General features: G+C 43.2%; 1 protein-coding gene across 1 annotated transcript; it reads right to left on the minus strand.

Moving 5' to 3' along the window:
- Positions 1-455: 455 nt before the first annotated feature.
- LOC106563548 (leucine-rich repeat-containing G-protein coupled receptor 4) lies at positions 456-30,281 on the minus strand. Its single transcript, XM_014129225.2, has 18 exons — positions 29,475-30,281; positions 21,566-21,637; positions 18,058-18,129; positions 15,521-15,592; positions 13,303-13,518; positions 11,576-11,647; positions 10,941-11,009; positions 8,373-8,444; positions 5,742-5,813; positions 5,407-5,475; positions 5,153-5,224; positions 4,979-5,044; positions 4,780-4,851; positions 4,472-4,543; positions 4,200-4,325; positions 3,953-4,050; positions 3,782-3,835; positions 456-3,684 (listed from the first exon to the last, which is right to left on the minus strand). The coding sequence occupies exons 1-18, from the start codon at positions 29,660-29,662 to the stop codon at positions 2,339-2,341; spliced, it is 2,880 nt and encodes a 959-aa protein (XP_013984700.2). The 5' UTR covers positions 29,663-30,281; the 3' UTR covers positions 456-2,338.
- Between the last annotated feature and the right edge of the window lie 41,808 nt (positions 30,282-72,089).

Raw genomic sequence — 72,089 nt, forward strand, 5'->3', positions numbered from 1 at the left:
ATATTACTGCATGGTCGGAACTAGAAGCACAAGCATTTCGCTACACTTGCATTAACATCTGCTAACCATGTGTATGTGACAAATAACATTTTATTTGAAACTCAGCCAGAGGAGCCGATTGGGAGAGGTGCCAGTGCCCTGTGGGACATTTATAGCCTTGACAATTTCAACAGCACCCTTGAGTGGCACTATGGTCAGTCAGTCAGACAGAACCTAACCCTGTAGGCAAAGAAAAACACTGACAGTCCTGACAAGGTCGAAATCAGACCAACTCAACTGTGTCACTGTGGTGCAAATAAATTATAAGAATGACTGAGAGTGTGTGTGTCAGAAATGTTGTACATAAAGCATTGTTTTTTTTAAGCAAATGGTTTTATATAGTTTGGTTTACAAAAATCACAGTATACAGTACATACTGTACATTCCTCCCACTAAAAGCATGACTTACATTGTTGTACAGCGTCACTGAATTTATTTACAAACAAAGCCTACAGTTCAAACCAAAATAACAAAATATCAATAGCATAAGAACACACACCTTACAAAGCACCGCTGGTAGCCACTAAAGTTGAAGAGGTAGCTTCCGTGGTTAGTCAATCCATCCCATTCTTGATTATTGGTTTTTCTATCAAAAATCATTTAAATATGGATAAACAGAGCAATACACACCGATTTGGAATTTGCATGTACGGGCTTCAAACATCTCCAATACAATCTGGACAGTTGGTTGGGGTTAAAATTACACTCAGTCAAAACGTTGACAAATCCATACAAAAAAAGAACATTTGTGATATAATTTCAAAAGCCAATGAGCTTCATAATATGGACACATTAACAAAATGTTGAGGGGAGGATATGCTTCCCTACATTGCCTAATTTCCTGAGCGCTCGCATGAATTACACAAGTGGATACAGGCTCCTAGGGTGTGGTGTGGTGCAGGCCCCATACGCAAAGTCATGCTCATGCACATCAAAACAGATATTCCCCTAGTCAAACCTGATCCAATAAAATGTTTCATAGTGAAACATTATCTACATTATATGTTGTTATTATATCATAATATACACCATGATATCCATTACACTGGCTACACTGCTGAGCTGTGGGATTGTGTGCATCTTGATCATAATTAATGGATTGTGAGCACCAATTATGTCCATTTTAAGAGAAGAAACAAAAAAATATATATTTTACTATAATGTCTCAGAGAACAATCCAGAAATGAAGGCCTTTGTGTGGCATCAACATTCAGCTCCAGAGGCTTAGTTTGCACTTGGTACATGCTGCATTTACCTTTCAAAGCCAACTTCCTGACACCTGAAATAACCCTGTCCATGGCCCAGACATTCTGCTCCTCTTTAAGCAATAAATTAGAACAATCCTGGGGGTAAAGCACAGTTCAACGAAATGATTTTCAGTCCAAGAGACAAAACAAAGTCATAAAACTCTCCACAACAACCTGGGAAGACTGTTGTTAAAACAGTGCTCTCTTCCATTCCCATGTGACATCCAAGATTGTATCACTCATAGCGAGGAAGAATTGTTGACACTTATTGTCAAAGATAATAAACATTTAAGTCATTGTACTTGTACTCTTGAGGAATGAATACAGGGCATGTGAAGATACATGAACAGATTCAGTTGGCTCACATTGGGAGGGCTGAAAATGCAGCTTTCCGATTATATTTAACACATTGTCAGTACCCCTTAATTTAAAGCCGCTGCCATACAATTCTCCTTTCAGATACTTTACATTCTCATATGAAAAACAACCCTAGAATGAGGATTATGATTACATTTGCTACATATACAAATGAATAGCGATTATGGCCTTGCTTTAACATCGACAGACCAGGGAATGACAACATATAAACACAATATATATATAACACAACAATAAAAAACTACAAAAGGATGGCACATAGATCCTTGCCTTACCAAGAGACGTGACAGATGAATTCAGGCTTGTAACATCTTGATAATGAGTTCGCTCTAAACCAAGAAGCAGGCACTGGTGGCAAGGTTTCCTCTTTTGTTACATATTTGACAGCCAGTTTGGTGTTATCACACACAGGAATCAGTTGTAAATCCTGAAGGGCAAAACAAGTGTTGGCCAAAAGTCTCAGGTCTCAAAGAAGTCTCATTTAATGCCAGATTCCCTTTTTGTGACGGTTGAGTCTGGTTCACACAGTGATTAAAGAAGTGCTTCCTGAATGATTTGTGTGCAGGGACCCTGCACATGTTTTGTTGTGTATCACAAACCTTTCTTTTTGTTATAGTGTCCAACACACACGCACACAAACAAACACAGATGCACACACACAGCTGAAGAGTGTCTCAGTCTTTGATGCGAGGTATGTTGTATGCGTAGTGGACCAGAGGGAGTCCTCGGCTCTGGCAGAAGCAGGCTCGTCCACAGGCCTGCACCTGGTCGGAACTGTCGGACACAAACGAGTCCCCCTCGTCAGCATACTCTGACTGGGCAGAGAGTGTGCCGCTGTCTGCCCAGTAGCCCTCCGTACGCTTGCCCGCTGCCGCACCAGCCGAGAGGGTAGGGCAGCTGTGGGACTTTACCAAGTGTCTGCAGACTGATGATGAGGAGGAAGAGGTCCTGGCGTATAGAGCCGCCTCGCAGTGCTCACACATGCCTGTTTCCCCACAGAGCTGGGAGTACACCCCACAGCCATAGCCCAGCCGTGTGGAGGAGTCTCCGTCCCCATCCACGACCCCAGAGCCCCCTGCACACTGCCCAGCCTTCACCCCCCGGGCCACAGCTCCATGGCCCCGCAGCCGCAGCCAGTCCTCACGGAAGGCGGGGCTGAAGAAAACGTAGAGCACGGGGTTAAGGCATGCCGGTAGGGGGAAGAAGATGAGCGTGACGGACTTGGCAATCTCAGGGCCCCCCGCGGTACCAGACCTGGCCAGTAGCGGGGCGAAGGAGAAGGCTGCAACAGGGCAGAAGAAGATGCAGTTAGTGAATATAAGCCATGCCACGTGGCGTACGGCCCCTGCCTGCTCCTGGTCTGCCAGCTCCACCCTGCCCAAGCCACAGTAGAGCTGGGTGTACACTGCTGCTGTGAACAGGTAGGCCAGAGCGTTGAGCAGCACCAGGGCCACAGTGACCCCCAGCGCAGGGCCCTCACCACCAGAGAAGGGTAAACAGAGAGGGGAGGCTGAAGGGTCGCTGGTACTGAGGGGCAAGCAGGCTGCTGCAGCCGCCAGGAGTCCCAGGAGACCAGCCGCCAGGGCAAAGCGTCGGTCCCTGACCCCCCTCTCGCTGCTCCTCCTGGGTGAGATGGCCTTCCCCAGGAGCCCCCTCACCGCCACGCTGCGCTCCACAGCCGCCAGGGGCAACAGCAGCACCGCCCACTCTGAGGAGAACACCGCCAGGGCCCCTGTTGCCCGGCAGCCCACCCCCGTCTCCCACCAGACCCCAAACTCAGCGAAGGAGCCCCAGGTGGCAGCATCCAGGACAGTGAGCACCCCCACATAGACCCCAGTTAGCAGGTTGGTGAGGGCCAGGAGGCCAACCAGCAGCCTGGCAGGGGAGAGGGCCAAGGCCCGGCAGGAGAAGGTGGCTGCCAGCACCAGAGTGTTGAAGATCAGGGCCACCAGGCAGATGAACCACACAGTCAGACGGATCATCCAGCTGCCCAGGAGGTGCTCACAGGGCTTGAAGGCTCCTGGAGGAGAGAGACAGAGTCAGCCTTCAGTTAGTAAAAGATGTGATGATGTACACAATTCAATGCTGTAGATGACAATAAAGTGACTGTGGTTTACCTGGAGAGGGAGAGCAGTGCATTACCATCGATATCCTCTCCACTTCTTCTCCACCTAGAACACAAAGATGAATTAGCTAATCAATTTCAATATACTTTTTATCCCTCCTCTGAATAATACTTGTTTATGTCAAGAGTGGTCTAATGACAAGTCATGACCGACATATTTTACCTGCAACCTTCTTGATGTCCTCCTCATCAGTGGAAGATGTTGAAGAATCACATCCCACAAATGCACAGCACTGGTAAGCATAGGGAACTGATACTGACCTGTAGACCACAATAGGACCATTATCATTCAAAGTGTTGCATGACCCCAACCTCAGTTACTGTAAGTGAATTGGGATTGGCATTACAGTGAGTTCACATCTAGTTCAGGACAGTGTGAGGTCATTTGGATGAATTACTAGGATTCTGACCTGAGTTTGGGGAGGCTCTTTGCAGTAAATACATTTTTCATCTGCAGGTTTCCTGTGAGTTTCAGTTGGTTCATGGAACTCAGTCCAGTTGTTGGAATGCTGGTCAGCGAGTTTAAACTCAGGTCTCTAAAACAAACAGGACATATTAGCATACATACATTCCAGGAACACACTACTAGCATGTGTACACACGTTTAAACAGTAATGTATTTGTTATCATTACTTGTATGAGAACGGATTTAGTTTTTACCACAGTACAGTGTTCTACTCACAGGTTTGTTAGCGCCGTCAAATAGAGGAAAGCATCTCTGTGGATGGTTTTCATTTCATTTCTACTCAGGTCCCTGCAGGAAAGAAAATGACTTAAAGATGTGTTCAGAATGAGGGCAGCAAATTAAGCATGCTTTTTTAAATTAGCCTCTGGCATGAGCTAGTGAAAGCAGAACTAAGTTAATTTCCAATGATATCTACTTAGGCCCTTTACCTTTAAGCCTCAAGGTACTATAGGCTGTGTGTGTGTGTGTGTGTGTGTGTGTGTGTGTGTGTGTGTATGTATGTATGCATGCGTGTGTGTACTCACAGCAAGCGCAGGGCAGACAGACCCTGGAATGTGTCCCTGTCGATTTGCTGGATGTGGTTGTGCTGCAGGCTTCTATAATTAGGACAGAACACAGAATATACACTCACAAAAGAAAGAAGGTGGGGGTCATCTTGAGTGTAATGTTTAAAAACGTGTTTGTGCTCTTGCTCACATTCCCAACAATATATACCATACTCACATTTCCTGCAGCTTTAGACAGCCCTGGAAGGAAGGCAGCTCCTCAATCTCATTGTAGGACAGGTCTCTGATGAGCAAAAGGATGAAATAATGTAATCTGGAATGTCACCAGCATTTATGTGAAATAGATTAATAAGGTAGGATAAGGGTGAGAGGTGAGATTGGGGATACTTACAGAGTCCGCAGCACCTTGAGATCCTCACAGAGCTCAACCGGTATGGCAGAAATCTTTGTGCCTGTCAAAGTACTGAGAAAGAAACACTCTGATTTAATTACCACTGACAAACTGTCTCACTTAACCTCAAACAAGGCAGAAAAAAATCTAAAATCACTCACAATCTGTCTAACACGAACACATTCATTCTAACATTGTTGGTCTGTGTCAGTTGTGTATGTTGATGTAAAGCGTCTGCTGTATTGTGTACTCACAGACTCTCCAGGTTGTTAGTCCCAGTGAGACAGGGAAACTCCTGCATCATACTGGCTCCACGTAGCATCCTGAAACACATACCTCACAGGGTTAGAACACAAACAGGAATGACACACCAGAGAATAACTTTAGTCGGAATCACTGTCCACTCGTAACATTAGATCATGGTATGAAATAAGCACCTGAGCACCAGCGATATTCAGTGTATTCTATCACATGGTGATTTCATACACTGTTATTGTAAAGCAGTTCATTCAGAGATCCTTACCACACTATGAATACAATGCTCAGAGTACCAGACTTGGTTTTCCAACAGATATGGACAGGGACTTACAGGGAGTGCAGGTCAGACAGGTTCTGGAAGGCTGAAGTTCCTACAAAGGACAGGGGGTTGTCATACAGGTGGCTGGGGAGGATAAGAGAAGAGGACACTTACAGTAAACTCATTTACTATGCGAGAATGGCACCATCTTCTGGACAAGTATCTTCTAGGGCCCATGGTCAGTCACTAAATTACCAGCTTGCTGCTGTCAGTCAGCCACTATATTACCAGCGTGGTGCTGTCAGTCAGTCACTACAGTGAGGGAAAAAAGTATTTGATCCCCTGCTGATTTTGTACGTTTGCCCACTGACAAAGAAATGATCAGTCTATAATTTTAATGGTAGGTTTATTTCAACAGTGAGAGACAGAATAACAACAACAAAAAATCCAGAAAAACGCATGTCAAAAATGTTATAAATTGATTTACATTTTAATGAGGGAAATAAGTATTTGACCCCCTCTCAATCAGAAAGATTTCTGGCTCCTAGGTGTCTTTTATACAGGTAATGAGCTGAGATTAGGAGCACACTCTTAAAGGGAGTGCTCCTAATCTCAGTTTGTTACCTGTATAAAAGACACCTATCCACAGAAGCAATCAATTAATCAGATTCCAAACTCCCCACCATGGCCAAGACCAAAGAGCTCTCCAAGGATGTCCGGGACAAGATTGTAGACCTACACAAGGCTGGAATGGGCTACAAGACCATCGCCAAGCAGCTTGGTGAAAAGGTTGATGCGATTATTCACAAATGGAAGAAACACAAAATAACTGTCAATCTCACTAGGCCTGGGGCTCCATGCAAGATCTCACCTCGTGGAGTTGCAATGATCATGAGAACGGTGAGGAATCAGCCCAGAACTACACGGGAGGATCTTGTCAATGATCTCAAGGCAGCTGGGACCATAGTCACCAAGAAAACAATTGGTAACACACTACGCCGTGAAGGACTGAAATCCTGCAGCGCCCGCAAGGTCCCCCTGCTCAAGAAAGCACATATACATGCCCGTCTGAAGTTTGCCAATGAACATCTGAATGATTCATAGGACAACTGGGTGAAAGTGTTGTGGTCAGATGAGACCAAAATGGAGCTCTTTGGCATCAACTCAACTCGCCGTGTTTGGAGGAGGAGGAATGCTGCCTATGACCCCAAGATAACCATCCCCACCATCAAACATGGAGGTGGGAACATTATGCTTTGGGGGTGTTTTTCTGCTAAGGAGACAGGACAACTTTACCGCATCAAAGGGACGCTGGACGGGGCCATGTACCGTCAAATCTTGGGTGAGAACCCCCTTCCCTCAGCCAGGGCATTGAAAATGGGTCGTGGATGGGTATTCCAGCATGACAATGACCCAAAACACACGGCCAAGGCAACAAAGGAGTGGCTCAAGAAGAAGCACATTAAGGTCCTGGAGTGGCCTAGCCAGTCTCCAGACCTTAATCCCATAGAAAATCTGTGGAGGGAGCTGAATGTTCGAGTTGCCAAACGTCAGCCTCGAAACCTTAAGGACTTGGAGAAGATCTGCAAAGAAGAGTGGGACAAAATCCCTCCTGAGATGTGTGCAAACCTGGTGGCCAACTACAACATTTTACATTTTTTACATTTTAGTCATTTAGCAGACGCACTTATCCAGAGCGACTTACAGTAGTGAATGCATACATTTCATACCATGCATTTTTTTTGTACTAGCCCCCCGTGGGAATCGAACCCACAACCCTGGAGTTGCACACACCATGCTGGCATTGCAAACACCATGCTCTACCAACTGAGCCACAGGGAAGGCCACAAGAAACGTCTGACCTCTGTGATTGCCAACAAGCGTTTTGCCGCCAAGTACTAAGTCATGTTTTGCAGAGGGGTCAAATACTTATTTCCCTCATTAAAATGCAAATCAATTTATAACATTTTTGACATGCGTTTTTTAGGATTTTTTGTTGTTGTTATTCTGTCTCTCACTGTTGAAATAAACCTACCATTCAAATTATAGACTGATCATTTCTTTGTCAGTGAGCAAATGTACAAAATCAGCAGGGGATCAAATACTTTTTCCCCCTCACTGTATATTACCAGCTTGGTGCTGTCAGTCAGTCACTATAGTACCAGCTTGGTGCTGTCAGTCAGTCACTAACTATAGTACCAGCTTGATGCTGTCAGTCAGTCAGTCACTAACTATAGTACCAGCTTGGTGCTGTCAGTCAGTCACTAACTATAGTACCAGCTTGGTGCTGTCAGTCAGTCAGTCAGTCACTAACTATAGTACCAGCTTGGTGCTGTCAGTCAGTCAGTATAGTACCAGCTTGGTGCTGTCAGTCAGTCACTGAGACAGTTATGTGTGTAAATATGATAAACTGTACATGCTTGTACAGTGTTTCCCAACCCCAGTCCTGGAGTACCCCCAACAGCACACATATTTTGTAGCCCCGGATAAGCAGACCTGATTCAACTGGTCAACTAATCATCAAGCACTCAATGAGTTGAATCAGGTGAGTTTGTCTGGAGCTACAACCAAAATGTGTGCAGTTGGAGGTACTGGAGGACTGGAGTTGGGGAACACTGTGCTAGTACATGAATGTGTGAAGGCTCAAGGTTCTATTCAATAGTATTTGTTGACAGTAGAACTGGTTTTGAAGTATGGCCTTACATGGTGCGGAGCAAAGGGTTCTTGTGGAAGGCTCCCTCAGGTACGGCTGCTATGTCGTTGCTGTGAAATCCACTGGAGTAAAATGAAAATATACACAGTGAAACAATTATTCTAACCACACTCTTTGGGATGAAGGTGGAATATTAAATATGCAACGATACAGTTGCAACAGCTGAACAAGATACAAATTGTGATTAGGAAAAGCGAGGGGTCCAAATTAAGTAAACTGTTATAGTTGCCAATATGTAAATGACCACTAATTCTGTATGTATGTGTGCTACAGCTTCCTGATTTCTGCACTTAACCTGTATGGGATAGGGGGCAGTATTTTCACGGCCGGATAAAAAAAACGTACCGATTTAAACTGCTTACTACTCTTACCCAGAAATGAGAATATGCATATTATTAGTAGATTTGGATAGAAAACACTCTGAAGTTTCTAAAACTGTTTGAATGGTGTCTGTGAGTATAACAGAACTAATATGGCAGGCAAAAACCTGAGAAGATTCCAAGCAGGAAGTGGCCTGTCTGCGAATTTGTAGTTCTCCTTTTGCTTCTTTATCGAAACTACAGGATCTGTGGGGTTACGTGACACTTTCTAAGGCTTCCATTGGCTCTCTAAAGTGTTCAGAAAGCGTATTGAGGCGTCTCCTGTCTCTGGGCAGAGTATAGGAGCACAGTTTGTCAGTGGACTGCCTGGTGACTAAGAGATTGGAAATGCGCATTCACGAGACCGACATTTTTTCTTTTGTCCTTTGAATGAATACACTATTGTCCGGTTGGAATATTATCGCTATTTTATGAGAAAAATACCATAAACATTTATTTTAAACAGCGTTTGACATGCTTCTAAGTATGGTAATGGAACATTTTGACATTTTTTTGTCTCAAAATGCGCTCGCGCGTTACCCTTTGGATAGTGACCTGAACGCACGAACAAAACGGAGGTATTTGGACATAACTATGGATTATTTGGAACAAAAACAACATTTGTTGTGGAAATAGCAGTCCTGGGAGTGCATTCTGATGAAGAACAGCAAAGGTAATACAATTTTTCTAATACTAATTCTGAGTTTAGTGAGCCCCGAACTTGGCGGGTGTCAAATTAGCTAGCCGTGATGGCTGAGCTATGTACTCAGAATATTGCAAAATGTGCTTTCGCCAAAAAGCCATTTTAAAATCTGACATAGCGATTGCATAAAGGAGTTCTGTATCTATAATTCTTAAAATAATTATGTATTTTGTCAACGTTTATCATGAGTAATTTTGTAAATTCACCGGAAGTTTTTGCTGGGAATGCATGTTCTGAACATCACACGATAATGTAAAAAGCTGTTTTTGGATATAAATATGAACTTGTTTGAACAAAACATACATGTATTGTATAACATAATGTCCTAGGAGTGTCATCTGATGAAGATCATCAAAGGTTAGTGCTGCATTTAGCTGTGTTTTGGATTTTTGTGACATATATGCTTGATTGAAAAATGGCTGTGTGGTTATTTGTGTCTATGTACTCTCCTAACATAATCTAATGTTTTGCTTTCGCTGTAAAGCCTTTTTGAAATCGGACAATGTGGTTAGATTAACGAGAGTCTTATCTTTCAAATCGTGTAAAATAGTCGTATGTTTGAAATATTGAAATTATTGCATTTTTGAGGTTTTTGTATTTCGCGTCACGCTCTTCCACTGGCTGTTGAATAGAGCGGGACGCTCACGTCCCACCTTGCCCATAGAGGTTAATGTGGCTAATTCCAGTTTCCACCATTAGATGGCATCTTTCAATCTAGTGCGTGTCAATTATTTGACTGAAGGTTAAATGGCTAATTAATCTATACTGCTGTCATAAAACATGGTAAATTCCATATCTGTTCAATTTTTTTCCCCCCATCAGAAATATGAAAGGACACCATCTGGAGAACAGTTGTGACTGTCCACATGAAACGTTGTGAAGTCATGATCTATTGTTCAAGATGTCCCAGTGATACTGTGAAAACAAAGGCCAGGTAATGAACCTAAGGTGCCTGCGTCTTTTTATCTAGTAGACATGTCCCTTATATCCATCACAAGTTCAAGGGATCAAGAAACCATTGTACAGGAACATTAAGACAGCCTCTCTCTCTACTACAGCGCTGACAGACAGGAGAGGAGAGCAACAAAGGAAAGGAAAACAGACAGAGGAGTGTATTCTTGGGGCCACTATTCAGACCCCATCATTAATCTCTCAGCTCCCCCTGCCAAGGTTCACAGTTCCACCGAGACACATCAACAGCTCACATTTCTACAAAAACACTACAGCCTGCATGCAACCACAGTTACACTGGAGAAAAGGCGAGGGGTCTCCTCTTTTTGCAGAAAATGATATCACCTCTAGGCCACATGCCACTTACTGACTAAACAACCTAATCACTCAAAGTTGACGTTTCAGATTTAAAAAATCTCACAAAGGGAATCTGTGTATGCATGTGCATCCCTGTGTGTCGGTGTTGTTGCGTGTGTGCTTCCATTTGTGACTGTGTGTGTGTGTGTGTGTGTGCGCGCATGTGTTTGTCATGGGACAGTACTCACAGCTCCTTCAGTTTGGGCAGTGCCTGGATTGCTTCTGGGAAGGTCATCAGGTTGTTGAAGTTAAGATCCCTGAGGGGCCAAAAGGAGCAGGGAGTTTCATAATCATTACACCACACAACACTCAATCATACTGTAACCATTCACTAGCAGTGCTGTGCAAACATACTGTCACCTTAACGATAGTAAAATATTGATCTTCCAGTTTCAGGCACTACACCATAAAATAGCCAAGTGTACTGTAGCTCCCATGACAGACTGGAGTGCTCACATATAAGGTAGGCTTCTATAGTAAGACAATTCTCTTTATGCTTTATCAGTGTCAACGTTGTGAGTGTGACACTGCAAAAATAATTGTAACAGCCATTGTACGTCTAATATGGCTGCTGTTAAACCATAGGTCAGAATGTCTCTGTCCTCTCCGGGACTAAATCTGTTGTGTCACTGTTCAGGCTGGCGACGCAGGAGGAAGCGAACAATGGGAGGGTAGTGCAGATAGCCATCATTGCTCCATTTATCCTGGAGCAATTACAGGAGGAAGTGGACACACTGACGTCCCGGCTGCTCTGGGTGTGTGTGGGTGTGTGGGGGGGTGGCTCATACACACTGTTAATGAGTTTGTATTCAAATGTACTTACAGCGTCTCTAGGTTCTCTAGCCCCGTGAAGCAGCTCTCCCCAATCTCCTTAATTCTGTTATTATGCAGATGCCTGGAAGATAAAGGATATATTTATATTCCATTCCCGGCTCAAATTAGACTTCACTGTTGCAGACGAGCCAAAAGGGACATTGAACAGAAGGAACATGTATAGGATATCTAGTCTGTGTGATTGAACATCCAGGGAGGTTTTAATAGGGGTCCGTCTGGGTTATTTATTATATTTTTTTTTTACCCCTTTTTCTCCCCAATTTCGTGGTATCCAATTGGTAGTTACAGTCTTGTCTCATCGCTGCAACTCCCGTACGGACTCGGGAGAGGCAAAGATCGAGAGCCGTGCATCCTCCAAAACATGGTCCAACCAAGCCGCACTACTTCTTGACACAATGCCCACTTAACCCGGAAGCCAGCCGCACCAAGGTGTTGGAGGAAACACCGTGCACCTGGCGACCATGTCAGCGTGCACTGCAGCCGGCCCGCCACAGGAGTCGCTAGTGCGCGATAGGACAAGGACATACCTGCCGGCCAAACCCTCCCCTAACCCGGGCGACGCTGGGCCAATTGTGCACCGCTCCATGGGTCTTCCGGTCACGGCCGGCTACGACAGAGCCTGGACTCGAACCCAGAATCTCTAGTGGCACAGCTAACACTGCGATGCAGTACCTTATACCACTGCGCCACTCGGGAGGTCACCCGTCTGGATTTTTAAGCAGGATATAATATAGCAATTCTTATTGACATACAACACGCATAAAACAAAATGCTCAATCTGCCACATGGCATCCCATCCTTTGTGGATGAACAACGCAGCACTTTTCACATCTTCCACACTCCCTGCCTGATAGTAAGACCCAATTCAATCTATTCATAAGGTAAATGTCCTCTGCAGCTGTCACCAGTGACCACAGTGATTGGTAAGTCAGGTATTATTGTGAGTGCTGGTGTGTCGAAGCCTGATGGATTCAAGGTCTTTTCTTCCTGTTTATTCTTGCCAGCCACTAGGGACACAGCTCTGTCGTATTTCCCTCCAACTGGGCCCCGCAGCAATAGCATTTTTCTTGTGCGTGTGTGTGTGCGCACGTTTGTGTGCGCGTGCACATGTGTGCATGCGTGCGTTTGTGTTTGTAGGGGCATTCCACAGTAAGTGATGGCTTCATACAGTATGTTGATGTATTTAACTGAGAATTTAATTTGACTTGGAGTGGAATGGATTTGAACATCTGCAATGTTTCAATGGTAAAGAAGTGTAATCTGAGGGTTTGTTCCTTTGACACTTTGTTAAAAATATTACAATAATCTTACATGTAACTGTCTTTCATAATAAAAGTGGAGATTGTTCTATTACCCATGATTTCTACATTTTCTTCTTCCAACAGATGTAAATCTCCACCAAAAATATCTAATGTCTGTGCAACATCTGAATCTACAGTATACTATCAATGAGTTAAACACCCAAAACTCTCCCCTATGGGAAGGAGCACAGAACAGATCCTCCGATTTGACTTGAATAGTTCACACATGGGTTTAAATACTATCTTGAGTTTACTGAGCTTGCCTGGCACAATGGAACCAATAGAATAATCACAAGGAGTCCAAACCCTGCCCCTCTTGCACTCCAGAGAGACTAGAGCAAACGCTAAATGTATTTGAAAGATTTCAAATAGTATTTGAACCCAGGTCTGGAATAGATAGATCTGCAGCACTCACAGCACCACCAGACTGGTGAGGTTGGCAAAGGCATTGTTGGGGATGTGGGTGATGCGGTTGAGTGCCAGGGTGAGAGCCTGCAGGTTAGCCTGGTGTCTCATGGGGCCCACTGGGACCTCAGTCAGGCTGTTGTCATCCAGCCAGAGGTGGCGGAGCTGCTGCAGGCCCTCAAAGCTATCCTCAGGCACCGTCGTGATGTGGTTGGCATCCAGACGTCTGCAGAGGGAGGGGGGGAAAGAGATTTTAGAAAGCTTTATCTTACTAGTTATGTCACACCAATGTGTGAATCCTGTCATACATTCACCAGCATTAACATTCTCACGTTGAGGACATTTCATATTGATACAGCACATAACAGAGAGAGAGAGAGAGAGAGAGAGAGAGAGAGAGAAATCAAGGGCCATGTAAGGAATGGTATTTATGAGGTATTTCTATTGCCTCAGTAGAAAAACATTAACACTACGGTCTTCCATTTTGAACAGCTTTCCATTGCCCTTAATCTTATTATCTGCAAATATTTGAATGAGCCATTGGATAGCCTACTACATTATAACGTATGTATAGTAAGTATGATGTTACTATACAAATTGGAATTTCATTACTCTTATAAATATTCTGCATTTATTTCTAACTATTTAGACTGCTCTGGTGAGGACTACAAACAAAAGGTTTTAAATAGCTTTGTTCTACAATCAAGGCTTTTACTAGTTTTGTATTTGGCTGGTGCTGCACATTCTGTTCCTCATTCATGAAACCTGCTCCTTAATGCTGATCTCACAACGTTCACTCTCTCCCTCGCAACAAAAACTCTATCCCTTTGTAATTCCGCTCTTCCCTTCACAGACTCCCTCTAAGTTTCACTCTCCTCTTCCCTCGCTCTCTTTCCACCTCCATATCTCTCTCTCCCTCTAAATTCCCTACGAGTCTGTGTTGGAAGCAGAAAGGCACGATGATTGACATCTAACTCTCAAAGGCATTTTACAAACCCAGCTAGGCTCTGCCAAAACATATTACTTCAGCCACAGACCTTAGCCCCTAAGAGAGAAAAGACTTCTGCAAAAAAAAAAAAAAAAAAAAAAAAAGGAAAAAAATGAGGGAAAACGTGGGACTGAGGGAAAGGATCTGGAGAGGTGATAAATGAGGGAAAACGTGGGACTGAGGGAAAGGATCTGGAGAGGTGATAAATGAGGGAAAACGTGGGACTGAGGGAAAGGATCTGGAGAGGTGATAAATGAGGGAAAACGTGGGACTGAGGGAAAGGATCTGGAGAGGTGATAAATGAGGGAAAACGTGGGACTGAGGGAAAGGGTCTGGAGAGGTGATAAATGAGGGAAAACGTGGGACTGAGAGAAAGGATCTGGAGAGGTGATAAATGAGGGAAAACGTGGGACTGAGGGAAAGGATCTGGAGAGGTGATAAATGGCAGAAAGCTGGATTTTCAGCATGTCCCGGACCAGGCTTCCAGCTGGATCTCATCCTACACTATTCAGTCAGAGTCAAAAGAGGCACAGGGAAACAAAGATGGAGTAATGCTCAGTCATAGTCCCTCAGAGAGTGACATGCAGTAGTCACAGAGAGTCACTAAGTTAAAGTCAAAGGAAAGAGACGCTGAGGAGCTGGGGATTTGGAAACCAGTGCAGGGCTCTACACGGACCATTTTTACAAGAAGCACACGTTCGCGCCTAAGTTGAAAAATGTAGGCGGACACAAAGACATTTAGGAGCGCAATGAAAAATATTTCAGGTATTAAAGCTAGAATCCTTAATTATTATAGGCATACTGGTGCCTGAATTAAAATTCCAGGTCACACAGCAATAATTAAAATTGCCGCACTGTAGAGCCCTGCAAAGTCTAGGAAACATAACAACCCACAAACATCCCTTTCAAACCCATACAGGCAAAAACCAACCACATAAATAAATAGATGATGTTTAACTGTTGGTAAATGTAACGTGGTGGGGGGTAAAGACAGCATGGTAACCAGATGGTTATGTGTGAGCTGTGTAAAGGTTAGTGGAATGATGCAGGCCAGTCTAGAGGAAGCTAATAGGTCAATTGGATTGTAGAGTGAATGCTTCCCATTGTAAATGTCATGATTATGCTTGCGATGTCCATGAGGAGTTTTGCCATTTCAAGTCTCTAAAAGGTGTGTGTGTGTGTGTGTGTGTGTGTGTACAGTCGTGTAATTCCAGATGGGTGAAGAGATAGGGGGACTCACAGAGACTGTAGAGAGTAGAGGTTTTTTATAGCTGTACTTGGAACAGTCTTCAGCTGGTTATTCTGCAGCATCCTGAGGGAGAGAACACAGTTTTATAACCTGAACTGTGGTCGCACCAACATGACTCCTCATTACAATTTCTGCACAACCAAACCAAATCACATTTTATTGGTCACATACATATATTTAGCAGATGTTATTGTGGGTGTAGCAAAATGCTTGTGTTCCTAGCGGCAACAGTGCAGTAATATCTAACAATTCACAGATCTAAAAGCAAAAGAATGGATTAAGAAATATATAAATATTAGGACGAGCAATGTCGGAGTGGCATTGACTAAAATACAGTAGAATAGAATACAGTATATACATAAGAAATGAGTAAAGCAGTATGTACAACATTATTAAAGTGACCAGTGATTCAATGTCTATGTATATAGAGCAGCAGCCTTTAACGTGTAGGGTTGAGTAGCCAGGTGGTAGCCGGCTAGTGATGCAATCTGCAGTCACGTGGCGCGTACGAGAATGAGAATATCAGCTCTGTATTGAGTTAAAGTGTGAACACAGTATGAAAATGTATGCACTCACTACTGTAAGTCGCTCTAGATAAGAGCGTCTACATTACATTTTAGTAATTTAGCAAAATGAACACAAAAGGATCACAAAGTGTTGCAGCCTCTCAACCTCTTATCTCTATAAAGGGTCAAAGTCATTGACTAACTAGCACCTCAGGCTTTGTTTCATAAGCTTGTGTATGGGTTCGGGGTGAAGTAGAGTGTACAGCATGCATTACAGTATACTTGACTGTGGGGAGCATGTGTGTGTCTCTGAGCACACATGTTTGTGTCTGCATGCATATCCCATATGAAAAAAATACTAGTGTATACTATGGTAGGAATAGTATAGTATTCACTCACTGTAGTGTTTTTGCGGACTTACCCACTGTATTGTTTTTGCAGTCTGAAGTCTGCAAAAACACTACATTGTATACTGTAGTATTTACGGTTTACTGTAGTATAAATACTGTCATAAAAAACAGTAGTATATACACTATAGTAATTGCTGTAGTATTTTTGCAGTCATTTCTGTAGTATTTACTAAAGTGTATTTGTTTTATCATCTATGACATAGAAGTGGGGGGCTTTCTCTTTGACGAAACATACTGGACAAATACTAAAAGAGCAAATTTGCCATAACCTGTAGGTAGGTAGGACTGGGGTCTGAACGGAAAGTTCAGAGCTTCTGCTCTTTTTTATAACCATAGGAAACATAATACACTTCGTGTACAAAGCATTACGAACACCTTCCTAATATTGAGTAGCAACCCCTTTTGCCCTCAGAACAGACTCAATTTGTCGTGGCATGGACTCTACAAGGTGTCAAAAGTGTTCCACAGGGATGCCGACTCCAATGCGTCTCACAGTTGTGTCAAGTTGGCTGGATGTACTTCGAGTGGTGGACCATTCTTGATATACACTGGAAAAACTGTTGAGCGTGAAAACCCCAGCAACATTGCAGTTCTTGACACACCCAAGCCGGTGCGCCTGGCACCTACTACCATAACTAGTTCAAAATTCACTTACATATTTTGTCTTGGCCATTCACCCTCTGATTAGCACACACACAATCCATGTCTTGAGGCTTAAAAATCATTAACCTGTCTCCTCTCCATCTACACTGATTGAAGTGGATTTAACAAGTGACATCTATAAGGGGTCATAGCTTTTACCTGGATTTACCTGGTCAGTCTATGTCACGGAAATGTTTTGTCCACTCAGTGTATATGGTCTATCCTTGGCATGTATTTTTCTCACTTACAGGTGGCACAAATTGGGATATGGGGAGTGAAATGGGCAGGGTATATGCAAATTAAATACTGTAATATTTAATATAGTAAAAAAAAAGTTTTGGCGGACTGACATTTCGGCAGTATTTACTAGTGTTTTTTTTGTGGATAATTCTGTAGTATTTACTATAGTATTCTACAGTATACTACAACATTATATAGTACTAGTACTACACATGATCAAGAGATACTACAGTGTGTAGTATAGTAAGTACTGTAGTATTCTACAGTAAACTGTAGTAATTCTTATGTGGGATGTGAGTACTTGACCATGTAGTATCCGTCTGTGGATTGTAGTCTCTACTGGACACAGATGTGGTTATGGTGACTATCTCCCTTCCTCTCTACTATCAGTAGTCTCTGTCGTCAAAGCAGGCTAGGGCCCAGGGGAACAGGCCCTCTGGTTTCCTGCCTCTTCACACACGTCACATGGCCACTGCTAGTTGGGAAGGAAGTAAACACCTCTGTTTTATTTAATTCGCCTGTATTTCATTCACCAGTTTTATTTACAGGTGTGTGTGCGTGTGAATGTCTGTGTGTTTGATTTTGTGTGGGTTGTGCCCGAGCACTCACCAGTACTGGACTTTGAACCCTTGGCTCAATGTACAGTCACAGAACATACAGGTATTATGAGTGTTTGTCTGTGTGTGCGTGTTGTAAGTGTGTGTGTAGGACCAATGTACGGCACACTTACAGGACTTTGAGCTGATGCAGTCCAGACAGAGCGTCAGGGTGGATGAATGAGAGGTCATTTCCTGCCAGTCGTCTGAGGTAGAGAGAGAGGAAGAGCGAGAGAAAAAGATGGTGTTCAATTCATGATTGCATCGAAAGCTAAACAATGATTCATATAGTAATCTATATGTTGTTGGTACAACTTTCAAAGCTCTCAATTTAACAGCTTCACTTTGAAATGTTAATGCATACAAGATAGAAAGTCATCAGACATCCCGGGTGGCCTAGTGGTCTAAGGTACTGCATCACAGTGCTAGCTGTGCCACCAGAGACTCTGGGTTCGAGCCCAGGCTCTGTCGCAGCCGGCCGCGACCGGGAGGCCCGTGGGGCGGCGCACAAATGGCCTAGCGTCATCCGGGTTAGGGAGGGCGCAGTGCACGCTGACCAGGTCGCTAGGTGTATGGTGTTTCCTCCGACACATTGGTGCGGCTGGCTTCCGGGTTGGATGCGCGCTGTGTTAAGAAGCAGTGCGGCTTGGTTGGGTTGTGTTTCGGAGGACGCATGGCTCCCGACCTTCGCCTCTCCCGAGTAAAAAAACAAAAAAAATAAGATTGAAAGTCATCGACCAAAAAAAACAAATGAAAATACCTCACAGGCTCCAGTTTGTGTTATCAGGCATAACATAACATAACGCCTGGGGTGCCAGAGAGACGCGTCAGTGCGACGGCATTTTGTCACTTCACCAGACACTCTGGGGAGAGAGTGGACACATTAGGACTGGGCCTAGGTTTCCCCTCCTGGGCCTGGTCTACCTCCCCTTCCCTTCCAGCCAGGATATCAGGAAGAACTGGCAGTGTGAATAATCATGTGGGGGCGGGTTGTCAGGGACTCATAGTTCCACCAAATCTGGCCTGGGAGATTAGCACCAGATTTATCACCCTCTGCAACTTGAGCCGGTTGGCGTTAGATTCCCCTGCAGCCAATAGCTGCTGGGTGTGAGCCTGAGAGCCTGGGGAATCTGAGTAACAACTCCCACCATGCCCTAATACAACCATGTTTAAAATCACATATTTGTTGTGGTTGACAAACATGGTTAGGATTTGGAAGGTTATATAATGGTACATGCTCTACAACTTGACTTGGCTCTGGCTCAAACCAAATGATTGCCTTCCAGTGGTGGATTCCACAGGACACGCTTCACCATCAAACACCCAAATCAATTTGGCTTCTCATGTGTCTTTATCAACTATTCATTGACTGAATCGTTTCCTTTTGACAGCATTTTCATTGTTTCCCAGCAGGAAATGAACTGTTGAAGTACTTGTAGCCAAAGGGGCCAGTTTCATGCACATACGTTAAGCCAACTACTTGACTCTCTTGCACTAAGTTTGCTGCAACTGCAATCCCAACTACTGACGATTAATAATAAATAATCTAGGACTCAAGTAACACAGCTTCAGGTTTGAAAGCAGAGTAGGATTCATGTGCAAATTGTATGTGGTTAGTGTGTCTGCCAGATTTATATGGTACTGTAAACTTTACGTCCACAGCCTTAGAGCTGGTCAACGCCCACATGTCTACGGCCCAGCCACCACACGCAGGCCTGCTAACAAATTGCTAAGACATCCTTCATGTTTCAGGGTGAAGAACCTCCCCACCCATTCTCTTTCTGTCAACAAATCCAGAACACATCCCCCTAGGCTTTGATGAAGGCAGAAGAATGTGCTAAGCCTTGTTGAGGAAAGACTAAATCCTTCCCTTCTGTAGCACCACTCCCACAACCACTCTTTCACTAAGAAATTCACTGGTAGACAACATACACTTCAACATCAGAAGGTAAAGAGACTAGGAACACGCACTCATGGAGACAAATGTGTACAGAGATACACAGACACATACACAAACACAAATTGAGGGGGAAGACTCCCCTACATCTCTTTATCGGTCAGCATGGTAGCTAGGTTGTGTTGTGCTGTGCTGTGTTCAGGATGGGAGGTGTGTATGAAGGAGGGTTGCGTGACTATCAGAGAGGGAATGTTTCTTTCTGGGCATGTCCCCCTCTCTCTCAGTCAGCCCTCAGGGCTGGAGCTGTGGTTCAGTGACACAACACCACCATGCCATCCGCTCAGTTCACTCAATGAAACCTTATGATTTGTTTCAAGGATGAGGCTAAGCAAACACAAATTAAAAACTTTAGACAGCTGTCAACAAAACAGCATTCCGAAGCACGAATATAACTGCTAGGCCCTACAGCGCTGCTCAGTAGGGTTGGGCGGTATCCTGATTTTCATATCGAGACAGCGTTTCTGTACCATACCGGGGTATACAGTATTATCAGCAGTGCACACAAGGGGAGCTAATTCAAACAAAACTAGTTTTTTGTTTCGTTTTTTTGGGGCACAGAACAATTTAGGCAACAGGGATCCTGATCCAGGAGGGGATTGAATGTCTCTGCTGTAACCAAGACGCTTGACCTTGAAATCTAGCCACTCAGCTTGCAAGTTAGCAAACCAAATGCATAGCTGGAGCCCTCCGCCAGATATAATTGATTAACACATCTTAGGATTTCTTATAGTTAAAAGCAGTGGCGTAGCACGCACCCCATTTTTTTAAACAGTATTGAAAATGATACTGTCAGTATTTTGAAAAATACCCCAGTATACGGTATCTCCCAAGCCTACTGCTCAGCTCCAGAGCAGGATGGAACCCAGAGAACAGGTTTCACTAAGTATATATGACACTGGGCAGAGACCCCTGTCCCTGCCTGAAAGGTAATGTTGAGTGGTAGAGTGCAGCGAGAGTGCGTTTTTAGCCAGGTTGTCATGGAAACCATTGTTTTGCCTTCTTCCTTCCTGCCTTGCATTCCTCCATTTACAATGCGATGAAAAGTAAATTGCCCTTTGACAAAGCAGATGAAGTAGACCTAGTGTTCAGAAAAGAAGGGAGCAAAGACTTGTTCGAGGTGATAGACACAGACAGGCTAAAATAACATGGGCACAGAAGCAGCCCTGGAAGCAGAATAATGTTAGCTGGTCATTTTGCATTCTCAGGGTTGCATGTTACCTGATATCAGGTAGACAGATCTTATCTTTACTTCCAGCTCTGAACCAGACAGAGGGGTATTTCAAGAGTAAAAAAATGACACACACTCTAAGATTAGATATGCTCATTGAATGGATCCCAGAACTGAGATATGCAGTTGCCACCCTGCAAATTCTCCACGAAAACACAATGAAAGAAAGAATGTGATGCATCTCACATACATGTTCTCTGGAATCATACGAAGCCTATAGTCATGGTACTTTTTGATAGCCATCGTGGTATAACTTGCCCATTCTGAAAACACAAGCCGACTCTACAATGGCATGACTCTTTGGTGTAAGAGAAACTACAGGGTTCTTTATATCTTGTTGAGCAACTTGATGATCAAACACATAATACAACTGGTCTGTTGTGGTTGAAAACCACTGATTATCATATGCATGTGACAAACTGTAGTGGATAATGTACTAGAAAAGATTCATACTCACAGTTCTTCTAGATAGGGGAAGTTCTTGAAGACAAACGCCGGGAGCTCTGTGATGTTATTCATGCTGATGTCACTGTGGAACCAAACAACAAGTGTCATGAGTGGATCAGTATTTCTCTCAGGTTAGAAACAGAACACAGCCCTGATTCCAATTCAAATCTCAAACAATCAAGCTGGATTTATACTCCTAAAGACGCAACAACAGAGAATTGCAGAACTAGTACATAATGTTTGATGCCATGGTAGTGTGTAACAAATTCATCTTTTTGGAGGCATAACTAGTAAGTAACTGCTCAGAAGCATGCTTTCAACACTGTTACATTGGGTTTTCCTGTAGATTGGTAGAGGGAAAGTACTGTCATCTTCCCCAGGAGTATAATGATTCATTTGGGCCAAAACAGGTCCCCAGCAATACTGTAAACCCTTGAAGAAACGCTCCTCGTATTGCTCAGGGGACGTTCACTTTTCCAACTCACTGCAGAGAAAGACAGGCATGTAGCAGCACGACAGCTATGCAGACTGCACTCACGTTTCTTCCCCACCTGACTAATTCAGTATGTGACTTACATATGTCATACATAGAGAGTAGCCTTAGGCAAAAATTGTCATTGAATACAACTAAAGTTCTAGGAATTGAGGAGAGATTGTTATATAGGCAGGTTTAGTAAAGATTGTAAACTGATTTTAGAATGATCCTTAGTGCACATCCAACTTCCAATAAAAAAAACACAGGCTATAGTATAAAAACACAGCAAAAATGGTATGACACCATAATAATTCCCTTGTGTTCCACAACAGAGAGTAACTTTTAACTTTGGGCCACTCATCTTGATTAGGAATCCATTCATTGGTTTCAAAGAGGAGCCCATAGACACCAGATGTTAGAGTTGAACCACAACAGGACTGAAAAAACATCCTGCTTTTGATAATGAAGCGAAACCCCCAAAAAGGGTCGATCTTGAATTTCACTACCAGGCCTCCCCAACGTCTTGCATGTGTGTGCATGTAGGACTTTGGATCCTTAAAGGATCATATCGCCCGCCACACTCCCACCCCCCACATTTCTAACTACAAAGGCCCCCAACAGAAGCCCTCATCGTCCCTGCCATCTATCTTTCCCATCTCCAGGTTACCTAGCTTATCCAATTGCCTTCTAGGCTCTGTACAATGGAGCTTCCACCTTGATCCACCCCCCTCTTTATCCCCCCTACGGACTCTCCTTGGGGCGTTGTGTGGCCACTATTTGGAAGGCTTTCCCGGTGGTCCCTCCTTTGGATACATTCTGTCTCGCTGACAGCACCCCTACACCCGCACCCTGTAACCATCTTTCACAGGCTGTTGGCTGCCATGGTCAAGAGTGCAGGCAGCCACAGGGACAGGATGAAAGGGTGGTCTGTGAATGCTGTCACCCTCCCTCCCAGCTGCTTTAGTCATCAGGGGACCTGCCTATCCTACATAGAAATACAGCTGTGATACATATAGAAAAAACAGCACTCTTTGTGAAGCAAAAAAGTTATTTGCAAACTGTTTTGAGGGTATGAAATGTCAACATGACATCAAATAATGTAAAGGTGTCACTTTGGGCTCATATCAGCCTTGGTGGGAAACGGAAAGAATCACATTTCTAGCAAGAGTTGCCAAAAGTTTCACTTCTCAAGCGAGATTGTCCTACAGAAAAAAAGGAGATCAGCGACAAAGACATCCTTCAAAACACTAATCACATCCAACAGAGGAAAGTATGGGGAGCAGGCAGCAGAGGCTATTGTCAAGTCTCAACAGAGCACCTTTAAAACTCGCTGGGAATTCACTGCCAATCCAAGTAAATAGAGACACACAGATCATCCTTACTCAGAATAAAATGCCTGCTAAAAGACACATGATACCTTTCCAAACTCACTTTTGGGGTCAATGTCAAAGACAAAATCTATACCATTGAAACAATTTAAAAATAAGCAATAATTCATCATTCTGCTATGATGCAAGATGAGAATAAATATATTATCTCAGCATTATCTCAAAGCCATCCACAATCTCTCCATGGTAAGAGGGTCAAAAAGAGGTCAACCCTGTTCAAGTCTCTGTCAAGTGACAAATTATACTTGTTCTTTAGTTGGTTATTGTGTGTTCTCTGATGGTTGGAGCATGGTTTTAGAAAAGCTTGTGGTTATAAGCACATCCATAAAGACTTTGGTGCTGGGCTAATAAAGAAGGCCTGCACACTGTTTATGCTCCCAATTCACTGATTTATTGACAACGTATCGATCCGAAACAGATCTTGGTCAGAATGATTTTAACCTGAGCTCGGGGTTAGCTTTCCCCTCACAATTACACAGGCCACTGGTGTTTGTCCACAGACCAGACAAGGACCTCACCAAAGCCACACAAAAACCACAGAGCTCCACATTACAGACAGAGAACTATACATGGAAAGATTGCCAAGCAGTGCAAAGGCAGACCAAAAAGAGATTCAACTTAAAGCGACTCCAAAACCAAGGCGTGTATATGTGGTATGTGTGTGGGCGGATCAGACACTGGCTGGCATGGAGCCATGAGAGGGAGGGGAAGCTACCGTGCCAAGAACAGCAAGGATTGACAGACAGGACAACGGCAGATAACTAAGATAGAGATTTGGGGAAAAAGGTTACTATGTCTGTCCTTTGAAGATCTCTGGGTGATGAGTTGGAGGGCGTTGAAGGTAGCAAGTGTAAAAAGTATCTGATGTAGTCTCTGCAAGGGCCTTGCTTCAAGGAGGCATAGCCTTAGTTCAGATGTACCATGAATCCCAAGGTGATCTTCAAAGGAGGACAACTTCACTTCTTCAATACCTTTTGGCAGTGTTTTTTTAGCCGGCTAATGTCATCTGAATGAAAATCGATATCCTGCCAGTACGTCATTTGTTGAGGTAGAGAAGCCAAACCGGGCACCAACCCAACCACCTGCTTGCTGCTACCATTGACTACCTCAGAAGTAAAGCAAACTCAGTAATGCTTTGGCTTTTTAGCCCCCTGGTCCGTTGACAGCAGAGTTGTGGGAAAAAATGCAGGTAATGGGTAACTATTTTCTCAGCCGGCTGTTTCTTATTGATTAAAGAGGAGGTGAAGGTGGTGAGAATTGAGGAAGAAGACTGAGGTTCCCTGGCTGCCATGCTGGAAAGGAACAAGGGCACTTTGTATACACAGACGGGCAGAGTGTTCCACCATGGGAGTGCAGAAAAGGTCAAGCATTTACCACATGGGTACAAGGGGAGACTGATTCGCTGTAGCTAGAGTGCAAACAACCAGCCTGCAAGGCAAACATGTCAGTCCTAAAATGGTGAGAGACAGAGGGAGAGAAGTGATTGATATGGGAGTTGTTGTCGTTGGCTTTCATTTAACTTAGTTATTTCGCTATTCAAATGTATGCTTTTTATGCCAATTTACAACATTGAATTGAACCAAGAGAGAGAGATTGACAGAATGTGATGATGAGAGAGTTGGAGAGGACTATGGAAAAAGAGGATAAAAATTGTGAAGATGAGTAAGTGATTAGAAGTAAAAAAGGAGTGAGAGTTGTGTATAAGGGAGAGAGAGACAGAGCAAAAACGGGGGGGAAGGGAGAGAGAGAGGTCAACATTCTACCATCTTGCAGTCATCCTGTTTGGGAGTGGGAACCAGTGACTGGCTCCTTTCACCTCTGCTGACCATGAACAAAAGTATCATTCAGCTTAAGATGGATAGAGGGCACCAATGGCGAGTGAGCTAGCTGGACCAGTGAGTGAAAGGGCATTAGTCCCCCTATCCCCTCCCTCCCCTAAACTTGTGCTTGTTCACACTATGAAAGGACTTCAATTGAGATGAGATGTGAGAAGTGACCCCCTCCTATCCCAAACCCTCATGCCCCCCGCATGCACACATGAGAGCAAGAGTGCACACACAGTCACCAAGCCCTCAAGAGACTGAGATGTTCTTTTGTCACTCGTATCTGCAGAGATGCAGCAGGCATGCACTGTCAGAGGGGAAATTGGTGTACAGGGTGAGGGGGGTTCCAGAACTTATTTCTCTTTCTCCCCACCTGTTTTCCTCAGGCAGGAGTGTCTCATTTTCAGCTGCCAATAAAAAAGCATAATGTACACACCAACATGCTGCAGGCAGCTCCACCCCCCAGCCCACCTCTCCAACCTTCCCCTGGGCTGCTGGCTGGTGCCAACCCAACACTCTGATTTATGGACTGATAAAACAAAGGGCACAGGCCAATTCCCATCTGTGCCAAATTCTGAAAGATTATGTAAATCAACAGATGCGTAAATGTTAAAGTATTGTAGGATATTGGCAATGAAAGTGGCAATGTACAGTACTGTATATTATTTTGTGACTAAGTATATGGGTTACTAAATTTGAAGAATGACCACACATGAAATAAAAATGCAGGACAAGAGCAGGTCTAGTCATACCTCTGTCTGAAACTATTCCAATTTAAGAGGACGACTTTCAGAAGATGAAGTTAATGTTTTGCTCCTATTTCTGTTAGTTCTCTTCATAACAGAACTGCTGCCTTCCATTTTCCTCTCAGCTTCTATGTCCAACAGTTTCAGTACATTCATGGGGTGGCAGATTGTACTGGATGGAATCACAGCAGGAGGAAAATCACAAACAAAGCCAACCTTCTGGGAAACCATTCTCCCACCTCTGGGGACAGCAGGGCCTGCAAAGTGTCTCTTGTAAGACTGCTGGACCCGTCTGCTTCTGTCGTTATCTCTGCGTGTGTGTCAATTTCACTGTCTCTTTCTGTTCATTAATCTCTCCCTTCAGTAATTTTCCATATCTCAATTTATCGAGCTCTTCACTATTTGCCTGTCTTGCTGATCCCTGTGTTTCTGCTGTTTGAGCAAAAAAGCTTCCACTAAACCTCACAGCAGATGATGTGTACCCCAATTAATAGATTAGTGTGCCAGCAAACAAGCAACTTAATGTAAAGTGTTACCAAAATATATTTCTAGAAGAGTACTAAGGATGTAATTCCACTTTTGATGAGCGCTAACTGGGATTAAATGATTAAACAAACATTAGCTCACTTCCGGTAAGGAGCGTTACCAGCTCAGCTCAGCACAGCCTTCCTGTGCATTAACTCTGACAAAAAGAGTCTTTCTACAGCTGTGATGTGTCGCACTAATCCATCATGACCCCTGCCCTCTCTACTCACCAAAACACAGAAGGAATGGAAAGAAGGGGAGTTTAAGAGACGGAGAAGAGACATTGAATGGAGAGAGGGAGAGAGAAATACAAAGAGAGAGAAATAGAAAGAGAGACAGCTGCACTAAGGGTCAATTCCACAGTAACAGACAAATACTTTTACTTTAAAATGTATTTCAAACAAAAACCAATGATTGACCACTTTTAACAATTTCCACTGAACATTTTACAAAACACATTTACTTGAAGAATTGTCAGAGGAAATTGCTAAGTAGTCCCTGTGCATGGAGTTGTATCATTTGTTTGCAATCATTGGTTTATGTTTGACATAGATTCTAAAGTGAAAAATCACTCTGTTAGCGTGGAATTGCTCTAAGGCAACCCATCAAATACTCTGAGGGCTTGAACTGAATATATCACGTAGTTATGAGCTAAAAAGCTGTCACAAAGCATTTGGTTAACCCTTGCTCAGTGTAGGTGCACAAGAAGCCTTCAAGCCCACACTTCCAATCGTAATAAGTAGACATCACAATTGTAATACAATATTTGGGGATATGTTGGTAACTTACATGTAAGTCTGAAAAGATGATGATGTTTGATAACAGCATACACTACACTGTCTTAGTTGACACATTGGTAAATACCACGGTTTCTCTTCATTTTACCTGACACAAAACAACACTGGCAGTTTATTGGGTCAACTCTAGAGCGTGTGTATTTCTACAATTCTGCTGGATATTAATGAACTCAAGAAGTCAATAAAATGTACTTACAGTCCATGTGGTATAATGTTCAGGTACCTAGGTGGAAATAAAAGGTAAAAACCAACCCCTCAGCTTTTATGTTACATAAATAAAGGTGATGGTGATATTGTATATATTTAAATGTCTCGTTCAGTCTTGGATATGAAACTGTTCTGCATCAATACCCACCGGGCCCAGATGTCAATTCAACATCTATTTCACGTTGGTTCAACGTAATTTCATTGAAACGACATGGAAACAACTTTGATTCAACCAGTGTGTGCCCAGAGGGTAGTCTTCTCAAGGTCAGATCCTTCCTTCTTTTCCACATTAGGATGCACATTTCCTTGGTCCACCTTCAATAAATAACACATAGACTCTTTGACGCCCTTGGGCGGCTGCTCTGTTTATCATTAACTAAGACATTGTGAAACCTTTAAGGCTAGTTAACCAGAAATGTATTAACTACGCAGTCCCAGTCTCAGTTTCTACTCAGTTAGTAAAGCTCTTCCTCTTTCTCTCCAGCTTTTCTTGTTACAGAGACAAAGACAGACATGAAGGCGGAATCACAGGGAATACAGAAAAGAAACAATGACCATTCCTTAAAAATCAACTATAGGCTAACTAAAAGAGCCATGTCATAGAGCTTTTGGTTTAGTTGTTATTTTGTCTTGATCACAACAGTTTTTTCCTTTCGTCAGTTCCTGACCAAGATTCAGAATATTTTATTTTGTTAAAAATATAGTCTACAAATAATTTAACATTGCACATTTTCCCCATGTTGATAAGTTGCTTGAGCCACAATATTGTAAGGAAAGTAAATAAGACTTAATTATTATGGTAAAGTGTTACCGAACTGACAAATTCTGGGGTGAATTCTGGGTATCCCTGTAAGATGAATTTGAAAGGTTTTCCTGCATCACTTTGTAAAGGACATGTAATGCATATGTAAAGGATATGTAATGCATATGTAAAGGATATGTAATGCATATGTAAAGGATATGCAATGCAAATATCACAAAACCAACCACAACAACTGTCTCTGAGATGGGTAAGTGTGTCCAAAGTGTTGTCTTTTAGGGGTAGGCATACACCGAAAGTGACCTGGGACTTTCTCTGCCATGATGTGAGTTGGTGAGTGGAGCAGCATTCAGGATAAACAGTCTCAGGCAGGTATTTCTGGGATCTGTTAATGTCTGATCTCCAATTTTATAAAGACCAAATTAAAAGGATTACACCAAAGCATCATGAAGTTCCCTCTGTCAATGCCTGTTCTGGATCAAACCTTAGCCTTCTCACAGCAGTAGGCACAAAATGTCTTCATAGTTCTATTCCTTCACATGTCAACAAGGAGTCAGTCCAGACTACAGAGCCAAGACAGGCCGAAGAATCAGCAAATTAAGACCTTCTTGCTTTACATGGATGACGGGCTACTATTCCACATGTCCCTGAATATAAGTGTAAAAGATCATGGCTGTAGTCTAACAAAGTGAAAGTCCAGGTCCCAGGCCAGGGAATATGCTATAGCTTGTATGCTTTTCAGTAGAGTAAAATACTAGGGTATAAGAGGGGTCATATCAAGGAAAGGTCAGCAAGTGAATGAGTTTGGACCAGCATGAACCATTTAGCAACCATTGCATTAAAACATAAATAGCTTAGCCAATACTGTATATACTGTACCAACCTTTCATTTTAAGGCCTACTTTTCCTCTGGTTGTTCTTCATTCTTTGTGTTTGCTCTTTCATACCAACCACAATAATGTGTTTGTTATCAGTTGAATAACTGATCCACAGCCCAAAGTTGTAAAAACGCACTCGATTATTTTGTTTCATTGACAGCCATTGTGCAAAAGTTTGCTCCAGTACTGACGTGGTGAGGTGCCCCTCTCGAGTAAGTAGTGGCCGACCTTACCGTTACAAACACGGTCTAACTAGGGAGAGATATTGATTCTAGGTTTAATCGTGTTTTATTACAGTTTCAATATGTGTTGATACTTACAGATAGTAGGTGAAGGCGCTTAGACCAGTTGGGACAGTGGTCAGACCTTTCCCAGAGCAATCGGCGCCTCCGTCCTCGTCGCAGCTGCATGAGGACGAACAAATAGCCGGAGTGGATTGTCCTTGACCAGCCGCACCATCCCGTAGTGAAAACAACCGCAAAAATATCCAGATGACAAACACGCGCATGTTCTTCTTCTGTTCAGACTGAGCAAAAATGGCTTTACGTTTTTCTCTTATAAGGACATGTAGGCTACTTTTCGTGTGATTGCTCGGTTGTGATGGCTTGTCCAAGAAGCTTGAATACGTATTATTATTGATAGGTAGTCGACCACTTCAAGGATATAGAATGTTAATGCATCAGTCCCACCAAACATATATCCTTAACTACCCCTGTCAAGTCTGGGAAATTTTCTTTACTCAAACAATGCGGTTTACCTTGCACTAAGTGTGCTCCTATTCATCCCGTGTGGAGTGTTGGTCCCATAAAAATAAGTATCACCCGTCCACACAGACGACAAAATCGACACCTTTTGCTTTTTTTCCGTTTTCGTTGTCCCATTAAATCAGCAAACCAGGCGGATCCGTGCGTGGACAAAATAAGAAGCCTCAATACAATTCTCCAACCGAAATGGGAAACACTTGGTGCGTTATTTTGCTATCGTTTCCCTCCTGATTTGTTTCCTGTAGAACAACACAGTCAGCTTTCAGCCATTCCTCACGTTTCCTTCCTTTGCTCCCTGCCACCAGCAGCCCGCTTTTTCTTGCTCACTCGGTAAGCACCCTGCCGGACAACCTGCCACACGATCTGCTGAATACAGTATGTTAATACTGACCTACATATTAATGATTTCACAACGTCACACTTTTGCTTTAGTAAGCAACATACTGCAGTTAATACGTTTGTAATTGTGTAACAATTCATTTAAATGATCAATTCATTTCCACCCCAGTCCTTTCTTTGAGTGTGGTACCATCTCAGGTTAGTCCTTTGGTAGTAGTTGGTCAATAACTGATATAATGGTAGGCTTACCATTCTTATTTTAATGAATTCCAACTGACTGAAATGTAGTTGTTATTATTAGATAGGCCTAATTGTCAGTTTATTATCATTTTACCATATGCTTTCTACCAATAATACTGTTGGCCTAAAATAAAGTATAACAAACAGTTTCTTCAACAACTACATGCCAGATGAAACGTGTTAGTTAGCCTTCTCAGGTCAAATGTTATTTGTTTGATTACATAATACTTTTCTTTGTGTAGGTCCTGTGATTTGTTGTTCTTTGATTTGTTGTTCTTTATCTTTTAAAAAAATGGAACCTTTATTTAACAAAGCAAGTCAGTTAAGAGCAAATTCTTATTTACAATGATGGCCTACCCCGGTCAAACCCTCCTCTAACCCGCCCTATGGGACTCCCGATCACGTCCGGTTGTGATACAGCCCGGGATTGAACCCGGGTCTGTAGTGACGCCTCTAGCACTGCGATGCAGTGCCTTAGACTGCTGCGCCACTCAGGATTTCTACTTGACTCCTGCCTCCAACAAGGGGGAATGTGAAAGTGTGACAACAATCCAGCCAGTAGAGTAGACACTTCTCTCTCAATGGTTTAAGAGTCGCTGTGCTAAATAGGACTCTATTTTCACCAAAAGGGTGGCAGGCAAGGCACTTTGTTACTTGTCCACTGCTTGTCCACTGCTCCCTCCTCCGCTGTGGTTGGGCAGGCAATCCTCTGTAACTTGTGGCAGAGCCTCTGCCACAGAGGTGACCAGTGTGAGCTCCCCAGAGGCATGCAGACCTACAGCGGGTGCTGTCCAAGGCACCATTCAGCCTGTTCAACATAAAAATATATGGATAGTGTATGATATCATTGATAAACGTTGTAGAACCAGCCATCTCTCCGAACTACGCAGCCAGCGAAGAAGGAAACTTCTTAAGGATGCCACCATCGGCAATAGCAGCTTTGAAAGAGACACAGGGGTACACATCATGCTCTGAGCATCATGGAATCAGGGCAGTGTTCTGTTTCATACCTGAGAGAAATACTGATCCGCTCATGATGCTTGTTGTTTGGGTCCACAGTGACATCAGCATGAATAACATCACAGAGCTCAGAGCATTCATTGTCAGGAACTTTGAACAGAGAGTATTCACCTTTTCTTGTACATTACTCATAACACAGTTTTTATTATACCCATTTGATAATCAGTGCTTTTTAAATACAACAGAGACATTTTTAGAATACGTGTTTGATCAATATGTTGCTCAACAAAATATTAAGAACTCTGTCTTTTCAATTGAAGTTTCTCTTACATCAAAGAGTCATGGCATTGTGGAGTCGGCTAATGTAGTGTTTTCAAAAATCCATACATTTTTCAAGCACCAAAATGATAGTCACAACAATGTCATCCAATAAGTTCTAACTGTTAGTAGTGCACATGATGGTGACATACTTATAACATACAACATACAGTGAGGGGAAAAAAGTATTTGATCCCCTGCTGATTTTGTACGTTTGCCCACTGACAAAGAAATGATCAGTCTATAATTTTAATGATAGGTTTATTTCAACAGTGAGAGAGAATAACAACAAAAAAATCCAGAAAAACGCATGTCAAAAATGTTATAAATTGATTTGCATTTTAATGAGGGAAATAAGTATTTGACCCCCTCTCAATCAAAAAGATTTCTGGCTCCCAGGTGTCTTTTATATGGGTAACGAGCTGAGATTAGGAGCACACTCTTAAAGGGAGTGCTCCTAATCTCAGTTTGTTACCTGTATAAAAGACACCTGTCCACAGAAGCAATCAATCAATCAGATTCCAAATTCTCCACCATGGCTAAGACCAAAGAGCTCTCCAAGGATGTCAGGGACAAAATTGTAGACCTACACAAGGCTGGAATGGGCTACAAGACCATCGCCAAGCAGCTTGGTGAGAAGGTGACAACAGTTGATGCGATTATTTGCAACTGGAAGAAACACAAAAGAACTGTCAATCTCCCTCAGCCTGGGGCTCCATGCAAGATCTCACCTCGTGGAGTTGCAATGATCATGAGAACGGTGAGGAATCAGCCCAGAACTACACGGGAGGATCTTGTCAATGATCTCAAGGCAGCTGGGACCATAGTCACCAAGAAAACAATTGGTATCACACTACGCCGTAAAGGACTGAAATCCTGCAGCGCCCGCAAGGTCCCCCTGCTCAAGAAAGCACATATACATGCCCGTCTGAAGTTTGCCAATGAACATCTGAATGATTCATAGGACAACTGGGTGAAAGTGTTGTGGTCAGATGAGACCAAAATGGAGCTCTTTGGCATCAACTCAACTCGCCGTGTTTGGAGGAGGAGGAATGCTGCCTATGACCCCACCATCAAACATGGAGGTGGGAACATTATGCTTTGGGGGTGTTTTTCTGCTAAGAGGACAGGACAACTTCACCGCATCAAAGGGACGATGGACGGGGCCATGTACCATCAAATCTTGGGTGAGAACCTCCTTCCCTCAGCCAGGGCATTGAAAATGGGTCGTGGATGGGTATTCCAGCATGACAGTGACCCAAAACACACGACCAGGGCAACAAAGGAGTGGCTCAAGAAGAAGCACATTAAGGTCCTGGAGTGGCCTAGCCAGTCTCCAGACCTTAAACCCATAGAAAATCTGTGGAGGGAGCTGAAGATTCGAGTTGCCAAACGTCAGCCTCGAAACCTTAATGACTTGGAGAAGATCTGCAAAAAGGAGTGGGACAAAATCCCTCCTGAGATGTGTGCAAACCTGGTGGCCAACTACAAGAAACGTCTGACATCTGTGATTCCCGACAAGGGTTTTGCCACCAAGTACTAAGTCATGTTTTGCAGAGGGGTCAAATACTTATTTCCCTCATTAAAATGCAAATCAATTTATAACATTTTTGACATGCGTTTTTTAGGATTTTTTGTTGTTGTTATTCTGTCTCTCACTGTTGAAATAAACCTACCATTAAAATTATAGACTGATCATTTCTTTGTCAGTGGGCAAACGTACAAAATCAGCAGGGGATCAAATACTTTTTTCCCTCACTGTACATTCCGCCACTGTGTGTGAACGCAACAGCAGCCAAGTTAGTTCGGATGGAGAGGAAGATCCTGCAAGATTGTCAGTTTTCATGTAAATACATTTGCATAATTTTGCAAGTGAAAGGTTCAAAGGCACATGTTATGATAGATTGTTTGAGAAGGAAATTGTCAAAGCAGAAGCACATTAACAAAGAAAATATCTATGTAACATAGCAGGTTTATCAAAGCATTGTTGGACGTACATAATGGGCAGCGGTTACAAATGTGTTTTTAAGTGACACATTTTACAAGTTTTGGATCCCTTGATGTTAAATGGAGTATGTAATACAATATTAGATTATGTCACATTTACCAATGCACCCTACATACGGACCTGTTATGTCACCTTTTATACAACCTTTATAGAGTTTGACATAAGTTTGAAGATTAGTAAAAACCTTTTTAATGCTATATAAAGCCTTTCTGGGGGGGGGAATCAGCTTTAATATTCCAGATAGATTTAGGGTTTTATCAAGTGAATTGTTTGCATCATTTGTAATACCCCTTATTTGTGTATCCCCCCCCCCATCACTACCACCCCTCCCTTGATTGGAGTAAGCTAACAATACATCCTCTACTGCTACTTACAGTGATTTTCACTCATATACTGTATACAGTACATGTAATTAACTAATTATGCATATATTCCTAATTTCCTCTTTCTGCAAGTGCTGGATTTCCACCCACAGTGGACAATCCACCATCCATTCTTATCTTAATTCCAACCCTCCGATGTCCACAGGTTAACCCATCTTTCCCAGTATAATACCATTTTGCTATTTCCTTTTGCAATACATCCCTCCATTTTACTGTAGTATCTTACGGGGGTCTTGAACCTCCCTATTTGTAACATTTCTACTGATATTGCCCTAAAGATAAATATTTTACCCAAAAGTATAATGACATTTCCCATTGATTGATTGTGTTTTTTCAGATCCCCGAACAATACAGTTTGCAGATCCATCTGAACTCTGATATTATGACATAACAACCATTCCTGGACCTGACTCCAGAAGTGTGCCACAGATGGACAGTACCAGAAAATATATTCTATTGATTCTGTTTGCTTGTGGCAATATGCACAGGGATGACTGTTCAATGCCCTATATAATTGAGCATTCTTTTTGTAGCAAGTGTTTTATATAATAACATAAATTGAAATGAACAGATTGATATGTCAATTGTTGTTTTATATGTCAGTTCATAGACCCAAATGCCAAGGTATTAGGACATCAAAGACCTGTTTCCAACTGACTGGAATTCTATGCGGCATAGATGTCAAACCTTTTGGCTTTAAGTGAAACAGAATTTTTATTTATACTAATCATTTTAAGCCATTTATGGTTTTTAATGAGTGGCAGACAGACTAATTCTTACATTTCTTCCTTAAGTAATTGCCTCTTTCAATTTTGTGGCAGAGCCGCAGAGTTGGTTATCATTTTGTATTGAGCTTACACCTCCATTGAGCATACACCTCTGTTGTTAGTTGCTTGTGTGACATTTATTTTTTTCAAAATTACAAATCAAATCAAATGTTATTGGTCACATACACATGGTTAGCAGATGTTAATACGAGTGTAGCGAAATGCTTGTGCTTCTAGTTCCGACCATGCAGTAATATCTAACAAGTAATCTAACAATTTCACAACAACTACCTTATACACACAAGTGTAAAGGAATGAATAAGAATATGTACATAAAAATATATGGATGAGCGATTGCCGAACGGCATAGGCAAGATGCAGTAGATGGTATAGAGTACAGTATATACTTATGAGATGAGTAATGTAGGTTATGTAAACATTATATAAAGTGGCATTGTTTAAAGTGACTAGTGATACATTTATTACATCCAATTTTTAATTATTAAAGTGGCTAGAGATTTGAGTCAGTATGTTGACAGCAGCCACTCAATGTTAGTGATGGCTGTTTAACAGTCTGATGGCCTTGAGATACAAGCTGTTTTTCAGTCTCTCGGTCCCAGCTTTGATGCACCAGTACTGACCTCGCCTTCTGGATGGTAGCGGGGTGAGCAGGCAGTGGCTCGGGGGTTTGTTGTCCTTGATGATCTTTTTGGCCTTCCTGTGACATCGGGTGGTGTAGGTGTGCTGGAGGGCAGGTAGTTTGCCCCCGGTGATGCGTTGTGCAGACCTCATTACCCTCTGGAGAGCCTTGTGGTTGCGGGTGGAGCAGTTGCCGTACCAGGCGGTGATACAGCCCGACAGGATGCTCTGGATTGTGCATCTGTAAAAGTTTGAGTGTTTTTGGTGACAAGCCAAATTTCTTCAGCCTCCTGAGGTTGAAGATTCGCTGTTGCGCCTTCTTCACCACACTGTCTGTGTGGGTGGACCATTTCAGTTTGTCCGTGATGTGTACGCCGAGGAACTTAAAACTCTCCACCTTCACCACTACTGTCTCGTCGATGTGAATAGGGGGGTGCTCCCTCTGCTGTTTCCTGAAGTCCACGATCATCTCCTTTGTTTTATTGACGTTGAGTGTGAGGTTATTTTCCTGACACCACACTCCGAGGGCCCTCACCTCCTCCCTGTAGGCCGTCTCGTCGTTGTTGGTAATCAAGCCTACCACTGTAGTGTCGTCTGCAAACTTGATGATTGAGTTGGAGGCGTATATGGCCACGCAGTCATGGGTGAACAGGGAGTACAGGAGAGGACTGAGAACGCACCCTTGTGGGGCCCTAGTTTTGAGGATCAGCGGGGTGGAGATGTTGTTTCCTACCCTCACCATCTGGGGGCGGCCCGTCAGAAAGTCTAGGACCCAGTTGCACAGGGCGGGGTCTAATGACGAGTTTGGTGTTAAATGCTGAGCTGTAGTCGATGAACAGCATTCTTACATAGGTATTCCTCTTGTCCAGATGGGTTAGGGCAGTGTGCAGTGTGATTGCGATTGCGTCGTCTGTGGACCTATTGGGGCGGTAAGCAAATTGGAGTGGGTCTAGGGTGTCAGGTAGGGTGGAGGTGATATGATCCTTGACTAGTCTCTAAAGCATTTCATGATGACGGAAGTGAGTGCTACGGGGCGATTGTCATTTAGCTCAGTTACCTTAGCTTTCTTGGGAACAGGAACAATGGTGGCCCTCTTGAAGCATGTGGGAAGCCGTCTGGGATAGGGATTGATTGAATATGAATATGTCCGTAAACACACCAGCCAGCTGGTCTGCGCATGCTCTGAGGACATGGCTAGGGATGCCGTCTGGGCTGGCAGCCTTGCGAGGGTTAACACATTTAAATGTTTTACTCACGTTGGCTGCGGTGAAGGAGAGTCCGCAGGTTTTGGTAGCGGGCCATGTCGGTGGCACTGTATTGTCCTCAAAGTGAGCAAAGAAGTTGTTTAGTTTGTCTGGGAGCAAGACATCGAGTCCGTGACGGGGCTGGTTTTCTTTTTGTAGTCCATGATTGACTGTAGACCCTGCCACATTTTTCATGTCTGAGCCGTGTCTGAGCCGTCTACTTTTTCTCTATACTGACGCTTAGCTTGTTTGATTGCCTTGCGGAGGGAATAGCTACACTGTTTGTATTCGGTCATGTTGCCCTGATTAAAAGCAGTGGTTCGCGCTTTCAGTTTTGCGCGAATGCTGCCATCAATCCACGGTTTCTGGTTGGGGAAGGTTTTCATTGTCGCCGTGGGTACAACATCACCGATGCACTTGCTAATAAACTCGCTCACCGAATCAGCATATACATCAATGTTGTTGTTCGACGCTATCCGGAACATATCCCAATCCACGTGATCGAAGCGATCTTGAAGTTTTGCTGTAATATTTGATCTACCTTTTCTGGTGGATGAAATTTAAATTGCAGCCAACTCTGTATGGCTTTTATTTTAAAATGAAGACACTTTAAATAGGATTACACTGTCAATCCACCAAAAATGTGCGGTTTTAATCTGCAAAAAGGCAAAGAGCCCCATCTTAAACATATGATGTGCCTCTCTTAAAAGCCTTCTGGAAAACCAGTTTGGATTTAGAGTTTCTGTATGTGCCTTAATATTCAAAACATTTAGTCCTCCACACTTATGCCTTCAGAAAGTATTCACGTTCCCCTTAACTTTTTCCACATTTTGTTGTGTTACAGCCTGAATTTAAAATGGATTAAATTGAGATTTTGTGTCACTGGCCTATAAACAATACCCCATAATGTCAAAGTGGAATTATGATTTTAGACATTTATACAAATAAATTAAAATCTGAAATGTCTTAAGTCAATAAGTATTCAACCCCTTTGTTATGGTAAGCCTAAATAAGTTCAGGAATAAAACATTTTAACAACAAGTCACATAATAAGTTGTATTGACTCACTGTGTGTGCAATAATAGTGTTTATCATGATTTTTTGAATAACTGCCTAATTTCTGTCACCAACCCATACAATTATCTGTAAGGTCCTTCAGTCGAACAGTGCATTTCAAACACAGATTCATCCACAAAGACCAGGGAGGTTTTCCAATGACTTGCAAAGAAGGGTACTTATTGGTAGAGGGTAAATAAAAAGCAGAAATGGAATATCCCTTTGATCATGGTGAAGTTATTCATTAAACTTGGCGTATCAATACACCCAAAGATACAGATGTCCTTCCTAACTCAGTTGCCGGAGAGGAAGGAAACCGCTCAGGGATTTCACCATGAGGCCAATGGTGACTTTAAAACAATTTACAGAGTTTAATGGCTGTGATAGGAGAAAACAACTGAGAATGAATCAACAACATTGTAGTTACTCCACAATACTAACCTAATTGACAGAGTGAAAAGAAGGAGGCCTGTACAGAATACATATATTACAAAACATGCATCCTGTTTGCAACAAAGCACTAAAGTAATACTGCAAAAAATTGTCAAAGCAATTAACTTTTTGTCCTAAATACAAAGTGTTATGTTTGGGGCAAATCCAATACAACACATTACTAAGTACCACCATCCATATTTTCAAGGTAGTGGTGACTGTATCATGTCACGTCATGGCTTGTAATCGTTAAGGAGTGGGGAGTTTTTCAGGATAAAAAATAAACAAAATGAAGCTAAGCACAGGCAAAATCCTAGAGGAAAACCTGGTTCAGTCTGCCTTCCAACAGACACTGAGAGACTCCCGAGTGGCACAGCGGTCTAAGGCACTGCATCTCAGTGCTAGAGGCATTACTACAGACCCTGGTTCGATTCCAGGCTGTATCACAACCGGCCGTGATTGGGAGTGCCATAGGACGGCACACAATTGGCTCAGCGTCATCTGTGTTAGAGTTTGGCCGGGGTAGGCCGTCATTGTAAATAAGAATGTGTTCTTAACTGACTTGCCTAGTTCAATAAAGGTTCAATTAAATAAATTAAAAAACAAATGTATCTTTCAGCAGGACAATAACCTAAAACACAAGGCCAAATACACACTGGGGTAGCTTACCAAGACAACATTGAATGTGGCCGAGTTACAGTTTTGAAAATCTATGGCAAGACTTGAAAATGGTTGTCTAGCAATGATCAACAACCAATTTGACAGAGCTTGAAGAATTTTGAAAAGAATAATGGGAAAATATTGTACAATCCAGGTGTGCAAAGCTCTTAGAGAATTACGCAGAATGACTCACAGCTGTAATCGCTGCCAAAGGTGATTCTAACATGTATTGACTCAGGGGTGTGAATATTTATGTAAATTAGATATTGTATTTCATTTTCAATAAATGTGCAAAAATGTCTAAAAGCATGTTTTCACATTGTCTTATGGGGTATTGTCTGTAGATGGGTGAGAAAAATAAATACATTTCATCCACTTTGAAACACAACAAAATATGGAATAAGTCAAGGGGTATTAATACTTTCTGAAGGCACTGTACCTACTGCCAGTACAGTATGGGTTGTTTCCTGATTGGTTCCACAGAAGAAGAAAAGGGGAGCTAAAACATGAATTAATCATCAGAAATAAGCTTCAGTTAATCTGCCAAAATGAAAACAAAATGCTATGCAGACATATAATTATTAGGATGTAGAAGAACAACTTACATGCAGTTGTTGTCAGCAGCAACCAAAAGAGATCCTCTGATAGTTCTGGGTTACTGTTGCTAAGAGTGTATTATTTGTTTAAACACATTTCCTCTTGCTTCTAGCTAGCATTTAGTTAGCAAAAGCAGAGGTTTGTTGCAAAATATGAATTAGATCTTCCCCATGCCATAGAGAGCTAACGTATTGAACATCAGCTAGCCATTTCTCTGACCAAGTAAAATCATGCAGCAGCATCGTTAATGTGGATATAAATATCAATGCAAAACAGCCTAAACAAATTAAAAGGGAACAATAGCTGTCATTTCAGAGTTTGATGTGACTGGGTTAGCTTTCATTAGCTGTTTTTTTTTCTAAAATCCCCATTACACTCTGAGGTTCTTTGCCTGGTTATATACAGTCGTGGCCAAAAGTTTTCAGAATGACACAAATATTAATTTTCACAAAGTTTGCTGCTTCACTGTCTTTAGATATTTTTGTCAGATGTTACTATGGAATACTGAAGTATAATTACAAGCATTTCATAAGTGTCATAGGCTTTTATTGACAATTACATGAAGTTGATGCAAAGAGTTAATATTTGCAGTGTTGACCCTTCTTTTTCAAGACCTCTGCAATTTTTTTTATTTTTTTATTTTACCTTTATTTAACTAGGCAAGTCAGTTAAGAACAAATTCTTATTTTCAATGACGGCCAGGAACAGTGGGTTAACTGCCTGTTCAGGGGCAGAACGACAGATTTGTACCTTGTCAGCTCGGGGATTTGAACTTGCAACGCTCTAACCACTAGGCTACCCTGCCGCCCCGGCATGCTGTAAATTAACTTCTGGGCCACATCCTGACTGATGGCAGCCCATTCTTGCATAATCAATGCTTGGAGTTTGTCAGAATTTGTGGGTTTTTGTTTGTCCACCCGCCTCTTGAGGATTGACCACAAGTTCTTAATAGGATTAAGGTCTGGCGAGTTTCCTGGCCATGGACCCAAAATATCGATGTTTTGTTCCCCGAGCCACTTAGTTATCACTTTTGCCTTATGGCAAGGTGCTCCATCATGCTGGAAAAGGCATTGTTTGTCACCAAACTGTTCCTGGATGGTTGGGAGAAGTTGCTCTCGGAGGATGTATTGGTACCATTCTTTATTCATGGCTGTGTTCTTAGGCAAAATTGTGAGTGAGCCCACTCCCTTGGCTGAGAAGCAACCCCACACATGAATGGTCTCAGGATTCTTTACTGTTGGCATGACACAGGACTGATGGTAGCGCTCACCTTGTCTTCTCCGGACAAGCTTTTTCCGGATGCCCCAAACAATCGGAAAGGGGATTCATCAGAGAAAATGACTTTATCCCAGTCCTCAGCAGTCCAATCCCTGTACCTTTTGCAGAATATCAGTCTGTCCCTGATGTTTTTCCTGGAGAGAAGTGGCTTCTTTGCTGCTCTTCTTGACACCAGGCCATCCTCCAAAAGTCTTCGCCTCACTGTGCGTGCAGATGCACTCACACCTGCCTGCTGCCATTCCTGAACAAGATCTGTACTGGTGGTGCCCTGATCCCGCAGCTGAATCAACTTTAGGAAACGGTCCTGGTGCTTGCTGGACTTTCTTGGGCGCCCTGAAGCCTTCTTCACAACAATTGAACTGCTCTCCTTGAAGTTCTTGATGATCCGATAAATGGTTGATTTAGGTGCAATCTTACTGGCAGCAATATCCTTGCCTTTGAAGCCCTTTTTGTGCAAAGCAATGATGACGGCACGTGTTTCCTTGCAGGTAACCATGGCTGACAGAGGAAGAAGAATGATTCCAAGCACCACCCTCCTTTTGAAGCTTCCAGTCTGTTATTCGAACTCAATCAGCATGACAGAGTGATCTCCAGCCTTGTCCGCGTCAACACTCACACCTGTGTTAACGAGAGAATCACTGACATGATGTCAGCTGGTCCTTTTGTGGCAGGGCTGAAATGCAGTGGAAATGTTTTTTGGGGCTTCAGTTCATTTGCATGGCAAAGAGGGACTTTGCAATTGCAGTTCATCTGATCACTCTTCATAACATTCTGGTGTATATGCAAATTGGCATCAAACAAACTGAGGCAGCAGACTTTGTGAAAATTAATATTTGTGTCATTCTCAAAACTTTTGGCCACTACTGTACACTGAACAAAAATATAAATGCAACATGTAAAGTGTTGGTTCCATGTTTCATGAGCTAAAATTAAAGATCTCAGAAATGTTCCATACACACAAAAAGCTTATTTATCTCCAATTGTGTGCACAAATTTGTTTACATCCCTGTTAGTGAGCATTTCTCCAAGATAATTCATCCACCTGACAGGTGTGGCATATAAAGAAGCTGATTAAACAGCAAGATCATTACACAGGTGCACCTTGTGCTGGGGACAATAAAAGGCCACTCTAAAATGTGAAGTTTTGTCACACAACACAATGCCACAGATGTCTCATGTTTTGAGCGAGCGTGCAATTGGCATGCTGACCACAGGAATGTCCAACAAAGCTGTTGCCAGAGAATTTAATGTTAATTTCTCTACCATAAGCCACCTCCAATGTCGTTTTAGAGTATTTAGCATCATGTGGGCAAGCTGTTTGCTGATGTCAACGTTGGAACAGAGTGCTCAATGGTGGCAGTGGGATTTTGGTATGGGCAGGCATAAGCTACGGACAACAAACACAATTGCATTTTATTGATGGAAATTTGAACGCAGAGAGATACCGCAATGAGATCCTAAGGCTCATTGTCGTGCCATTCATCTGCTGCCATCATCCCATGTTTCAGCATGATAATGCACAGCCCCATGTCGCAAGGATCTGTACACAATTCCTGAAAGTTGAAATGTCCCAGTTCTTCCATGGCCTGCATACTCACAAGACATGTCACCCATTGAGCATGTTTGGAATGCTCTGGATCGACGTGTACGACAGCGTGTTCCAGTTCTCGCCAATATTCAGCATCTTTGCATAGCCATTGAAGAGGAGTGGGACAACATTCCACAGGCCACACTCAACAGCTTGATCAACTCTATGCGAAGGAAATGTGTCGCGCTGCATGTGGCAAATGGTGGTCACAGCAGATACTGACTAGTTTTCTTATCCCTACGTTTTTTGTAAGGTATCTATGACCAATAGATGCATATCTATATTCCCAGTCATGTGAAATCCATAGATTCGGGCCTAATGAATTTATTTCAATTGACTGATTCCTTATATGAACTGTAACTCAATAAAATCAGTAAATATAGAACCTTTTTTAGTAAAGGGTTCTTTAATCTTGTCCAATGAACCTAAAGGTCCTATATAGAACCCCAAAGAACCCTTTTTTCTAAGAGTGTAGGCATCGTTTTGAGTAGATATCCTAAATGGGTGGGAGTACGGCCTCAGTGATGTTCATCAACCGTTGGAGGGCCTTGCGTTCATGGGTGGAGCATTTCCCATACCAGGCCATGATGCAACTGGTCAGGACGCACTCAATTGTGCAGTGGTACTATTTGGAGAGGACCCGGGGTGGCATGCCAAATTTCTTCAGATGCCTTAGGAAGTAGAGGCGCTGTTGCGCACTCTTGACAAGAATGGTGGTATTGTTGGCCCTTGTCAAGTTATCGGTGATGTGGATGCCGAGGAACTTAAAACTGCTGACTTTCTCCACTGCAGTCCGTCGTTGTGGATCAGAGCGTGTGCTCTCCTCTGCTTCCTGAAGTCGACAATCAGCTCCTTTGTTTTGCTGATGTTGAGAGAGAGGTTGTTGTCCTGACACCACAATGCCAGTTCACTTACCTCCTCCCTATAGGTTGACTCGTCGTTGTTAGTGATCAGGCCTACAACTGTGGTGTCATTAGCAAACTTGATGATGGAGTTGGTGTTAGCCACACAGTCGTGGGTGACCAGGGAGTACAGCAGAGGGCTGAGGACACATCCCTGGGGGGGTCATTGTGTTAAGAGTCAGTGTGGAGGAGGTGTTGTTGCCAATTCTCAAAGCCTGTGGTCTGCCCGTCAGGAAGTCCAGGATTCAGTTGCAGAGGGGGGTGTCCAGGCCCAGGGCCCTGAGCTTGGTAATGAGCTTGGAGGGAACAATAGTGTTGAATGCTGAACTGTAGTCAATGAACAGAATTCTCGCATACACATAGGTGTTCTTCTTGTCAAGGTGTGTTAGGGACACGTGAATTGCGATAGATCTGTTGGAGCAGTAGGCAAATTGGAGTGGGTCCAGTGTGTCTGGCATGCTGGTCTTGATGTGGGCCTTGACCAGTCTCTCAGAGCACATCATGATGATGGGGGGTGAGTCTGACGAGACCATAGTCATTTAGGCATGTCACCTTGGTTTTCTTGGGCACTGGGATGATGGTGTTCTCCTGGGACTACAGCCTGGGACAGGGATAGGTAGAATATCAGATGTCAGAGAAGACCCCTGGCAGCTGGTCAGTGCAAACTCTGAGGATGGGGCGATCTCTGCCATCTTGTGAGTATTTACTCTTTTGAGAGTTTTCCTCAGGTCAGCCTCGGAGAGCGAAAGCACCTGCTCACCCGATGCCGTGACAGCCCTCCTGGATGGCTCGGTGTTGTCTACCGTCGAAGCGAGCAGAAATGTATTAAACCCGTCTTGGAGGGAGGATTCAGTGGGCACCACACACCTGGATTTGCCTTTGTAGTCTGTGATAGCCTGTAGTCCTTGCCACATGCGTCACAAGTCTGAGTTGTCAAACAGTGATTCAAGTTTGAGTCTGTATTGTCTTTTTGCACCCCTAATGGATTTGCAGAGCTCGTACCTGCTCGCCTTGTACACATCGTGTGCAACTGAGTCATCAGGGTTCATTTTTCTGACATTGAATGCTGCAGTACGGGCTCATCATGGCACAGATTTCTTTGTTCCAATCAGTATTCTCAAAACAGTCCTGCAGCACTGAGTCCGCCTCCTCCGTCCAGTGCCTCCCTATTCTCTGTCCTGGACTCTCCCTCTTGAGTTACTGCTTGTAGGCGAAACAGAGAGACGTGATCATATTGGCTGAAGTGGCGATGGGGTGGCTTTGTACGTGTCACCGATGTTTGTGCATATGTGGTCTAGCATGTTATTCCCTCTCAGGGTGCAGGAGACATGTTAGTGATATTTTGGGAGAATTTGTTTTAAACTTGTTTGGTTAAAATCTCCTGCGACGATAAAGACTGCTTACAAGGGAGAGGATTCTCATTGGCTAATGGTCTTGTACAGTTCACTGAGTGCTGCCGTGATGTTGGCTTGTGGCAGTACGTAAACAGCTGTGGCAGATAGTGGGGTCGGCATTTTAGTATAAAAAACTCCAGATCAGGTGAACAGGAGCTCGAGATGTTTTCAACTTCGGTACACCAGGAATTGTTAATGAGAAAGCATATACCTCCCTCTACTCTTACCAGAAGCCACCATTCAATCCATACGGAAAATGAAGAACCTGTCTGGTTGAATAGCAGAGTTCAGTGTATTGTTCGTCAACCATGTTTCTGGGAAGACAAAGACCTCATTCCCTGATGTCCCTCTGCGATTGAAGCCTTGCTCTGAGTTCACAAAGTTTATTATCCATTTATGTAAATGTTGAGCGGCTTCACTGCAGGTAGATTGTATGTTTTAAAATATATATATTTCTTTTAAATTAGCCATCACAATACTAGAAAGAGGTTGCTGCGTTGCCTGTCTTTTCAGTCTAGCTTGGCGTCTCCCTTACCTTCCACTTCGTTAACCGCGTTGCCTTCTGAAAGATACTGTACGTTTGTAGCTTCCGATCTAATGTCTGGTTTACTGACCCCTGCCTGCCTTGACCTGTCTATTGCCTGCCCCTGTTGGATTAATAAACCATTGTTAATTAGACATTGTCTGCATCTGGGTCTTACCTTCGTACCTGATAAATGTCCAGAGGGTGTTTGTCGGTCGTAGGAAATTATTGCACAAACATTCTGAGCAAACAAAGTAATAATAGTAAAAAATGGCAGGACACGCACCCTACCCAGCACCACCTTGTTACACGCAGCCATCTTACACATAGGGTTGTGGTTGGGGGTGAGGGTTGAACTGGGATGTGGACATGACGCTAGGGTTAGGGTTGAAACAGGATTTGGACATGACGTTAGGGTTGAAACAGGATTTGGACATGAAGCTAGGGTTGGGCTTGTGGTTGAGGCTATAGGTTAAAGCGAGAAGTTTTATTTATGAAGGTTGATATGTATAATACTACAACATTCATTAAGGTGTCAGGACTGGTTTCATAAAGGTGTTATGAATGCATTATACTCCCTTCAAGTGATGTGTTTACTGTAAAAACTGTCATAGACACTTCTCATGGTTATGACGTAGTTATGAAGTCTTGACAGATGTCCTCCTAACACTTTTTACTGTAGCCTAATTTTGCCTAAGTGAGCAGGCGACATTGACTGTTTTGTCAACATACAGTACCAGTCAAAAATTTGGACACACCTACTCATTCAAGGGTTTTTCTTTCTTTCTTTTTTACTATTTTCTACATTGTAGAATAATAGTGAAAACATCAAGACTATGAAATAACACAAATGGAATCATGTAGTAACCAAAAAAGTGTTAAACAAATCAAAACATATTTTATATTTGAGATCCTTCAAAGTAGCCACCCTTTGCCTTGATGACAGCTTTGCACACTCTTGGCATTCTCTCAACCAGCTTCATGAGGAATGCTTTTCCAACAGTCTTGAAGTAAGTTCCCACATGCTGATTACTTGTTAGCTGCTTTTCTTTCACTCTGTGGTTCAACTCATCCCAAACCATTTCAATTGGGTTGAGGTCAGGTGACTGTGGAGACCAGGTCATCTGATGCAGCACCATCACTCTCCTTCTTGGTCAAATAGCCCTTACACTGCCTGAAGGTATGTTGGGTCATTGTCCTGTTGAAAAAGAAAGCTGGTTAAGTGTGCTTCTCACCAGCAAAGCATGGCCTACCATGCTTCACGGTAGGAACCACACATGCTATCACGTTTCAGGAGAAGACCCAGATGCAGACAGTGTTGAAGTAACAAAAGTCTATTACTAGTACGGGGGCAGGCAAAATGTCAGGTCAAGGGCAGGCAGAGGTCAGTAATCCAGATCAGAGTCCATAAGGTACAGAACAGCAGGTAGTCTCGGGTCAGGGCAGGCAGAGATCAATACTCCAGGGTGGTGTGACAAGGTATAGAATGGCAGGCAGGGTCAGGGCAGGCAGAATGGTCAAAACCTGGAAAACAGGAACTAGAAAAAGACAGGAGCATGGGGAAACGCAGGCGAACTGGCAACAGACAAACAGAGAACACAGGTATAAGATTTATAAGATGGCGTAGCAGTCAGACGTCTTTGTCTTGTCCCATGTATATATCTTTTTATATATTTTTCTTCGCATTCTATTTAATATTTTTCCTAAATCTCAACTTCAAAATACTCTCCTGCAACCCGCCTCACCCAATGTGGCGTGGATCTTTTTTTCTTTCTAAAGTATTTCTATTTACCTCCGAACAGGACTACCTCAACTGAAGCTAGCTAGCTAACTAGCTACCAGCTATCAGCTATCAGTCAGCTAACCACTGCTAGCGGTCATCAGCTAACGTTTAGCTCGGAAAGCTCTCACCAGTTTGTACAATGCGTTTCAAACCAGAGCATACCGGACCTATTTTTCTCTCCATATCCCCGGATTCCTACCGCAAACTCTGAACCTTTTCATCTGGATCATGGCAGCTTGCTAACCGCAACCCGGGTTGACTACTCCTGGTTAACGTTTCCGTCCCGGAGCAAGCACCAACTAGCCTGGAGCTAGCCGATGCTAGACCCATCTCCCGGCTAGGGCTCCTGGGCTACTCCTGAAGCCCACTCCTCGGCTACAATATCCGAACCCCTTCTTCTGCCGGTACGGGGCACGGAACCGAGCCGATCCTTCACGACTGGAATACCGACATAATCTGCCCGAGGATCCTAACATTTTTGTCATTTAGCAGACACTCTTATCCAGAGCGAATTACAGTAGTGAATGCATATATACATTTCATTTCATACATTATTATATATATATATATATATATATATATTTTCTTTTTTTCTTCTTCTCCGTACTGGCCCCCCGTGGGAATCGAACCCACAACCCTGGCGTTGCAAACACCATGCTCTACCAACTGAGCCACAGTTATGCTAACCACAGCCTGCTAGCTATCTATAGCATATGGGACTGTTAGCTGATCCATCGGCTAGTTTCTTGGACCACTATACCCATTTTGCCAATTGGACTTGGACCCCTCTGCTACTTGGAACCCTACTAATTCCACGACTGGTCTATTGACTTCACCGCACGAGGAGGCAAAAACAGACTTTCCCCCATCGCGACGTCCCTCTAAGGCCCTTATGCTAGCTCGCTAGCCCCGGCCTGCTAACTGCTAGCTTGCTAGCCCCGGCCTGCTAACTGCTAGCTTGCTAGCCCCGGCCTGCTAACTGCTAGCTTGCTAGACCTGGCCTGCTAACTGTCTGAATCGCCGTGTCCCCAGCCAGCCCAACCACTCACTGGACCCATACGATCACTTGCCTACGCATGCCTCTCCCTAATATCAATATGCCTTGTCCATTACTGTCCTGGTTAGTGATTACTGTCATATTTCACTGTAGAGCCTCTAGCCCTGCTTAATATGTCTTAACCAACCATGTTGTTCCACCTCCCACAAATGCGATGACCGGGTTTAAACGTCTCTAGAGACTATATCTCTCTCATCATTACTCAATGCCTAGGTTTACCTCCAATGTACTCTCTTCTCTTCCTTCCTCTGTACATTATGCCTTGAATCTATGCTATCGTGGCCAGAAACCTGCTCCCTTTACTCTCTGTTCCGAATGTGCTAGACGGTCAGTTCTTATAGCCTTTAGCCATACCCTAACCTACTTCTCCTCTGTTCCTCTGGTGATGTAGAGGTTAATCCAGGACCTACAGTGCATAGCTCCACTCCTACTCCCCAGGTGCTCTCATTTGTTGACTTCTGTAACCATAAAAGCCTTGGTTTCATGCATGTTAACATTAGAAGCCTACTCCCTAAGTTTGCTTTATTCACTGCTTTAGCACATTCTGCCAACCCGGATGTCTTACCCGTGTCTCAATCCTGGCTTAGGAAAACCACCAAAAACCCTGAAATCTCCATCGCTAACTATAACATTTTCCGCCTAGGTATTTGTAGTTGTCCACATATTCTAAGTCAGAACCGTCCAGAGTAGTGATGCTGGACGGGCGGGGAGGTGCGGGCAGCGATCGGTTGAAGAGCATGCATTTAGTTTTACTTGCATTTAAGAGCAGTTGGAGGCCATGGAAGGAGAGTTGTATCAAATCAAATCAAATTTATTTTTATATAGCCCTTCGTACATCAGCTGATATTCTCAAAGTGCTGTACAGAAACTCAGCCTAAAACCCCAAACAGCAAGCAAAGCATGTGAAAGAAGCATGGCATTGAAGCTCATCTGGAGGTTCGTTAACACAGTGTCCAACGAAGGGCCAGAGGTATACAGAATGATGTCGTCTGCGTAGAGGTGGATGAAAGAATCACCAGCAGCGAGAGCGACATCATTGATGTATACAGAGAAGAGAGTCGGCCCGAGATTTGGACCCTGTGGCACCCCCATAGAGACTGCCAGAGGTCTGGAAAACAGGCCCTCCTATTTGACATACTGAACTCTATCGGAGAAGTAGTTGGTGAACCAAGGGAGGCAATCATTTGAGAAACTAAGGCTGTTGAGTCTGCCAATAAGAATGTTGTGATTGACAGAGTCGAAAGCCTTAGCCAGGTCGATGAATACGGCTGCACAGTATTGTCTCTTATCGATGGCAGTTATGATATCGTTTAGGACCTTGAGCGTGGCTGAGGTGCACCCATGACCAGCTCTGAAACCAGACTGCATAGCGGAGAAGGTACGGTGAGATTCGAAATGGTCGGTAATCTGTTTGTTAACTTGGCTTTCAAAGACCTTGGAAAGGCAGGGTAGAATAGATATAGGTCTGTAGCAGTTTGGGTCTAGAGTGTCTCCCCCTTTGAAGAGACCGTGGCAGCTTTCCAGTCTATGGGAATCTCAGACGATACGAAAGAGAGGTTGAACGGGCTAGTAATAGGGATTGCAATAATTTCGGCAGATCATTTTAGAAAGAGAGGGTCCAGATTGTCTAGCCCGGCTGATTTGTAGGGGTCCAGATTTTGCAGCTCTTTCAGAACATCAGCTATCTGGATTTGGGTGAAGGAGAAGTGGGGGAGGTTTGAGCGAGTTGCTGTGGGGAGCGCAGGGCTGTTGACCGGGGTAGGGGTAGCCAGGTGGAAAGCATGGCCAGCCGTAGAAAAATGCTTATTGAAATTCTCAATTATTGTGGATTTATTAGTAGTGACAATGTTTCCTAGCCTCAGTGCAGTGGGCAGCTGGGAGGAGGTGCTCTTATTCTCCATGGACTTTACAGTGTCCCAGAACTTTTTTGAGTTTGTACTACAGGATGCAAATTTCTGTTTCAAAAAGCTAGTCTTAGCTTTCCTAACTGCCTGTGTATATTGGTTCCTAACTTCCCTGACAGCCATACCTTCTGCCCGAGATGATACCAGGGAGCTGAGGTGGTCTTGAGAAGGGCCGACCGAGCTCTCTTCCAGGTATGACAACAGCGGCGGAAAAACATCTGGGTCGAAGGTATGCCAACTTCTTCCTCTTGCTCGGGGAAGAGCGGGGGCTGATAACCCAGGTCACTCAAAGGGCGAGAGACCCGTGGCAGAGCAAAGAAGGGTGTTGCGGGCGTATTCAACCCACACTAGTTGCTGGCTCTAGGTGGTGGGGTTGGCGGAGACCAGGCAGAGAGAGTCATCTCCAGGTCTTGGTTAGCTCGCTCCGATTGGCTGTTGGACTGGGGGGCACCCGGAGGACAGGCTGACCGACGACCAAATTAGTGTGCAGAACGCCTTCCAGAACCGGGACGAGAACTGAGGACCCCGGTTGGAGACCATGTCCATGGGAGTCCATGGATCCTGAAGACTTGCTGCACCATGAGCTGGGCTGTTTATTTGGCAGAGGGTAGCTTTAGGAGAGGAATGAAGTGGGCAGCTTTGGAAAACCAGTCCACTACTGTCAGGATGGTGGTGTTGTCATCAGACGGGGGGAGAGCCGTGACAAAGTCCAGGGATATGTGAGACCAGGGACGGCGAGGGAGCAATGGAATTCGCTCTTCTCTGCTTTCATAAAAAGCTGGTTCTCCAGGAGGCGTTTGAGAACCTGTCGGATGTGGCGCACATGTTCTTGGGCGGAGCGGGAGAAGACGAGAATGTTGTCGAGGTAGACGAAGACAAACTGGTTCAACATGTTGCGGAGAACATCATTAACCAGAGCCTGGAACACAGCTGGGGCGTTGGTAGTCTTCCACTCGTCCCCTTCCTGTATCCGCACCAGGTGGTAGGCGTTCCGTACATCCAGCTTGGAGAACACGGTGGCCCCCTGGAGCGGCTCAAAGTCCAAGGAGATGAGTGGTAGGGGGTAGCGGTTCTTCACTGTGATGTCGTTGAGGCCACGGTAGTTGATGCACAGGCGCAGGTTTTGTCCTTCTCCACAAAGAAGAACCCTGTGCCGGCGGGGGAGGCAAAAGAACAGATGAACCCTGCAGCTAGGGAGTCCACAATGTAGGTCTGCATAGCCTTAGTCTCCGGACCCGACATAGAGTACAGTCGTCCCCGGGGTGGAGTGGTAACTGGGAGAAGGTCAATCCCACAGTCATAGGGTCGGTGCGGCGGAAGCGATGTGGTCCAGGCCTTACTGAACCCCTTCTGGAGGTCCTGGTACTCTGCGGGAATGGCGGAGAGGTCCGGGGCAACTTCCGTGCCCCCAGGAATAAGTCCTGGGGCAGGCTGCGTTGACTTCAGGCAATGAGCTTGGCAGAACGGGCTCCAGCCCATGATGGCACCAGCAAACCAGTCAATAAGGGGATTGTCTCGCTGGAGCCAAGAGAATCCCAATACCACGGGAACCTGAGGAGACTTAATGAGCAGGAATTGGATCGTCTCGCTGTGGTTCCCTGACACACGTAGGTTGATGGGGGTGGTATTGTGGGTGACCCGGACTATAGAGCGCCTGTCCAGTGCTCTAACATCCATGGGAATGGAGAGGGGCTGAATGAGGATGTCCAGCTCGGACGCCAGGGTAGCGTCCATAAAGCTCTCATCAACCCAATGAGTACCCAGAGAGATTTCAATTGGTTCCCCCACAGTAAAATGTCATGAAAAGGGGTGTGAGTAAGGGGAGAGGAAAAGATATCCATATGGCCCACCAGAGTAATCGGTTCTACCGGTGAGCCTGGTCTTTTACTGGACAGGTGGAGACGAAATGACCAGTTGTCCCGCAATACAGGAAACTCTTAGTGTGAAGCCTGTATAGCCATTTGGCTGGAGACAGCCTAGCTCTGCCTAGTTGCATTGGCTCGGGAAGAGGTGAATCGGCAGACTTCGGAGACTCTCGGGGGAACTCGGGTAGCCTCAGGTTCTCTTGGCAACAGAGCCGTCAGGACTTCCGGGATGCCTCGGAGGCGAGGTGCACTCCTTTGGCGGGCGAGTGAAATCTAATCTCCTCTCCTTCCTTCGTTCCCATAGTCGCCCATTGATCCGAATGGTCAAAGCGATGAGCGAGTCGAGATCCGTCAGTTGTTCCAGGGCTGCAAGCTCGTCCTTTACTTCCTCTGAAACTCCGTGCAGGAACATGTTGAACAACGTATCCGTGTTCCAGGCACATGCCAACATGCGGAAATCCACCGCATAGTCTGCCACATTGAGGGAGTCTTGCTGAAGCTGGAGCAACTTCTGGGCAGCCTCTCTCCCAGACAATGGAGCATCGAGAACTTTCTTTAACTCCTCCACGAACTCATCCAGACTGAAGCATACGGCCGACTGTTGTTCCCATACTGCCGTAGCCCAGGCAAGAGCCCTTCCGGGCATTAGTGTGATGAGGTACGCTATCTTAGAGCGGTCCGAGGGGAAGGAGGAGGGCTGCAGCTCGATGATGAGGGAATACTGAGCAAGAAACGCCGACAGGTGCTCGACTCTCCATCGAAGAGTTCCGGGGAAGGTAAGCAGGGTAACAGCCGGGTTACTGAGGGGCTGAGAAGTTACCGCCGTGGTAGGCTGCCTAACAGACAGCCTGCGGAATTGCTCCAGAAATGTGTTCAATGCTCAGTCATGGCGTTCAGCCAAGGTCTGGAAGTCTTCCATAAGACCACGAAGCAACTCCTCGTGCCTTCCATTGGTGGCACCTTGGGAGGAGATGGCGTTGCGGAGCTGGTCCGAGTCTGCTGGGTCAGTCATGGCCAGTTCGTACTATCACATTTTAGGGAAGACCCAGATGCAGACAGTGTCGAAGTAACGAAAGTTTATTACTAGAACAGGGGGCAGGCAAAACAACAGGTCAAGGGCAGGCAGAGGTCGGTAATCCAGATCAGAGTCCAAAAGGTACAGAACGGCAGGCAGTCTCAGGGCAGGCAGAGTTCAATAATCCAGCGTGATGTGACAAGGTACAGAACGGCAGGCAGGGTCAGGGCAGGCAGAATGGTCAAAACTGGGAAAACTAGAAAACAGGAACTAGAAACAGACAGGAGCAAGGGGAAAACGCTGGTAGGCTTGACGAACAAAACGAACTGGCAACAGACAAACAGAGAGCACAGGTATAAATACACTGGGGATAATGGGGAAGATGGGCGACACCTGGATGGGGGTGGAGACAAGCACAAAGACAGGTGAAGCAGATCAGGGTGTAACAATTTCCTAGTTTTGAAATTATTCTATGGTGTATAAAAATAAAGACAAACCCTTGAATGAGTAGGTGTGTCAACTTTTGATGGGTACTGTATGTCATACACCTATCATAACTATTTCCAATACATGGAAAATGACACTGCTTTGATACATGCTATTCAGTGACATAAGATGTCATGATATCTTTTGCACATTTAGTATCTTGTTTTCTCATATCATCATATTTTGTCCCGATGTGAGGGAAACAGAGGGCTCAACTCTTCTGTAGAGAAATAGTACCACTTAGTGGTGAGTATTTAAAAGTGCTCCTAAGATTTTTTCTTGGTCTCCCATGTAGGCCTACAGGAGAAGAAAAGACAGGCTGGGAATCGTAACTGCACTGCAGAAATACATTGTTATTGCACAACACTCAAATGTATTTCATGTCAAATGATTAATTTAACTGAGTGAAATAAATATGTTATTTTGAGGAAGGTAGTTGATTGCATCTGTGTATGCTGGTTATCTTAAGCTGCTAAATTGGTCTCATTCCAAATGCTCCACTTGCTTTCCATATTGGAGGTGGACAGGCCAAAATGTCCATTTATCCTCACTGTGATGATCCAGTTTACACTAATGAGCCGTGCCCCAGTCATGTTATCTCCACTCTGCTCTACAGACGTCCAGTCCTCACAGTCAACTCCAATACAATTATTTGTGTGGCAGAAAATGTGTCACCGACAACCATTTTCTCTTTTCTTCCTTCAGCCATAGTTTCAATAAGAAGCCAGTCCCCTTAGGGGCCTATAGAGTGTAAGACCTAAGATATTGGCAGCAGGGAGCAAAGGAAGGCATTAACACCAGATGACGCTGTCAGTCTGTCCTCAGAGATGTGTCCATGATGATCACCTGATGAAAGGCCTGTGGATGGTCAATGATCACTGTCAGGCCATCATAAAGCAGTGGTTGTCTGTAGAATACAGCTGGCAGAAGAAGGACATCACAGACAAACAGGATGAGAGAACAAAACAGACACAAATTTGCTAATAAATTCACAACTATTATTCACTTATGAGGAAATGAATTTCTTTCAGAAAGCACAGATATTTGTTGTATTGCTCAGGCATCATTACGTAAATAACCTTGGGGCATTGTCCGTTTTTGTAACCAGTCAATGGAGGCATTGAGGCTATGGTCGTTGCCAATGCGTTGTTGCTCGCATGATGTGTATCTGCTGGACCAATTACATCACGATGTGTGTCTGCTGGACCAATTACATCATCCACTGGCCCCTCAGAGAGCTGTATTGACTGAGAACCTGTTGTCAGGGAACAAAACAGAGGATGAATTTGATTGGCCTGAGATGGAAATGCAATGGGGCTTGTGGTTTGGATAGCGATGGTAGTGAAACCACAACTTTTACGAAGCAAATATCTGTCATTGTCGCCATAGAGTTCAAAGAGTCTTGACGGTCCATTTTACATGCATATGATGGGCAGCTAGTGTGGTCCTGTCATTCATTCTCTGAGCCTGGTATGACTGGGTATGAATGGTTGGTGTGTTGCTCGCCTCAAGTGATTTATATCATCAGACATTTACACCATCAACACAATAAACGCTGTTGTTTAACATGAGTTGATGACCTCAGCTATAAGCCTGGTCTGTCTCTTCATCTGTCTGTGTTGTAATGGGATGTATGGTGCAGATTGTCATCCGCAATAAGAATGTGCGGTGGAGTTACTAACTGGTTTGCAGTTATAACATAATGTTGTGAGAATTATTCTCTATAAAACATTTATGGAATTGCAAAAATACACAGGAATTTGGCCCAAATCATAAATTCATGACATACAGTACTCTATTAATGTGAACTCCTGGATAGAGGGCTTGCACCAAGATAGAAATGTCAAATGAGTTGTCTATTTGTCTAACCTTTTTGTGGGAAACAGGCAGTTCAGTAAACAATACAATGGAACAACAGATAATTATATATTTTTGTTTGATTTAGCAAAGTTTATTTGACAGAGAACATTTTCAGCTTGTGGTAGCAGAGGGCAGTAATGAATATATGTCTGACTCATACTCATACTAGCAATATATTCATATTACATCACAATTCTAGGGGGTTTCCATTATACAGCACCAGTGTGTCACCAATGATTATGTTAATGTTAGTTCTAGTGTTATTCCGTGGGAAATGTGTTTCCATAGCTAGGGCTGACACTGAGGACTTGTGAAGAGCAGAATCAACAACTTCTGCATCATCAAGACAGTTGCTTTGTGAGAAGGTGTTAACCGTGGAAGGTGTTAATCCATGTTCCCAGTTAGCCATTGTTATGTAAATGTTAGCTGAAAAGTGCCAGTGGCCTGGTCTTGGCCCCAAGTCAGAGCAGGTCCACTGAGCAAGTCTGAGCCTTTTTGGTAACACATTGGTCCTTAGTGGAAATTGTCCATTCATGTACCATTCAGCCATGCCTTTCTACAATTCAAATAATTAATCCTCTGAAAATAATGAACATTTTATGTTATGAAAATGAAAATGACAACCACTTCCTGAATTGACAACTGAGATGCAATTGACCATAAATTTGTGAGTTATTGTTTAACTGCAGCTTCAGCTCAAAAAAGAGATTGACAAATCAGTCACAGATCTACTCAGATGAAATGGCAAAGGAGTGTGAAAAACATACCAGTTTCATGCTAAATGCAAATGTGAGTCCCAGCAACCACAGAGAATGTGTCTGAGTTCATGTGTTCAAACTTACCCCCAATAGTCTGAACCATAATTCATTGAATAATAATTGAAACAGGCAAACGAAGGAGATGCAGAAACACATATCAAAGCCCATGTGTCCTTTAGCTCCAGGGTCTTTTTTGAAAGCATGCTGTCAGATTAATTTCCAACCTCTCAATCTGGTAGAAATGTTGATGGGTAGGTTTGGCTAATCCTGTCGGCTCATTGTGAAACAGCATTGGAAATGATGAAGCACCAGAAAACCATGCTACTCCCCCTTTGTGTACCCACAAAGTGCACTGGCCGTAGACAATGAACTGAAACATTGGTGTAATTTTAACATGGCAATGAGCAGGGGGGGTGGAATCAGTGCAGTGGATGCTAGTTCACTTAAATGCCTACCCTCTTGATGGAAGACGGGAAATGCTTGGCCTAAAAAGAAAAGCCCTGGCACAAAAATGTTTGGACAGATTCTTTTTCCATTTTTCTGTGTTGTCATACGTATATGTCCAAACGTACATTTTGTCAGCGGTAAAAATGTGTATTTCTATGAGAAGCTTTGGAGGTGGAATAGCAGCTTTTGTTTAGGCCCAACGAAGAGAAATAAATAGTTTCATCTTCACACTGCAATTCATCACTAAGAGGTGTGAATCTTCTTAGGGCCACAGATCAGGTGAGTCAGATGCTTTGTAATGTTATTTTCATGGTCACAGACCCTGCAGAAATGAAATAACAGTGCCTGCAGATTGACGTCATCTCCTGGAGCTGCATAAAGCATTCTATGGGACTATTGAGTTTTAGAATGACTCACAATGGCCTATCAGACTGTATTGTGATGCCATTTGGAGAAAGTGGTGGTTCTAATACAATCAAACAAACATGTTCTCTCTAACATATGTATATTATGTGAGATTTCAAAGAAATATCTGAGGACTGCTGTATAACAATACTTCTCCTGACCAAATGCCTCTAGAGAAAAGAAGCCAGACCCTTGAGTGGGGAGTGGAATCAGAGTACCATTGTAATCTAATTGAGTTGGCTATAGGAATATTACCACTGCTAGGATTGATGGAAACCAGTGGGCTGTCCAACACTTACGTACTCATACAGAGACATACTGTCAGTGTCGGTTACACTCACTACTCAATAGCTTTCCCTCTGTTATTAATGATGATCACAGCTTATGAATGCTGTTGGATCAAGTACATCATTAGACCCTCACTGCTCTCCTGACAGCTTACAGAACATTCATGCATTGTTTGCCCAACTCTCTCTAAATGTAGACTTCAGTACTGTATGATCCTGAGAACTACCTGTATATGGTGTACCTTTATTTTGTATCTCTCAACACCCCTACCCCACTCTCTCTCACTCACTCACTCACTCACTCACTCACTCACTCACTCACTCACTCACTCACTCACTCACTCACTCACTCACTCACTCACTCACTCACTCACTCACTCACTCACTCACTCACTCACTCACTCACTCACTCACTCACTCACTCACTCACATTTACCCAATAAGACATCTCTTGCATCCCTCTCAAATCACCACCAGTATTCCTTTTTCTTTCAGATAAAAAAAAAACACTCCCCACTGAGAGACAACGGAACGATTTCCTATCGGTTCCCAAGATCCAAACGGTGAGTGTGACTCATTGCCTTATGCAACACAAAGCTCATGGTTCTTCAAGCTTTCTCAGCGCTTTCCTTCTGCCTCTCTCTCTCTCTCTCTGTTCCTCAATGGTGCCGAGTTTCAAGGGTAGACTGAATGTCCTCTTCCATTCAGCTGCTATTTTGGTCTCCATGTCAACAAGATGTGAGTCGCCACACAAAAGAAACACCTATTTCATGGACACTACCTGAAATGTGTCACTATACAGCACACAAGTGAAATTGTTGTATTACCTGGCTCATTATCTTGCAATCCCAATATGCACAACACCTCCCTATGCATACTGCAGAACACTTGTATTATAATTATTTTAAAGCTGTATTGTTGTTACCAAGAATATTATCAGGATGTACACTTGATAGTATATGTTAATGTGTTACCACCACCCACTGCGACCTGTATGCTCTAGTCGGCTGGCCCTCGCTACATATTCGTCGCCAGACCCACTGGCTCCAGATCATCTATAAGTCTATGCTAGGTAAAGCTCCGCCTTATCTCAGCTCACTGATCACGATAACAACACCCACCCGTAGCACACGCTCCAGCAGGTATATCTCACTGGTCATCCCCAAAGCCAACACCTCCTTTGGCTGCCTTTCCTTCCAGTTCTCTGCTGCCAATGACTGGAACGAATTGCAAAAATCGCTGAAGCTGGAGATTTAAATTTCCCTCACTAACTTTAAACATCAGCTATCTGAGCAGCTAACTGATCGCTGCAGCTGTACATAGCCCATCTGTAGATAGCCCACCCAATCTACCTACCTCATCCCCATATTGTTTTTATTTACTTTTCTGCTCTTTTGCACACCAGTATTTCTACTTGCACATCACCATCTGCTCATCTGTCACTCCAGTGTTAATTTGCTAAATTGTAATTACTTCGCTACTATGGCCTATTTATTGCCTTACCTCCTCACGCCCTTTGCACACACGGTATATAGACTTTCTTTTTTTTCTATTGTGTTATTGACTGTACGCTTGTTTATTCCATGTATGTTGTTGTTTGTGTCGCACTGCTTTGCTTTATCTTGGCCAGGCAGCAGTTGTAAATGAGAACTTGTTCTCAGCTAGCTTACCTGGTTAAATAAAGGTGAAATAAATAAATAAAAATAAAATAAAAATGTGAAAGAGTATGCTGGCTGTTTTTAGAGTCGTTTTGGGTGGGCTTCTCCCCTGAGTTTCAACACACCTAGAAGCCTATTTTCATAGGCAACACCTCAGCTCATCCATATTTCTTCAACAATTTCTGCACTTCTTGGAAAAAGATAGATCCTTGTGTTGAATTACTTTGACACCGAAAGGGATTTTGGGTGTGAATCAAAAGAATGCTATATTCATAGGCTACTTTTGTCAAAAGGGGTGTTTCATCCCAATGCCATAACGTTTGTTGTTGTGTGCGGCACTGTCATGTTAGTGACTCATGTAATGGCAGACAGCTCAGGGGGAATAGTGTGAGAGAATAGGTTAACCTCATAAGTCGACAGTCGAGAAGAAAATATAATGGTAGCTGAGGGATTTGGTCCCCAGTTTACATTCACCATCATGACCAGAACGTTACCAGTGCAAAGAAAAGAGAGGAGATTTCTCTCTTAGTAGTGCTGACAGTTTTGGTTTGAAGCTACAGGGTGTTATCCATAATTCTTTGTTTATGTCCAGCTTCCATGGCTTGCAATCTGCAGAAGTTTCTCCCAAGGCAGTGGAAGCCTTTGGCTGCCCCACAGCTCTCTGCATAAACAGAGCAGCCTCCCTGATCAGCCGCTGGGTGTAAGCAACAAGGCTGGCCATTGTGAGACCAACCGGACGACTGCTGCTTAATGACTGTTCATCAGGCAGACCAGTGCATTCCTATCATCTTCACATATGTTCATACTTGTCCAATTTCTTTTGTATTAATATTGTTTTGTATTAATATGATTGAAGATATGAATGCACGCACATGTACACACACATAAGCTAGGCATACACACAGATTCACATATAAGCATCAGATGTTTTGTAATAAACATATCTTCCCCTCTCTGCCAGTTTAGTCAGTAAGAGGAGAACTCCTTGCTCATCGTAGCCTCAAGCACAGCCTATATATCCAGCCTACCCTTCTTGTCTCCAACTAATGAATAATTTCTCAGTCAATGTGCTCCGCCAGAACACATCAGAGGGCCAGATCACGTCACTGGACCTCTCTTACGCACATCCCTGCCAATGCAGCTAAGCAAGGCTTTTCCCATAGACCTCTGGGAGTTGTTGTTTTTGTTTCGATGTAATGGCTGGTGTTATTAGTTTGCCGTGAAGCGCAAAAATTCTGAGGGACTAATAGAGATAAATATATCTGTTCTGGGAAATTATCTGCAATAAGAAAACACATTGTGGCTTTTGATTAAATCAAATCTGAATCTATCGGAGACCTATATTATTCAAAGCATTATATACATATTCTTACAAACACAAAGACAGAGATCTTTACCAAACACAGAGCTATCTCTCTCCCAACTCACTAAATGTACCCTGTTGTAAGGAAGGCAGCATCAGCATCAGCAGCTGTTGGCATAGGAGGAGCTTCTCTGCTCTGTCCTTTCTGTGGCTGAGAACCCCCTCATGGAGTAATTAAGAATCTCTCCCAGCTGAGGAGCTGTGCCTTCCTAAATCACTCATACACACACACATGCACGCACACACACACACTACAGGCACATGCGCACACACACTACACGCACACATGCACAACCACTAGACACACACACGCACACACACACACACACACACACACACACACACACACACACACACACACACACACACACACACAAGTACGCAAGCGCATGCACACGCACATCAACACACACACAATCCCTTTCCCTCCCCCACCCCACCTTTCTGTATTATTCCATGTCATTTTAATATTTGTCATTTTCCCTTTAGTGCAATCTCTTCCTCTGTCCTACCATCTCCCACACTCTGTCTTTCTCACACACACACACACACACACACACACACACACACACACACACACACACACACACACACACACACACACACACACACACACACACACACACATTTGAGTGATTTGAGTAAGTTTAAATCCTGCCGGATGTTGTAGAATTGAAATATACATGAGAATTTCCATTTTGATTCAGATTAATTTAGTAGGCACCAACCTGCGGTAAACTGGTTGTCTGTGTGTTAAACTCAAGTGTTGGACGTACTCACAGAAAGTTTCAATGTATCATACAGTTTTCTAACTTGAACCAAGGATACAAATTGATTACCTAGCATCATTCTTAAATGTAAATATTTAGCAGTCAATATCAAGCCAAAGCGTCAGACTGCCAACTGAAACAACAAACAGTAGTGCAATGAGACAAGACATGTGCCCCTGCCATTCTGTGGTCTCTCCAATTTTAGTCTCTTTGCCAGTCATGTGATTTTTATTTTTTATTTAACCTTTATTTAACTAGGCAAGTCAGTTAAGAACAAATTCTTATTTACAATGACGGCCTACCCCGGCCAAACCCGGCCAAACCCCGACGACACTTGGCCAATTGTGCGCCACCTGATTATAATCACGGCCAGATGTGATACAGCCTGGCCTCTTGCACTGAGATGCAGTGCATTAGACCACTGCGCCACTCGGGAGCCACTTTACCATTATAAGCATACAATATATGCCTGATGAAAGTCAGAATATATCTGAACTTACTGATAAATCTTCACCCACAAGCGTTCCTTTTTAGCGCGTTTGAATGCACGCACACACACAATTGAGTCATGGGCCCATTCGTTATGAGTCACTCAGATGGCAGGAGGGTCATTTAGAGTCACGGGGCCATTCGTTATGTCACTCAGATGGCAGGAGGGTCATTTAGAGTCACGGGGCCATTCGTTATGTCACTCAGATGGCAGGAGGGTCATTTAGAGTCACGGGGCCATTCGTTATGTCACTCAGATGGCAGGAGGGTCATTTAGAGTCACGGGGCCATTCGTTATGTCACTCAGACAGCAGGAGGGTCATTCCACCAATAGAATGCCTTTTGGGTAGTGTAATTTGATTGTTAAAAACTATTTATTTCACCTAATTTTAACATTCTGTCATAAAGTGCACATGTTCAACCTTATATGAGGTTGAATGAAGAAAAATTACTATAGTAAGTGTCAATTAAAGTAACAGGGTTGATGTAACATGGTTGAAGTTTTCATCAGTTATAAATCTCCTTGTGACAGGGGAAATGGAAGCTTGTTGTGTGCAACAGCGAGGGGCAATTTCATGCAAGCGTCACAAAAATATTGAAATTGTTAAAACATTTCTAGCCTATCTATCTACTGTTTGAGGTGTTATGCTCGACCGGCTCAGTTTTCTGCCACAAAACACCAGAAAATGGCCAAGAAGAGCAGAACCAGCTCACCTACTTTTACACTCTGATTTGACGATTGGATGTTCAATGTTTCTTTTGAAAATATATATAATTAAAAAAGGAATAGTTTCACCATATTAAAACGAGAGTTCAGTTCACGTAACAGGGTTGACCTTAAAATGAGAGATAAACGTAAATGAATCACTAAATCACTTGACAGAAATAATAATCTTCAGAAATGACTTTGTCAAAGCAACAAAGAATAACTAGGCCTTTATAATGATAGTGAAAACTTGGGGAAATATTTGGGCTAAGTGGGTTAAAATGTTCGTATAAGTCAGAGAAACATGTCAAAATGCACATTTTTGGCACTTTAATTGAATTTATTGAAATTTCCACATGCTCTATATTAAAGAGCAATTCATTTAATATAACAGGCTTTTAAAATTCAATATTGGTGCACAATTTCTACTTCAAATATCAAAGGGATGCAAAAGGCACTCTTTGTGGAAGGACCCAGAAACAATGCTGTTTCTATAGAGACTGGGTTCCAGGTGAATAGCACCTTTAATGAATTGTCTGCACAGCCCCCACCCCCACACACATCAACACAATATCACTAATCAGGTTTTCCCATTGAGGATTTGGAATTCTCATCACTAGACATGACTGACATGAACTTAATGAAGAAAGGGGATCACAAAAGTGCACTGCACAATGCCTCTAATTTGAAATATTCAATATACTGTAGCTCCTACATACTATAGTTGAAAAACATACAGATATGTATTGGGGACACAATATCCTGCTGCAATGATGCAATGTATAGTATATGCTTCCTATTTCTGCTTAACCCTCCCAAACGAAATGCGTCAGAATATTAGCCCTGTCCATATTTTCATTATATGACATCTAAGCCCTTGATGATGTCTTTTAGAATATTTGGAGCGATTTAAAACAGTTTAGGTGTCTCTTAGACCTTTACAGTATCACACTGGGATGCCATGACACGACAATTAGCTGTAAGAAATCCTGCAATCCTGCCTTATCCTATCATCAATAAAATAATGATTGCATTGGACTCCCAGAGATGCAGGTGCGTTATTGAAAAGATCAACTCAGACAATTTGATGATCATTTCTCTGTGTATCTAATTAAAAAACAAGCTCTGGCTATAAACTAGCAGGTGGCGATATTTAGTGCAGAGCCAAGAAGGAACGAGACGTGTCTTTCTCATCGTATGACACACCAGGAATACTTTTTTGTTGTTGTGAATAACAGACAAATCGATTTTGCCCTAGTGTCTTCAAAGCTTATACAATATCCCAATATCATATGTAAAAGGTATATTTATAGAATGATACTTAGAATGATCATACATCAGATGATCTCCCTCTTCACTATCGTTCTCTGATTATCACTGTTTTTTTTCTTATGTTTGAATCTCTCTTCTCACCTCTTACCATATCTCTCTGTGTGCCTATCTCCTTCTCTCATTCACCAAGACTTACTATCTGCGTCATCCTTCTTCTCCTCTCAAGGGCAACTCACTTAAGCTTTCATTGGCTCAGTGAATCGATGTTGTGATGACATCTCACATCCTGAGCTTAAGTAAATACTGGGCTGTTCAGAATTTTTTTAATTAGATTTCTCTATGTGAGCTTAAATCAAATGTTATTTAAAAAAAATATAATTATACAGTATATATATTTTTGGCATTTTATAAAAGTATAGACTCTGAGCTTCAAAATTATATATCATACACTGTAGTTGGAGGAAACATGGGAAAGTTATTCTGCTGATACACCTCTTATCCCACGCAGTGGTGTAAAGTACTTAAGTAAAAATACTTTAAAGTACTACTTAAGTCATTTTTGGGGGTATCTGTACTTTACTATTTATATTTTTGACAACTTTTACTATTACTTCATATATTTTTCCCTGACACCCAAAGTACTCATTACATTTTGGCAGGAAAATGGTCCAATTCACACACTTATCAAGAGAACATCCCTGGTCATCCCTACTGCCTCTGATCTGGCTGACTCACTAAACAAAAATGCTTTGTTTGTACATTAATATCTGATTGTTGGAGTGTGCCAATGGTTTGCATAATATAAGTCATTTAAAATTGTTAATACTTTTAATACTTAAGTACATTTTAGCAATTCCATTTACTTTTGATACTTAAGTATATTTAAAACCAAATACTTTTAGACTTTTACTCAAGTAGTATTTTACTGGATGACTTTCACTTTTACTTGAGTCGCTTTCGATTAAGGTATCTTTAATTTTACTCAAGTATAACATTTGAGTACTTTTTTCCACCACTGCACTTAGGAGACAAGTAGAGCGAAATGCCCTTGCTGAGATTTTCACACTTGCTAGAGAGCTCTTCTTTGTTTATTCATTCAGCATCATTCACACCCTCTTAAGCCTTAACCCCACCCATCTCTTCAAGATTTCACATGTAAACGCGTGTGAGCCAGCATGGCATTGTCCTCCAGAAAGTAGTCTCTCTACTTAAACTTTCTCCCACTTAAGCTTTGTCGATAGCCCCAGCTAAATGCAGGGCAGCAATGTTTTTTCAGAGCTGTAACAACACTTTTGCAGTTATCGATAGCTGTGTCTTTCCAAACATCTGCAGTAACAAAGATTATCGAAGCCCCCATTCTGTTAAATACAGAAGCCTGTGACATGACTGACCAATCAGGACTCATCTCTTGGCATCGCCAACCCCTCCATTATCTCAGCCAATCATGGCTAGTCAGGAAGGATCCTGTCTTTCTCCCTATATAGCTTAGTGCTTTCTCCCTGGCTAAACTAGGCTCATAATTAAACATTTTAATTAATATATACAGATCCAATACGAGTTTGTAATGAAGGCACATGAAAGTTCACATGTTCAAGAAGACATATCTGAAGAAAAAAAAGAAAACAATAATAATATTCAGACACAGTTCACTGCCGGAGCAACACCTGGAAGTAAAGAACATGTAGCTACAGTAGTCTCTCTATTCTCCTGACAGCTCCAGTTCTGAATGAGCAATCCTTTGGTCATTTGGACCCAACTGTTGCACTGCAAAAACGGTTCAAAATCTACCTGCAGCTCATTTAGTCAAATCAACATCCAATAAAAAAAAGTCTCACTAAATAACTTATTTTAGCTTTCCCAGGGGAGACGAAGTAAAGCAACTTGAGGGAATTTGAACAAAATTGGCTTCTTATAATTTAACCAAACTGAATTCCACCTGGACTGGCCGACCTCAGAGCAAAATATGAGCTCATGCCATGAATCCAAGAAAGGGACAATGCCAAATTGCACCTGACACTGAATCAATGAATTTTGACTAAACAATAGCTTCCCATATTGATCCAGTAATATCCAGCACTTTGGATTGCTGAATGATCACTATCATCTCATTAGGACATTTTAGCTTGAAGCAACTACAGTCACAAACACTTTCAACACACATTTTAGAAAGAGTGGTGTTTGTGTTCACGCACCATTTAACCAGCTCTGTTCCCTTCAAATGTCCAGCTCTGTTTTATTTAAAAGTTGGCCTGCCTGAACCCTTATTCATTCTGCCAGGGCTTTCATCAGCCTTTCCCTGCCATGGTAGGGGGTATGTCTTGGATCAATTCCAGTTGCATGATTAATCACTCTATTGAATAGCTTTGCCCAGGGCCCTGAACCTGAAACTCATTAAGCCACTGGCTCAGGTTGTCAATAGAAATAAGGTACAATTAAATGTCTCTGTTCCACGCCTCACACCAAACAGGAAGCCCACTAGTGGAGCGCGGAGCAGGTGCCACTGTCCTATTCACAGAGGGTCACTGTGAGGTCACGAGAGCGTGTCAGCCTATGGCATGGCAACCACTGAACACAGACCAGGAAGTCGAGGAGAGATTATCCTAATAGTGAGTCACAGTCTGATTCCTCAGATACCTATCCTGAAGTGGCATATGTTACTTGCAATGTCAAAAAGGTCATGTTTACAGAGAGGTGTTTATTTAATTACATTTGGAAAGGTTATTGGTTATTACAATCATCCTGTGCTTTATGAATGTATTATTTCCTCACAGAGATAAGATGGTGGTCTACAATCATCATCAGTTTCTACTATAATTTTCAGACAAATGTTACTTAGTTTCGTCAAGATACAAATAATAGATATACTGTATTTCCAACTAAAACTAAATGTCATTCATAACCTTATCCTCGGTTCCTCTGTATTCAAAGGATTGTTTCCCTATCCCCACAGAGGGTTACCATTCAGAGGGAGCCAGAGACCTGTCAATGCATCATTTTTATACCTAAGAAATCTGAGGGATCATGATTGATGCACTGTTTTGACGTCATTCCTTCAAAGGCTCAGCATCTTTGATTTGACAGCCGGCGGAGAGACAGGAGAGTGAGGGGAGAGGCAAAAGAGTGAGGAAGGTTTTCCAGATGACAATAAAATCAGCTAGCAGCTGCTGCTTGTTTTTGAGTGCTCCTCTGCAGTCCTTAAGACATCAGCCTGCTCCACACACATAATTACCTTACCACTCTCCAACACTGTGTCTCCGCTGTCCTCCTATGATGTGTGATTCTTTTATCAATGTGTGGTTTGTTTACATGATGTGACGTCCCTTCATTTTGTTTTTAGATTGTCTTATTGAATGGGCTCTATCAAGGTTTTAGATTTTCACGGGTGTGTAACACTATATGGAGGGAATCATACACTGTGCTGGTAGGTGTATGTCTTACCACGGACTCACATCTCTGTCTGTCTCCAGTGTCAAACTGTAGGACACTCTGACATTGTCTGCCTCGTCCAAGCCTTGCTTAAGGTATTGTCTGGAAGTGAAACGCAGTTCCTCCCTCCATGACTGAGAGGTTCATGCTCTGTGTCTCTCTTCTCTGTCCTGCTGAGGCCTGGCTCAATCCAACAGCTCAGTGGGCTACTGCATTAAGCAGCACCCTGCATCCATCTTTCTCTCACTACATTCTTACCTTCTGTGGTTCATCACTACAATGCACCAGTCAAGTTCAGGATTAGAAAAAATGGTAAATGAATGGGTAAGGTAAAAACTTTTATGCAGAGTAATTTATTTGTCAGGTACAGACCACGGCCTTCATTTTGGAACCAACATGCATACAGTGTTGCTGTAGCACCGCTAGTGTTAAAACAGCAAGTCAAACCCCAAAAGACACATAAATCACATCACTTTTAGTGTTTGGAAAACCAATTGACGCTATTAACCAAACACAGGCATGGAAAGTTGTGTCATTGGCTATAATTGTGATGGCATAGTTGGAATGCCTAAGTCTACTACCTCATCAATCAGGTGGACGGGTTATGGGATGCATGCATGTCTTATATGGTCAGATAAGGAACGTTGTTTACATTAATCATCATTTACAGTAATCCCTACAACATCAGTATGTTGATGATCTTCACCTTTTTTCCCAGTTGCATGGCCGTAAAGTGTTGGCTTATTCATCAACATTCCTAATAAGGCTTTACCTCATAGTAGTTTTAGTAGTGACATTCTAGGGTTCTCAGTAATGAGTACAGTCACCCATTCCAAAGGCTGTTGGCTTTCCAATGATAACATTTACATTGCAAGGAAACAATGTCAATGAAAGGATTCAGGAGATAGGGGCTATGTCATATATTTCTACCAACAAATTGGGGTTGTGCCAGCAACAGAAAAGTGTCTTAAGTCAATGCAGATATTTATGTTCTTTGCATTACTTCCAACCCACTCAGTCTATTTGTTTTTCTCCCCATCTCTCTCTATTGGTTTCTCCCTGTTTCCCCCTCCTCTTAGTGTAACCCCTACCTCCAGCTCCTGCAACCGCAGCCTGGCTGACTCATCGGCCCCATCATTAAGCTCTTGCCAAATCTCCCTGATTAAATGGTAAAGGATGAGAATAATGAGCTCTGTCGAGTATCCCTGGCCTCCCGCACGTTTTGGGACAAACAGGAGGCAAATATTAGCCGCTGGAGGCCACACAGGTGGCCATAAAACATAAAGGTGTATTTCTAAAGCTTCGCTCACATTTCTCAAAGCTGGGCCTATTTAAAGCTAGGAGGTAAGAGGTAGATTGGTGCATGGGGAGCTAGGGAGTTGGTGTGGTCGTCAGTGAGTGTGTTAGAGCACAACAGCTTACATCAAAGCTAAGTTTCATTAGTTCTCATGCCAGCCCCCTCCTTTTCTCCACCTCCAAAAACAGACGTAATGTGACGTTTCATCCATGTCATAAGGAGTGAAACTTTTGGAGGGGGAGTTAACCAGGCTGTGAAGCTAACACCTGCATCAGTATCAGTAACCATGGAGATGATGACTTCCACAATGAATTATCTTCTATCCATCGATATTAAGGTATCTCATGCAAACACTCATCACTGGCTAGTTATTTGCATGAAGCTGACGAATCACTGCACCTTATATGAAACACTTACGTCTCCTGAATGTTTTCCAATTCAGAAAACATGACAGACATGTTTGGTTATGAAATATAATTGTGTGCTTATGGATTGTTGGTTTGTTACATGTGATGCCTTGTCCTACATACTGGAGTGCATTGATGGCTGTGTCTCTCAGCTCACTGATCTAATTCAGATCAGTGGTCTGTCTCCCTGCATGACTTGTGGCTTCAAGTGGCCCATATTGACACTTTGGGGGCACAAATCAATACAATATTCTCAAACATCCTCCTGTATCTAGTGTGTACGTAAAACCTAAGGACTGCAACAGACTCCACAGAGCAACTCTCCAGATTTTTGGACGACGATCCCGAAATTAATTGCCACTCATTGCTAGTCTTAGGGATTTTGATATAGCTTTTTTCTGCTGCTTGATTTGAATGAAGACCTCTGCACTCCACTGGAGAGGAAATAAAATGCACTAAAATAACTTCTCTCTATGTAGCTTCAGAGGAATTTATAGCACATTGAGTCAACCACCTCATCGCCTTCCTATCTCAGAGACCCACTAAACACGTTTTTCTGTGTAGCGCAATATAAAGAGTTTAATTCACCTCTTCATATCTGAAACTCATTATCATAACTATGTTTGAAACATTTCAAAAGCATTTTGTCATTGATTTTGTTCCCCCTCTTTCTCTCTTTCTTTTTCCTATTTCGTTATATGGCATGTGCAATAAAATAATTAGTATCCTGTAGTCCGGCAATGGAGACAAAGTCCTCCTCTATGTGTGGAATAAGGCAGGGGGTGTAGGGGGATGAGTCATCCACAGGAGCGAGGTATGGAAATAAGGAATCTGGAGACTGTGGCCTCTCGCTGAGATGAAAACATGAGACTTCTGAGCATTAGACACGATCCTGCAGAACAAAGACAGCCAAAGTGATTACTGTAACGACGTGTCGATACGCACTCTTTATTGATTTATATTGGTTGTAATAAATTACAATGATATATTTTACTTTATAAGGACTGAATGCTAAATTAAGGCTACGAAGCTTGCTAGGACACGGCAGATCAGATCAATTAGCACCGAGGTGTGAAGTGAGAGGTGTCAAAGCCCTTGAGCCCAACAATGGCAGGAGAGTTTCACAACCCCCCACCCAATTGCAGAGGCCTTTAAAACCCCCTCCATCTGTGCAGAGGTCATTACAATACAATACCCCCTGGATTCATCTCTATTTTGAACTGATATGCAGCCAGGACACTTCAATTGTAAATTACCTCAATAAAAAACAATATTGTTGCTTTGATCACATCAGAAGATATCCTCCTCACAATCTCCAAAATACAACAGCCACATGACAACTTTGTTTGGACGTTGTAAAAGACCATTCGCAGAAACTGAAGAGATATAACTAGATAACAACCTCCTTTTCCACGTGCGAAAAAAACGGTGGATAGAGACTTGCTAGTTACGTTAGCTAGCTAGCAGGGGATTTTCTACAAGGAATCTGCCTCCCAAAAAATGCTTCTCCCAAGTGGGTGTGACACCTACTCCCGTTGCCTGCTGCACTGCTGCTTGGATTCCACCTGGCGATCTGTTCACCGTCTGCCCTGGCCTGTCTCCCCCTGTCTGGTACAGGTACCCCCACCATATTCCCCCTCTCTCCCGAGCTTTCGCTCGCCTCCAGCACACACACTGTTGGGGCGAGTGACTCTGAACTTACAATGGCTAGCCCCAATTTGTTAGATTTTTTTCTTTATTCTTTATTTTTCTTTAAACTTTATTTAACTAGGCAAGTCAGTTAAGAACAAATTCTTATTTACAACGACGGCCTACCAAAAGGCAAAAGGCCTCCTGCGGGGACAGGGGCTGGGATTAAACATTTTAAACATTTAAATATATAAATATAGGACAAACACACATCACGACAAGAGAGACAACACAACACTACATAAAGAGAGACCTAAGACAACAACACAGCAAGGCAGCAACACATGACAACACAGCATGGTAGCAACACAACATGGTAGCAGCACAATACGTTACAAACATTATTGGGCACAGACAACAGCACAAAAGGCAAGAAGGTAGGGACAACTACACGTCACACAAAGCAGCCACAACTGTCAGTAAGTGTGTCCATGATTGAGTCTTTGAATGAAGAGATTGAGATAAAACTGTCCCGTTTGAGTGTTTTTTGCCTGCTCATTCCAGTCGCTAGCTGCAGCGAACTGAAAAGAGGAGCGACCCAGGGATGTGTGTGCTATGGGAACCTTTAACAGAATGTGACTGGCAGAACGGGTGTTGTATGTGGAGGATGAGGGCTGCAGTAGAGGTGGATCAAAGAATCACCAGCAGCGAGAGCGACATCATTGATGTATACAGAGAAGAGAGTCGGCCCGAGAATTGAACCCTGTGGCACCCCCATAGAGACTGCCAGAGGTCCGGACAACAGGCCCTCCGATTTGACATACTGAACTCTATCAGAGAAGTAGTTGGTGAACCAGGCGAGGCAATCATTTGAGAAACCAAGGCTGTTGAGTCTGCCAATAAGAATGTTGTGATTGACAGAGTCGAAAGCCTTAGCCAGGTCGATGAATAGAGCTGCACAGTATTGTCTCTTATCGATGGCGGTTATGATATCGTATCAGTGATGTGTCCAATAAGGAGCATTGGTGGCAAATCTGATGGCCAAATGGTAAAGAACATCTAGCCGCTCGAGAGCACCCCTACCTGGTGATCTATAAATTATGTCTCCGTAATCTAGCATGGGTAGGATGGTCATCTGAATCAGGGCTAGTTTGGCAGCTGGGGTGAAAGAGGAGCGATTACAATAGAGGAAACCAAGTGTAGATTTAACCTTAGCCTGCAGCTTTGATATGTGTTGAGAGAAGGACAGTGTACCATCTAGCCATACTCCCAAGTACTTGTGTGAGGTGACTACCTCAAGCTCTGGTAAATGCTTATTTATAAAACCTAGGCCTCACTCCCTCCTATCTGAGATACCTACTGCAGCCCTCATCCTCCACATACAATACCCGTTCTGCCAGTCACATTCCTTTAAAGGTCCCCAAAGCACACACATCCCTGGGTCGCTCTTCTTTTCAGTTCGCTGCAGCTAGCAACTGGAACGAGCTGCAAAAAACACTCAAACTGGACCGTTTTGTCTCCATCTCTTCATTCAAAGACTCAATCATGGACACTCTTACTGACAGTTGTGGCTGCTTCGCGTGACGTATTGTTGTCTCTACCCTCTTGCCCTTTGTGCTGTTGTCTGTGCCCAATAATGTTTGTACAATGTTTCGTGCTGCTACCATGTTGTGCTTCTACCATGTTGTGTTGCTACCATTTTTTGTCATGTTGTGTTGCTACCATGTTGTGTTGTCATGTGTTGCTGCTATTATATGTTGTTGTCTTAGGTCTCTCTTTAAGCAGTGTTGTGGTGTCTCTCTTGTCATGATGTGTGTTTTGTCTGATATTTTTATTTTATTTTAAATGTTTAATTCCAGCCCCCATCCTCGCAGGTCTTTTGCCTTTTAGTAGGCCATCATTGTCAATAAGAATTTGTCCTTAACTGACTTGCCTAGCCAAATAAAGGTTAAATAAATA

The sequence above is a fragment of the Salmo salar genome, chromosome ssa11 (genome assembly GCF_905237065.1).
Source record: "Salmo salar chromosome ssa11, Ssal_v3.1, whole genome shotgun sequence".
Taxonomy (NCBI): domain Eukaryota; kingdom Metazoa; phylum Chordata; class Actinopteri; order Salmoniformes; family Salmonidae; genus Salmo; species Salmo salar.

Coding starts and splice junctions, on each gene's coding strand:
- LOC106563548 (XM_014129225.2), bottom strand. CDS start 29,662: ATGCGCGTGTTTGTCATCTGGATATTTTTGCGGTTGTTTTCACTACGG. Junction 4,852..4,978: donor TGTCTAAAGCTGCAGGAAAT/GTGAGTATGGTA, acceptor TCCTAATTATAG/AAGCCTGCAGCACAACCACA. Junction 3,685..3,781: donor GCACTGCTCTCCCTCTCCAG/GTAAACCACAGT, acceptor TCTCTCCTCCAG/GAGCCTTCAAGCCCTGTGAG.